Here is a 72,089-nt window from a genome sequence, read left to right on the forward strand (position 1 = left end):
GTCAGGGCTAAAGAAAAGTCTTCTTCATCAAGCTGAATTTCTAGTGATCACAGGAATACATCCATGCAGTTTTCTTGGCAACAATGCAGCACTGCCTTCTTCTGTTTTTTTTTAACTTTTAACTGGGATTTCCTGGTGGTCCCCCATCCCCATACTAAGCAGGTCCACATCTAATTACCTTTTTCCGTTCCAGCCAAGGTCAGCTGGGTATTGCCAATGCTTATCCTTCAGTGGAATTCCCTCCTCTCTCGCAAGCCTGTAAAACTAAGACATTCTTCTCAAGGCGACTCACGGTCTCTTCCTACCCAAATATTACCCGCTCTGCCTTAGATAAAAGGAGAGGAAGAAGAACCAGCCCCATCCTTTTTTCTTGGCCGCCGCTCCTCGCGTTTCTGAGCGTCGCCTCCGCCGGGGAGGATCACGTGGTGCAGCGGCCCGGATTGGTTCGAGCTTGCCAGCCCGGCTGGAAGGTAAAGCGGCGGGCAGTTACCTAGGCAACGGAGAGAGCGCTGCAGGGCCGAGAGGGAGGCGGGGTAGGCCGGGGAGCGACTGAGCCACCGAAGCGGTGTTGCTCTGGATGGGAGCCTTGCGCGGCGACAGTGGCTGCCGCCGCCCCGCCACCACCGGGGGCGAGGGGCAGCATTTAGCACTCGCGAACTGCTCCGTGCGGCGACCGTCGCTCCGTTTCTTCCTCTTCGCCGAGGCGCTGCGGCCGCTGCACCCAGGGACGACCCTGGACGGTGAGACTGAGGGGACGGTGCCTGACGAGCGCGTGGGCTGCCGTGTGGGGCAACAGGGCGAGAAGGGAAGGCGGCAGCTCTGTGGGGAAAGTGGAGGAGCTGATCTCCAGGGGCTGAGGGGAAAAGAACGAGAGCCCAGGCGCGGCGGCGTGGGGGACTCTCTCTCTGCCGCTGAGGGAACCCCGGGGAAGGGCGGGTTGCACGAAGACCTGGCCGGCTTTCAAAGCGGGTAGAGCTATGCATGGGTTTTAGGCAACAGGATACCCGGGCTGGGAAGCTGGAGTGGGCGAGCGCTATTTCTGTTTCGCTCCGGTCCTCCTTGCCAGCAGCTTCCCAGAGGCATCTGGCCCGCTCGCTCCTGTGGGAGGCAGGATGGTCGACGAGATGGGCCTTTGATCCGATGCGGCGGGGCGCTCGCACCGGTTCAGGCGTCGGAGAAGGGCCCTTTGTGGGAGGTCCCTGGCTTCCAGCGCCTCCCTGCCAGAGGCTCAGTGGGGATTGTCATGGTTATCCCACTGTAGGTCACCAGACTGCCCTACATTGGGCAGCATCCAAGTTAATTAAAATAAATGATAATAAATAAAACATACTTCAGCTGAGTTTGGACATAAAAAGAAAGGATGACATTCCACTGCACAGAAGGGCCACTTTCATAATCATCATCTGAATCAGACTGTTCACGTAACACACTTATCCATTGTTAAACTGAGCTGTATATGATACATAACCCAAATTAATATCATGGACTGCTTTTGTGGTTCAGTGTGTCATGTGAATGTGATCTCAGCTAAAGAAAAGGCTGATAGTCTTTCACCTTCTGTAACTCATGGGAATGTACAACAAGACTGCTCAATGGTGATATTCAATCCTGAGTGCTCTTTTCTATCATTTGTCCAAACCCACCCAACTTTCAGAAGACACAAGTTGGAGCTGAAGAAAAGTCTTCATTAATGCTTGCTGCATTTAACTGTGTTTGCTGCATTTAACTCTGTTTCCCTGTTTTGATTCTTTTATCTGTTATTGTTGGGGGCACTTTTGGTTTATAAATTTTGAGTATGCTCCCCAATGGAGAGGCATTTGTACTTTCTGAGGGCATCTGTCAAATGAAAGATTGAAGTACAGTAAAAGAATAAAATGCTGTTATGCTTCCTTGGAATAATACCGCTATGCCCAGTGAGCTTTGTTGCCAAATATATCCTTGTAGGATTGCAACATAGACTTCTTAAAGAGATTGTTAATATTATTTATTCATCTGCAAACTCCGGTCTGTAGATATGTGTAAACTCAACAACTACACACATACTGAGATGTGAAGGTGGGGAGCAAGGGGTCTTGCTTCCCAGAAGCACTGGCATTCAGTTGATAAAAGAGAATTCTTTGGTTTGGTTCAATAATGCTTTTCTGTTGGTGTGGATAAACTCCTTTACTTGTATGATGAAACTGTTGGCCAACATACATTATCTTTCAGTTACCTTTTGTATCCCATATACTTAAGCCTACATTGTATAAAGATTTTCTTACCCCATTCTTTGAATGGATATTCTAATTCAAAATGTTGGTGGGGTTGGAATTCTGGTTACCTTGGAACTGTCTGCTCCAAATAGAATTTGCCCACCCTGTGAATTCAAATCAGGAAGAGTTGCTCCATGTTCCTACTCCTCAGGAAGCTATAGGGATGGAAGTGAGGAACCAGGTCTTTTGTATGGCTGCCCCTGTCTTATAGATAGCATGCCTCCTCTATCCTAACCTTTAGGAAAGCAATGAAAATCACACCTTTTCATCCCACCTTTGGGGTTTAAAAGGGAATTTGACCTAAGCCCTGTCATTCACACTATTAATTGTCCCTTCTTGTTCTTTGTGGGTGTTTTTTTGGGGTGGGGGTGGGAGAAGGGGTATTATGTTATATGCAGGATTTGGGATACAGTTTTATTCCAAGGAGAAGCCTAGTATTCCAGCCCTGGTTTACACAACAATTTATGTTAATTCATGTTATTCCTAGCCTTCCTGCTAGTATATTTAAGCACTTCCCTCAGCATTTATAGAAAAAGGCTATGCTGGTGCCAGCTAAGAGTGAGGTTGAGATTTTAATTATGTAGGAAGTTCATATCTGAAGTAGCTACATTCTAGTGAGGCAGTCAGGGTTTGTGGAATATTATTAAAGGTTGGGGTATGTGTAAAAGTGGAGAGATTGGCAGCTACAATGTCTGATGATGTTAAAGATGAGAGTGGCATATATCTGTCAGAGGCTGAAACTGTACTATTCATTAATAAATTAAGCAAACAACTGGCATTGAAAAAAAATACTGCTGATTCCCCCTCCCCAATACTTCACTCTTTATTCACATAATTAAATAATTCATTGTCAGAAACCAAAATAATAGTCCTTCCAAAAGATGGTAAACATTTCAACATTCTTCTCATACTGACAAATCTCACTGATAATAATTTTAGAATTTTACTGCAGCTCTAGTAAAGGTTCAGTATTATCAGCAATAATTGCTTTGTTTCTGAAAGCTACATTCTATTTGTTTAGAAGTCCTTTGTACACTTCAATAAAATGAGGAGATGAAGTCTTAACAGTACTTTTGTTCATAAAAAGGCCATTTAACCCCAAATCCAGCATTACTCAAACATATGGTAAATTTCATTGATATGTAAAATATTTTCTCTAAAAGTTTACCAACTTTTTATCAGTTTTCACCTGATATGCATCCACACATTTTGATAGAAGACAGAATGAAGAGGAAAGATTTAGCACTCACCAGTAAACAAACTATATATCAACATGTGTGTGATTCAATATTAGTAACAAATACTGTACCTAATACCTGTCAGCCATTTGCAAAGCATTCAGATGTTGAAAATAATGTTTTTCCATATATGGTAGGTACATTCAAAAATTTTGGAATTTGTTTATATGTGGTTGACACTAATTGAGAGAGATTAATGCTTCTACTGATCTGGTACACACTTCATTTTGATAAATGGAGAAGTTTACATACTGTATCTAACTATCACTTTTTTTTTTCTGTTGAATCTTTCCCTTACTTCCACCAAGTTATTTAATAATTAGGTGGAATAGCTGTTAATGAGGCAGTCAAGGAAGTGTAAATATGAACTGAGATGTAATAGCCGAGTGTGGAACTCCATTTTAGGCAATGAACATGAATGGAGCAAGGTATAGAATTGAGAAAGTAATTTTTAATATCATTTTATGCCATTTCTTTAGTAGGAACCAGTTATTTTAGCTATTTTTAGAAGGTTTACATATATTAATGTAAATTATAGCAAAATATATATTAATATAATTTATAGCAAAGCCTATATCCTTTCTAGTTTTTTTCTTTTCCTAAATATCAATTGAATTAGTTATTCCAAGGTTATATTTTATTTAATTTGTATAATTTACACAACAAAAATGAGAAGTAAGGAAGCCTCCCACTTCATGTAGGCTATCTAGCAAAACAGGATGTGTTAAATTATTACATATGAAAAACCACATACAATCTTACATGCTACAGCATGTTAGATGGCCTTAGGTTATAGATCATTACATTACAGTGATAATACATTTAAATTAGCATTATTTAATAAGTCTCCCCCGAGTATATATTACCTACATTAAGCTTTCATTTTCACTTATTTACTATCCCTATTTCTATTGAATGAATACACATAGACGTACTATATAGATATTCACTTTTATGTAATTAATAACCTGCAGTTTAAGTATTAGGCCTTGGAGAGAATTGGCAAGGATGCTTATTTACAATTTTTTATTTTACTAAACAATGCTTTGCAATTTAAGGTTTTGTAATTAAGTATACTCTTTTTTTTTCTTAAATACCTTGTATTATTTTAAAAGTTACAGACATGCATGCATACATACATGGAATGCAGAAATAATGTCTACAATAGTTAAGTTATGGATACATCAATTTTGGAAATACTTTTTTTTCTGTATACACAGAAAAAGGATTGAATGGCTTGGTTCCAGCTGACAATGTACATACTATAAGTACATTGCCACTTAATACCAGCAGAGAACGAATTTGCCCACTAACAGCCTATTATTAAGTGCAGTAATGTCTGTTTATAAGACAGAAATGTTTGAACTGGAGACAGAAACAGGAAGCATACAGTTGGCACAGTTTTGTTTCTTTCAAGATTTGCTTCCGGGCAAATCAGTCAGTTATTTATATGTTCCAACTCTTTAATTTTTAATCTTATTTTCTGTGTGAAAAGTATTGTGTTATTAGTGCATGATCTGATTCAGAAATCAATATCTTGGTACATCTGTTTCTACATGTATTAGCTGAGTTATCTTTGGGATATTTTTGTGAATTGGAGAATGCATATGAAATTTCTCTGATCTTTGAAAAAGTTCAACTCTATCTGCTGTAAAGTAGTGCAGAGAATTTGCAACTGTTGAAGCTCTACATATTCTTTGAAATATAATATCCAGATGTTCATAGTAGTTCCAGCAGTTGTAAACTTCTGCTCAGAGCTTTTTGATGAATTGCAATAGTCAGAAGGTTGAATAATTCTTCCTGTAAAAATGAGGGTGCTTACTTATATCATAGCAAATGAGAAGATGTATTGCACTAATACTAGAATCATCTCATGTGAAATGTTTAATGTTGAAGACTGGTGTAAGATTTAAACGTACTGAATTCCTCAAACTGGGTTTGGCAATGTAAATAAGAAAATATTGGATTTATTCTTGAATAGGAAAGTGCTTCAACACTTTCATTAGAAAAAAAAATCTTTTTGAAAAACTGACAAAAATATATGTGATTTTAGAATAGTATACTGTACATACATAACTTTTAAGACTGAATAATCTTATTTAGTATTATTATGGTTTACTTTTGTTAACTAAGGGTAATTGGATGCAGTGGTCCATTTTTATTTATCATAATTATATCTTTTTCTTAGCAATTGATTGACTGTTTTAAAACAGATAATGCAAGTTAAAATGCAAGTGAACCTATGAAGCTGAATCACACATCATGCTAAATAAAAATGTGATTGACTTGGTTTTGGCTTGGTATGTTCCAGTATGAACTGAGCTGTTATTGCTAGTAAACCATGATTTAGTGTGATGTGAACCCAGCCACTGTTGGGTTCTTCCTATTGTCTGTATTGTGATTCTCAAATTTATTTATTTTTATTTATTAAATTGATTTATATGACTGCCCATCTCATGAATGTGGCTCTGGGAAGCTAACAACATGTTAAAAGCCATTTTAAAAAATATTAACAAAGGATAAAAATCTACAGTGGTCACTGAGGGCAAACCCAGACAAAATAATTGACAGAATCCTCTCATGTGATAGAGGCTGAGAGCGGAAGTCTAAGTAGCATTTAGTTTAGATAAGTTTGTTTATTTTTCTGCCAGTTGGAAAATGTGTATTAGAATGTATACATAGTGTTACTTATTTAGTTTCCCTGTTGATTTCTTTAAAATATTATTAGTCTGTCGACCTGAACTGATCACACAGGTCAGCCTTCCCTAACAATTCAGATGGGGTGGGTTGCAATTTCCAAGAATTCTGGCTGGAAATTTTGACTACTGTAGAAGAATACTAGATTGGGGAAAACTGGGATAAATAAATAAATGTATAATTGACATATTATTTTATAACCATGGTATACTATACCCATGATAATATTTCTGGAGCATGCTTTGCTTCCTTGATGTTGACTGCTTTCCTTATTGAGATCTGTCAAAGCCCTATCTTTCTGAAAGCATTAAACAATAATAGGCAGTCCTGCACTGATATGAGAGACAAATATCTCTATATCTAAATTGATTTTTATAGTTTCTTAAATTACATTTTAGGTTTTCTTGTTGGTAGCTTTGATTTTTTCTTTAGAGTAATGAATTGCAGATATACTTTATATTATCAAATACTCACATAGTATAAAACTGACCATTGTGTTACGAGCTTTTAAAAACTGTATTAAAAATTAAAAACTGGGGGAAAGGAATACACATACAGTTGTGATACACTTTACTTTGCATTACAGTATCCTAACTGCCTCTTGATCAGTGATATTAACAATGCAATAGGGTACTTAGGATTAACATAGTCTGAAATAAATCCCATTGCCATATGTTTAATGTAGAACTAAAGTGGAAGGCTATTTAACACCCCATGCATTTTCTTCATTTATTACAAAATCATGAAGTCTTGGTCTAAGAAGGTAATACAGGTGAAACTCGAAAAATTAGAATATCGTGCAAATGTTCATTTATGTCAGTATGGCAACTCAAAAGGTGAAACCAATATATGAGATAGACGCATTACATGCAAAGCGAGATATGTCAAGCCTTACTTTGGTATAATTGTGATGATTATGGCGTACAGCTTATGAAAACCCCAAATTCACAATCTCAGAAAATTACAATAGTGTGAAAAGGTTCAATATTCTAGGCTCAAAGTGTCCCACTCTAATCAGCTAATGAATCCATAACACCTGCAAAGGGTTCCTGAGCCTTTAAATGGTCTCTCAGGCTGGTTCAGTAGGAATCACAAGCATGGGAAAGACTGCTGACCTGACAGTTGTGCAGAAAACCATCATTGACACCCTCCATAAGGAGGGAAAGCCCCAAAAGGTAATTGCAAAAGAAGTTGGATGTTCCCAAAGTGCTGTATCAAAGCACATCAATAGAGGGTTATGTGGAAGGGAAAAGTGTGGTAGAAAAAGGTGCACAAGCAGCAGGGATGACCGCAGCCTGGAGAGGATTGTCAGGAAAAGGCCGTTCAAAAGTATTGGGGACTTTCACAAGGAGTGGACTGAGGCTGGAGTTAGTGCATCAAGAGCTACCACACACAGACGGATCCTGGACATGGGCTTCAAATGTCGTATTCCTCTTGTCAAGCCGCTCCTGAACAACAAACAACGTCAGTAGCGTCTTACCTGGGCTACAGAAAAAAATAACTGGTCTGTTGCCCAGTGGTCCAAAGTCCTCTTTTCTGATGAGAGCAGCTTTTGCATCTCATTTGGGAACCAAGGACCCAGAGTCTGGAGGAAGAATGGAAAGGCACACAATGCACGATGCTTGAAGTCCAGTGTGAAGTTTCCATAGTCTGTGTTGATTTGGGGAGCCATGTCATCTGCTGGTGTTGGTCCACTGTGCTTCATTAAGTCCAGGGTCAACACAGCCATCTACCAGGAGATTTTGGAGCACTTCATGCTTCCTTCCGCAGACAAGCTTTATGGGGATGCTGACTTCATTTTCCAGCAGGACTTGGCACCTGCCCACACTGCCAAAAGTACCAAAACCTGGTTCAATGACCATGGGATTACTGTGCTTGATTGGCCAGCAAACTCGCCTGACCTGAACCACATAGAGAATCTATGGGGCATTGCCAAGAGAAAGATGAGGGACATGAGACCGAACAATGCAGCGGAGCTGAAGGCCGCTATTGAAGCATCCTGGTCTTCCATAACACCTCAGCAGTGCCACAGGCTGATAGCATCCATGCCACGCTGCATTGCGGCAGTCATTGCTGCAAAAGGGGCCCAAACCAAGTACTGAGTACATATGCATGCTTATACTTTGCAGAGATCCGATATTGTTCTATTTCCAATCCTTGTGTTATTGATGTCATGTAATATTCTAATTTTCTGAGATTGTGAATTTGGGGTTTTCATAAGCTGTACGCCATAATCATCACAATTATACCAAAGTAAGGCTTGACTTATCTCGCTTTGCATGTAATGCGTCTATCTCATATATTTGTTTCACCTTTTGAGTTGCCTTACTGACATAAATGAATATTTGCACGATATTCTAATTTTTCGAGTTTCACCTGTAAGTGAATGGCTAATTATCAAGAAAGCAGAATTAGCAGAAGAAGGAAGGAAGGGGTGAAAATCTAGATTTTGCAAATTTGAGCCTTGATTTAGCCATTACATATATAATTGTTGTTGTTTTTTAAAAAAAATAATTTCCCCAAATTGTAAAAGCATAATTTGAAATTAAAGATACCTTTGGGTGGAATTGAGTGACTGAATCCATGTAGTTTTATTGGCAACATTATAGAAGTGGTTTACCATTGTCATCTTCTGAGATTTTTTTGACTTTTCAGATTATCCCCAAATCCTTTCATTTAACTAACCTAACACCTGACACTAAGTAGGCTTCTTACTACTTATAGTAAGATAAGATAATATAGTTATATACTACCTATGGGAGATGTCCAGAAAAGTCTTTTTGCACAGAAAAGGCTGGAATAACTAGGATTAATATCACAGTGACCTCAGATTATAACAGAGAGTCCAAAACTGATTCTTTAGGGAGAATGAAGTAGAATATTGGAGGTCAAGCAAAAACCCCTAGCCTAAATAAATCTTCCAGGGAAACAAGTGCTAGGCTCAGATATATTCAGTTAGGTTCTAGGAACACTCAGATGCAAAGAATGTTGCATGCGGTAACAAGATAATGAAAGTGTTAACCACAAGAATGCTAACTAGGGCAGCTAGGAAATAACAAATATTGCTGGGGACTAATAGCTGGCTTCAGATAGTGGCTAGAAGAATGTAATGGCTTCAGATATAGTGTCTATAGCTCTTTGTTTCAGTTCAAAGATGTCATTGTATTTGGACTCATTACCTCATATATCTAACCTTATTACCACATATAAATGCCGTAACCCAGTAAAATAATTAAAAGCACATTAAGTAAATACAGTATTGCAATCTGCATACATCTATAAAAAAGGACTTTAACCCCTCCCTCTTTAAACTTTTCTTTGCCTCTGGTACCGATTAGTAGCTTCAATGAAGGTGTGCTGGTCTCTAGTTTAAACAAACTCAAAAATTCTCCTACAGGAGCTTTCCCAGAAAGAGGATTTCTCAGTAAGTTTATTTGAAATGCCCTTAATGAAACCTAATGTTTAATAACACTTTAAAGTTCTTTGAATTAGGAAGTCAAAAGATTGAATGTCTTTGTTTATACCTTCATAAATGTAATCATTCTTCCTCTGGTGGAAGTTATTCTGGGCCATTTGTAGTTGAAGCCAAATTAGGAAAATGCAATATGATGCTGGTTTGCAACGTAGACAAGTTATTTTGTAAATGTTGTTGTAATTAATAGCTTTTAAACAACCACGCTGACATTTTGGTCAATGATTAAAAAACTATGGTTCTGTCCTCTTCATTCTTCTACTATTAAATGCTTAGCATTCCAACAGTGGTCATGAGAAGTTTCTCACTGAAATTTCAACTCAGATTCTTACTTCATATTACAGATACAATTCCCAACAGGGCTGTGCAGATTCTTAAAAAAAGGTGCTTCAGAACATGTGGGAGCACACACTAAGCACTTTTTTTGAATTGTTAAAGCAGCTTTATGTCTTGTTCACTAGTTGTGCCCTTTCCTCATTCAGAAGGCCCTTCAGACAGTCACTCGTGCCCTGGTCATTGGATTATTGCAATGCGATCTACATGGGGCTGCCCTTGAAAACCAGCCAGAAGCTACAGCTGGTTCAAAATGCAGTGGCACAAGCAGTGATGGGTGTCTCTTGGTGTACCGATGTGTCACCACTGTTAACATGAGCTGGATTGGTTGCCAGTTGACTTCTGAGTGCAATTCAGGGTGCTGGTTATTACATATAAAGCCCTGTATGGCATAGGACCTGGATATTTGAGAGACTGCTTGTCTCCAACTGTTTCTGAGTGCCCAGCAGAGTGAGTGCACTCCAGATCTTCTCCATTAAACATTGCCATCTTGTGGGACCTAGGAAGCATGCCTTCTCTGTTGAGGCCCCCACCTTGTGGAATAGCATCCCCCCAGAGATAAGGATCGCACCCTCTCTCCTAGGGTTCTGGAAAGCTTTGAAAACCTGGCTTTGGTCCCAGGCCTGGAGTTAATGTTTATTATTTGTTCAATGGCCCCTGTTTTGTTTTGTTGATTTTGCTGTTTATTAGATTATTTTAGTCTGTGCTCTTGGTTTGATTTAATGTTTTTAGCTGTTTTTATTTTTTCTCTAGTTTTGTATGCTGCCCAGAATCCACTGGAGTTGGATGACCAATACATTTAAATAAATAAATAATAATAACAACAGCAACAATAAAACAGACAAATTAATAGAAAATGAAAAAGTGAAAGTGCTCTTGGACTTTAGAATTCAAACATATAAGCACCTGCCCAGACTTAACAATTGTTGATAAGAAAGACAAAAATGTCTGGATAGTGGACATTGCAATACCTGGAGACAGCAGAACAGAAGAGAAAGAACTGGAGAAAATCACAAGATACAAAGACCTGCAAATAGAAATAGAACAACTATGGCAAAAGAAAGCAAAGATAGTACCTATATTAATAGGCACCTTGGGTGTAATCCCAAAACATCTGAAGTACCACTTGACAACCATTGGCATTGACAAAATCACCATCAGTCAATTGCAAAAGGCAGCTTTACTTAGAACAGATTACATCCTGTGATGATACCTTTAACTCCATCAGACAACAACATTTGCCTATCCCAGGTCCTTGGGAAGGACTCGATAGGTGGATAAAAATGCCAAATCCAGTCTAAACAACTGGCTGTGTGACTACCACCACCACCACCACCACCAATAATAATAATACATGAATATACATGTGGACACTGCTAGGAGTAACTTCTGAAACTGCTGTGTGTGAGCCTGCTTTGACAGTTCAAAAAGATGGGCTTTTGATATGCTCTGTGTTTTGAAGCATGTATTTTGAAGGATTTGCATAATGATTTTAAAATAACTACAGGTAGTCCTCGACTTATGACCATTCATTTAGTTACAGCAGCACTGAAAAGAGTGAGTTACGACAAGTCCTCGCACTTACAACTGTTGCAGCATCCCTGCAGTCATGTGATCAAAATTTGGGTGCTTAGCAACTAGCATGTATTTATGAATGAGTCCTACCTTCCAATAACTAATCCAATGCAAGTTATTTTTTTCAATAGGATATCAACTCTCATGTTGCTTCTGATTCAGGTAGATTGTCCATCTGTTTGTCATGGTTTATGTTCAATAAAGAATTTCATATTACAATTTGGTTCCTTTCCACTTTGGGAAAAAAAATCAAGATTGTGTAAGGTTTTCTGTTTAGATTTAGCTATGATTTGATCCTTGTCAAAAACAAATTGTTATACTTCTTGGCTAACAGTAAATATAGATTGAACCCCTTTTGTTACAGTTAGGACTCAGTTTCAGTGGATTATAGCATTCTTTCCTATAGTTCAATGATGTACCAGTTCTTGAATACTTTTTGACATCTAGAAGAAAATGGTAACCCTGTGTCTGGATTATAAATGAAGTGTCACAGTTTTGTACTTTTTCCTATAATCATTGTACAGACCTAGACTGAGAAAGGGCATGGCGTAAAATCCAGGTATATTATTATTACTGCCTATTATCTTTTTATGTAGCATAAGCATAATGTGCATCTTACATCCTCATGATTTAATTTTTTTTTCTTGTTTACAGATCTGTTTCTTTCTTAAAGGAAAAAATGCATACACAAAAGTTTGAGTGGCAGTATTTCATTCTCAGATTGCTGATACTTTTGATTTATGTTGTAAGTAGATAAATGTTTTTCTTATTGTGCATTGTATGTTGTACTAGTAAAAGTTCTTGCATTCAGAATAACTAAATGACTGGATAGTTGTTTTGTGACTCAAAGCAAGTATGTCAAACACCATGAAGTTTGTATCATTAGGTCACACTGCAGCAAGAGAATTACTCCTTTATAAATGTTGAGTTACTGACCAGATGTCGTTAGATACTACATCAAATTGATATGATCAACATCAAATTAGTTGATTAAAACAAGATGACATTAACCTAGAGATAGCTAGGTTAGCATTCACCTAGAGATAGCTAAGCTAATATATCCTTATGTTACAATAATAATAATAACAACAACAACAACAACAATAAATCAAACAACAACATCTGCTTATCCCAGGTCCTTAGGAAGGATTTGATAAGTGGATAAAAATGCCAAATCCAGTCTAAACATCTGGCTGACTATGTGACCAACCATAATAATAAATATACATGCTGGTGATTTCAATGTTGCCTAGAAATTGCAGATACAAAGCAATTGGTACAAATCGTTTGGAGGGTTGCTACACAAGTGAACCTGCTGTTGCATCTTTTGAAGCCTCAGTGTTGCTGCTTCAAGGCCTTTTCCAATCCTTTCCTTCATGTGTATACATGCCAGTGAAAATATCTTCTGTGCATTCCCACATATCTTCAAAAAAAACCTGGAAAAGGCCTTGAAATGGCTGTGGTGAACCTTTGGAAATTGTGACTGCCTTGATATATTGAGTAGTAGATTCAGATGGGTGTTTTACAAAGCACCCCACAAATGGCTTACAGAGCTCTTATTAATAATCCACTGCTTTCATCTACATAAATATGCCTTGAATACTATGTAAGCTTCCCAAAATTAATCACCTTTTACATCAGCATTATTATTCAAGAACGTTAAGACTATGTTTACCTATCTCATTAACGTGAAGAAAACATACACACATAGTTAAGAGGTTAGGGAGCACTGATTTTAAGTAGAAGCTAATTTAGCTAAAATTTAGATCTTCTAAATAATCTTCTAAATGGGCTATTTACCTGTCTGACTCTACTGAATAAATCCAATACAGGACTTATTCCCATAGTTTATATATTTGTTTTCCTATCCATTTCACTATAAAGAGGGGAGGTTTTCTCAAGTGCCAATAGGATATATTTTATTTTATAGAAGCCCAAAATGTTTTGGAAAAGTTTTTTTTCAAGTACATCATTGAAACATTTTTATTATAAGTCACTGGAGTGTAGAAATATAGTGTGTGTGTGTGTGTGCGCGCGCACATGCACCTTCAAGTCATTTTTGACTCCTGGCGACTGTCTGGCAAGTCCCTGCAATTTTCTTGACAAGATTTCAGAAGTGGTTTGCTATTGCCTTCTTCCAAGGGCTGAGAGTGAGTGACTGGCCAAAGGTCACCCAGCTGGATTCGTGCCTAATGTGGGACTAGAACTCACAGTCTTCCAGTTTCTAGCCTGATGCCTTAACCACTACACCAAACTGGCTCTCTTAGAAGTATATTTTACATGTTTTCAAATACCAGGATATAATATTTGTTAGTGTTTTTTAAAATGTTTTTCACATTTGTCTATATAGCTGTTATTAGTAAAGTTGCTTTTATTAGTAAATTTTAGTATTTATTTTAGCCTGATTCCTAACTGCCTGGTAGACTTTAGGAGAGAAAATGCCCATTCTCTGTAGTTAAAATGGCATAATTTCATCTCCGTAATACCCCTGTGAGATAGGTTGCATGGAGATTAATTAACCCACATATAGCAAGTCATCCCTGTGGTTGAGTGAGGACTTTAATCTGGGTCTCTCCAAATCTTAAAACTATTAAACATTAACCATTATACTACACTTGTTCTGCTTATTTTTATGATTTTTTTTTTAAACCCTATTTCAGTTGTACATATTCCTAAATTTTGATGTAGGAATTCCAAGTACGTTTATGTTGCCAGGTATTTTCTTAGGAGCAAATTCTGAGTATTTATAGGCTGTATTGTTAAAAGATTCATTTCTTAAAAAGCATAATCTTAACTACTTCACTCTTGTTTGTAGTTAAATGCTATAATTTGTGAAACTGGAGACTGTAGAGAGCAGGAGTTCAGAGATCATGATGGAAACTGTGTATTATGTGAACAGTGTGGCCCTGGAATGGAATTATCTAAGGTATGTTCATATAAAATTCTGAAAATTATTTTCTTGATTTTTCAAGTATGACATATAGTAAATGTGCTTCCCCACTACAGATAGTGCTAAAAGAGCACATGTAAGTTAACTGTTTTGGAAGTTGCAGTGTTATTTACTAGAGAAGTCTTTTCATAGTTTAAGGGTTAAACATGTATTTATTCATTCAGTTATTCATTCATTCATTTGATTTGATTTGTATGGCCCCCATCTCACCTAAATGACTCTGGGTGATTCACAACAGTTAAAACAACAATTCAATAAAAAACAAGTTAAAAATCAGTATACAAACATATATAAAACATGGATAACCAATTTAAAACAAAAATAACCATGGTCAGTGGCCAAAGTCCATCCTTGCATCAAGCTCAACAAAGCCATTGTAAAACCTCCCCACTACTGCTGGAGCCCCAAGCATGGTGGCAGAGCCACGTCTTCAGGACTTTCCTAAAGGCCAGCAGGTTCAGGGCCAATCTGTGTTCTGGGTGGGCACTATAGCAGAAAAGGCTCTCTTCCTGGGTGCTGTCAGATGACACTCCTTATTAGGCAAGTCCCAAAGCATGCATCTACTGCCGATCCTGATGGGATGCATGGATGTAAATTATGAACAGTTTGATATTTGGAAGAAACATCTTTTTAAAAATGTGGCTTTATTTTTTTTTACTAGATTCTGGTTGACAGAAAAAAACAAAATGGAATAGATTTACTTTTAAAAAATCAGTAAAAATTCTTTTTGTTAAGAAAATTCTTTTTTAGCATTAATAAGTGTCATATCTACATTTGAATGCCACTGAACGCTTTTTTTTCAGAAACATGTTTTCAGTAATAGTCAACATATAAGGAGAGTTCTTGTTAGAAATGATTGATTTATCTAACTTTGTGGATTGTGGAAAAAGTAGCAGACAGTAATACAGAATTACACATTCTCAAAAGGTAACAGTCAGAACTAGTAAATTTCAGAGCAGTAAAAAAGAGGAGAAATTGCCTTCTCTCCAAATTCTTTAGGTTTCAGCTGGTTTAATTTGTGGATGACTCAGGAATTAATGGCGCTTAAGAAATTCTTTCCTGCTACTGGGCAAATCCTGTTTTATTTTTTTCAAGGGGGAATGTAATTTGAAAGTTATTTCTAGTTCCAACTTGTTTATTTATTAATTACAATGTATATCTTACTGTTCAGGACATAAACCTCAAATATTGGCCATATCAGTTTCTGAAAAATCTCTCTTTGATAATTTCTGATGAAGTCTTTCTATTTTGTTCAGTTTTCTGTGCTCTAAACACCTGGTAGATCAATCTCTTTGCTTTTTGCATAGTAATGCCTAAAGAATAGATCAGGAAATTGGTTTATTATATATGCTACTTAAGAAGTATCTTCTATATCTTTGGGAAATTTTTCGAAGAGAAGACTATGTCTAGGTACAGTATGTAGATTTCTGAGTAGTATTTTTAAGAATAGTCTTACCTTTAGTTTAGCTGGTATTTTACAGAAGGATGTGCGAGCTGTTGCTATCATTACAATTGTTCATGATAGGCTCTCTATCACAAACAATTATAATAGTTTGGTTTATACACAGCAATTTATATATACATCTAATATATGAAACATTGAAAATAATTTATTTTAAAATAGGTCATAAATGACTTTGCAAAATGGCCACCAACTATGGCTAATTAGATGTGTAAATGTGAGGGAACAACACTGCACTCATTTTTTAAAACAACAAATAAATAGTACCTTCTGTAACATCTTGTATATATTGAACAAAAAGAATTAAAACAAATTGTAAAACAAATTGTAAAACAAGTTGATTCATACTCAAGGTAGTTCTTGATCAGGTTAGAAGAGAATCTATTTTCTTACAAATCTTTCTTGTGATTCTAAATAAGAAGCAAAACTAAGCAATCATATTTCATTTATCAACAGGCATAGCCCTAATCCAGATCCTGTCCAAAAGCAAAGTAAATAATTGTATCTAATAAGTCTGGTATAAAGTAAAGTAAAGTGAAATATTACTTATTTCACGCGAAGCACTGGGCAGGACTAGTCTGGCATCAGAAATTTACAGGGAGAAACAAAAAAGGTTTTCCAAGAAAATAAAAAATGGGATAAAAAAAATTCTTTTTTGATGTTCATAGCCTAGCTTTTCCTTCTGTTTGGGTTTCTGGCCAACTTTCTTGTCTATGAATTTCATTGGTTTGTAATCAGAAAAATAGTTTCTGGAGAAGGAGAAATCTGTAGATTCAAAAGGGTTTATTTGTATTTTGGAATTCAAACAAGCTAAAAGGCCATGCTGATAGAGAATTCTAGGGATTGAAGTTCACATTTCTGGCGGTATTAGAATTATTTATTGATATGATTTTTATTTAACACCGAACAAACAACTCTCAGTGGTATTCACATTAAAAAGTCATTATATATATATATAATGTTAAAAAACAATTCAACAAATGATCATTTAAAACAGCAATATGATATTATACAAAATATTAATGGTGTTATTCAGCTACTTTAAAGCTGTTCAGAAACTATGTTTTAACCTGCTCCTGGAACGCTAACAGAGTCAGGAAAAATCTAATTTCCTTGGGGATTCCATTCTATTATTTTGGGGCTGTCACAGAGAAGCACTTCTTCCTTGTTCCTCCCTCCCTCAATGTCTGGGCAGTGGGGGGTTACAAGCAATTTCTCCTGAGATATTCTTGTCAAACAAGTTGATCCTAACTGAAGAAGGAGATACTATGGCACCAAACTATATAGGAACTTATAGGTCAAGAACAGCACTTCAAAATGTACACAGAAACGAATAAGCAGCCAGAGCAGGGCCACAGTGCAGGTTTATTGTGCTCATAATGTCCCATAGAAATTAATGCACAGGCTGCTGCATTTTCCACCAATTGCAGTTTCCAGTCTGTAAGGGCAGCCACATTTAGTGTGTATTGCAGTAGTCCAGACATGTAGCAATGACAGCATGAATCACCATCATAAGATGCTCCTGCTCCATTTAAGGCTGCAGCTGGACCAGCTGGCCATGGCTCTTATTTGCCCATTGAGTAGTAGCCAGCAATCCAGGAGGATCCCCGAGTCATGGGCATTCTCTCTTAGGATCACTGCCACCTGCTGGAAAGAGAACATGGGATCAGACAGAGAATCTCAGTGGATATACAGCAACTCTATCTTGCTTGGGTTTAGTTTCTCCTGTTTCATCCAATCCAGATTCTAATTGCCTCCAGATATTGAGACAAAATATTGATCACATTGCCAGACTGGTGCTGTATCTTTGAGTTTCATCAGCAATTTGCTGATACTGCACCCCAAACTGATAGATGCTTCTCCCAGTGGTTCCATATAGATGTTAAAAAGAACTGAGCCCTGTAGCACTTCACAAGTAACAGGTCACCAAGCCGATCTTTCTTTCTCTATGATCAACTGGGCCTGCCTGCTTAGAAAGGAATTGGAGCCCCTGAAACCTTCTGTCACCAACCACTGCAAGCAGTCCAGAAGAATATCATAGTTAATGGTATCAAAGGCACTGTTCGCCTTCCATCTAAGCCCTGACAAAAGTCATTACCAAGGTGACCAGTGCAGTTTGTTTCCCATGCCCAGGCTTGAACGCTGAGTGAAAAGCATTCCAATTATCCATTTCCCCTAGGGTGCTCAGTGGTTGCCTTCCTATCTAGAAAGGAAAGATGGATATGAGATTATAATGGTCCAATACAGCTGGATCCATGGAGGGTTTCTTGAAGAAGGAGAACTTCAGTCTCCTTCAAAGATACAAGAAAAAACCTTTCTGAAGTGAGGCATTAATCACTCCTCAGATCCAGCTGACTCCTCCCCACCCTTAAGGAACTAGAAAGTGTCAGGGAACATACTAGCAGTCACTGTGTCTGTTTCCTCAGAATCCACAGGCCAAGAAGAATCCAAGTTAACATGGCCAGACAATGCCCCGTCATTATTAAACACTCTGCCTATGAAGAGTCAAGACTTTTAAATATCTGAGTGACTTTAATGACAAAGTACTGTGCAAAAATGTGATAACTACCTAGCGGTAGATCCTATTTATTTTTATTTATTTATTGTGCAAATTTATATTCCCTTCTTGCAAACAATTCCCATTAGGGAGCAGTTTTTAGAGAAACTGCAGGGCTATCTTAATAACTTTTTAAAAGTTTGCCCACACTTTTTTATTTGATAGAATTTTATGCTGCTTTTTATATTCTGATACTTTATTTAAGTTGTTTGGTTATGTACAGTTTCATATATTTTATGTGAACCTCTATAGAAGTATGTGTTCCAGAATGTTATACATGTTTTTTAAATTAGGTATTTTGCACTATATTTTTAACATTTTATTTAGTTCTATAGTTTTTCCTATTAATTATATAAATTCTAAAATAAATCTAAGCATTTTTGTTGGTCATATATACTTTCAGCTTACCTAAGCAAGTTTATATTAAATTTATTTTTCTGGTTTTTATATAATTGCTTGAAAAATTTCACATGCTGGCTTCAAAATTTTGACATTGTTGGCATAGTTTAAAAATGGACATGTCAGTAATTTCCATTAAGTTTATAAGAATGTAGCAGTGGGAATCCACTGAGTCCTTTTTCATTAAAATACTAGAAGTTTCTCAGATAAAGTGGATAAATAAGTATTGCTGCTAAAAGTAAAGTGTTGTCCATTGCCAAACCCATTGGCAATGGACAACACATTAGGACCTGCTGAAAAGATTACTTTTATCTCTAGAAAGTTTTTATTTTCAGAAATAATTACACTGAGGCCTCGTTCATCTTTGTTGCTTCCCATTATTCATGTCTCTAAGTGTCTCAGTAGTGCTTGTTAATCCCTACAGGAATGCGGTTTTGGATATGGGGAGGATGCCCAGTGCATGACATGCAGGCCAAACAGGTTCAAAGAGGACTGGGGCTTTCAAAAATGCAAACAATGTTTGGACTGTGCTTTAGTCAATCGATTTCAGAAAAGCAATTGTTCTGCTATTAGCAATGCTGTTTGTGGAGACTGCTTACCTGGGTAAGTTACAGAAGGAATTATGAAGAACTGTAAATAAGTTATATTCTTAGTTTTTACTGGCTCTGCCACTTTAAGTTGTTAAGTTGTCTTTGTACATTGCAGTGAAAACTTGTTTTAATCGTCTAATTGAGAGGAGGAAATGTCTGTTCTTCCCAAATGTCTGTTAAATATAATAAATATTTATAATAATAGTAAATACATTTATTTTCATTGTAGAAATTATGCAAATTATATCATTATGCAATTTTCATTACACGACTGATGCTAATTGACATGTAAAATTGGCCCACTGGATATTAAGTCCATTGCATCGAGGTCTGTAAAATTGAGATTTTCCTCCTACAACCTCCTCCAAATGTGATAGTTGGTTACATTCTGTAGCATTGCTCTTAGGGTGTTCTGGTGAAAAGTCATCTCACGCAAAACTTTCTTTTCTTCAGAATTCCAGCAGTGCATGTTGTTCAGATATGTATGAAGGAAAGATAGGAATTTGGCTGATACGATAAGCTCTGTTTAGGTGGACAAGTGGAGGTCTTCAAAGTGGTCAGAGAAGAGTTGCTCACACAGCCCTCCCCCCTCCCTGACCTCCCAGTAATCAGTTGGAGATCTGAAGAAAAGGTTAATTTATGTTGGTTTCAGTGTGATTATACCTCTCAACATAATCTGAGAGTCTAATAAATTAGCTTTGCAGATCACATGGAGAATTATACTAACATTCAAGCAAATGCAAGTGCAGTTCCCCTTCAGATCTCCACCTGACACATGGAGATAAGGGACAGAAAGTGGCAGTGATTAACACCAAGCTGTAGTAAAACAACTGATGACAAAACAAAAGTTTTACCAAATCCACCTCCAGATTTCAGGCCAAAGCCTTGAACTTGTAGGACTTGGGGGCAGCTAGCCCAGAAACCCCTTTTTTGTTTTCCCCAGAATACACTGGGTTGCACTACTGAATTTGCCAAAATTGACACACTTGTTTCCCACCATTTTTAGTTAGTTCTGTACAGTACTGCTCAGTGCTGTTCACCATTTTTTAAAAACAATCTCCTTAAAACTTCAGAAAAAAAGGAAAATCCTGCCCACACTTATGTATTTGATATAACCCTGCTCATTTTTCATCATTGCTCTGCTCACCGTTGCTGTCATTTTTCTGTCCAATAAAGTCCTAAAATGGTATCCCAGCCTACCAGAAGATTGTCATTATCTGAACTTGCTTAATCTCACCTTATTTGACCCCCTATTATTTCAAGGTCATTTTATTGCTCTTTATTAGCATATTCCAGTATTATGCTGCATTTTTCATATATGAGAAATGTGATCTTTTTCTTCTATCTTCCAGATTTTATAGAAAGACAAAGCTTGGGGGCTTTCAGGATATGGAATGTGTTCCTTGTGGCGACCCACCTCCTCCTTATGAACCACACTGTAAGTGCTTCTGATTATATTTAGGTTCTAATATTTTAAAGAGTGTTGTAGTTTTGTTAAGAAATAGCTAAACATATTTTGATACGCAAGGACCTTCTGCCAAAAAACATCCCTGAAGTAAACTACAGTATAAGAAAAAGAATGTCTGGTTATATTGTATGCTATAACCCTTTCATTTATTTATAGTTGATAGGTGTGTGGGAAACCTACTATTCTAAAAACATTTTTCCTCCAGACTGTACCTTTCAGAGTTCTCCAGAACTTTTAATTCCTGGAATGGTAAATATGCCCATACCTAACAGAAGATGAAAGTAACAGGGAAATGAGGGGAAGTAAAACATATGGTTGTGTGATGGACTGGAATGGTGGGAGGGGAGTAAAGAATGTGCTCTCATCTCCAGAGGAGCGAGGAAGAGATAAGCGGAGGAAACTGGCACCTCCCTAAGAAATTCCATCGGTGTGAACTGACTGAGCCTGGGAACTGGTTTTCATTCTGGGAAGATTCTTGTAAATGGGTTGTAGCTAATAAACCTTGCTGGATTGATTCTGTATGGTCTCCTGGAGTTCCTTGGGCTAGGCCTGACAGCTTGCATCTCTTCCACTACAATAAATGGGATTTAAAATGCTTACATTTGAGAGAAATACAGGTAGTCCTCAAGTTATGACCATTCGTTCAGTGTGAAGGAAGGGACTTACAGACAGTCCTTGAAGTTCCGGCTGTTGCAGCACCCCTGCAGTCATGTGAACAAAATTCAGGCACTTGGCAACCAGCTCGCGCCAGTTGCAGAATCCTGCGGTCATGTGATCATCATTTGCAACCTTCCCTGCTGGTTTCCCACAAGCAAAGTCAATGAGGAGCCAGCACGGAAGGTTGCAAGCTGCATGGGTAAATCTCCCCCGCCTTTCTTCATTCACACATATCATGCCCTCCTTCCCCTCTTCGCTCACACGCACCACGCCCTCCTTCCCCCCTTCACTTGCATGCACGCACTACCATCCACCTAACATAACAGCTGACAGGCATGGTGGGTTACATAGTACAGCAGGAGCTGTCTTTGTCTGTGCACCTTTACAGGTAATAGGTACAAGGGTTATGTAGTGCAGTGGGAAAGTTCCCTCCTACAGCTCCACATAACCCCCTCATGAACTGTTCAGCTGTTGCAATCAACTGAGAGCATTGCTGATGCGTTGTGCAACCTCCCATGCATGTGTTATTTGGAGCAGCTGACATGTACATTGAGGATTCTCCAGTGTGATGAGGAGCTCTCTTCTGCACCATGCATCTTCCCCTGTGACCTGTCTCCTGTAATAGTTGAGGTGTTTGCAAGGTATGGCAGGAGTCTTCCTCTCATCAGCTGTTAAGTCATACCATTTTTAAAGGTAGGTGTAGTACTATTTCAAAGTAGCCTGACTAATAGATGATAGATACAGGAAGTGCATGCAAGGGCTGATATTTATGGAAAATGAAGGAAGCAAAACTGGTGGAATCTCTTTACTTAAAGCGCCCTGCACATAGTAAATAAGACCAATACCAGATGACAGCATTGTGCTGTGATAGGATAGGTATCGGCAATCAGGGTAGTACATTTTATGCCAGTATAATTTTTTGCTCAACAAAATATGAGAGCATTTTAAATGAACTGTGAGGAAGAGTTTTAAGGTATATTTATATGCTTACAAAAACTCAAACAAATTTTTGCAGAAATACAGAATATTTAATTTAAAAAAATGGAAAGGAACACTTCAACAACTCACTATAGAATGGAGTATTGTGGAGAATAACATACCTAATTGGAAGAGTAAAACAGGAGCTCTCCAAGCTGCAGCATTTAGTTAAAGGTTCTACATGGATAATAACAATCAGGACTCAGTAATGTGAAATCTATTGCTATTCTCATCAAGTAGAAATACGTTATTTGAAGATTTCCCGACATCTGTAGGTAATTATGTGTATTGCTGAATTCTGATATCAAGCTGTTTTTATAATACTTTAATACTAAGAGATAAAGAGAATTGCCTCACAAATTAACTAATTTATTACAGTTTTTTGAATCTTTAGTATCTTGTAAGTAAAATTAGCATAGTAATTATATGGACAAAATTCTAAATTTTTAGTAAGAAAGTCCAATTTCTTCAAATTTCTACAAATAAAATATGTACACTGTTACACTACATTACAGTTTGTTTTGGCAAATTAGTGTTTGCTCTTGAATACTAAGCTGGGTCCACAGACTTCCTGGGCTAAGATCCCATGATCATATAATATGATTGGAACATTAATGAGGATCACAGAATGTTGATAAGCAGTTGATTATTACCCAGCTAGCTATAAATTTCAGGGCTAGCTTTCATCTAATCTCCATCTGTATTCCTTTTAAAACAGAGTTATAGTTTAAATATTTACTCATGAAAAAGCTGGTTGTGGATTGTAAAAAGGCCATCAGAAAGTTGAAAGGATTTTTTAAAAGGAGAGTAAAAGGCAGAAGAAGAGAAATCACTCTTGAGGAAACTTTCTATGACAAACACTGAATTCTGTATCATTTAATAATAGCAAATAATTCTGACGCATCTGTTAAAATGGAATCAAGAACAAATCTGCACTTTATTGTGAATATTTTTTATTTTATAATAGCAATACAAATCCAATTTTTAAGCACGAATTAAATAAAGCACTTCTGAATAATGTATATTATATTCTACTGTTTTCTTGGAAACAGGAATTTGAAGGTCTGGGGGGAAAAAAGCATATAAATCTAAGAACGTTTCCGCCAAGGCTTTGTTTTCTTTAAAAAGTGTGTGTGTGTGGGGGGGGGGGGGGAATCCTAAGGTTTATGAAATATTTCCTAATGTTTTATTTTAAATGAGTTGTAAAATACATGATATAAAAGAAACTGATTTATATCTGGAATTAAATATGGGAAAAGTTAAAGAAGCTCAAAAAAGGCAAGTTAAGAAGTGCACAAACAAGAAAATATAGATGAAGTAAAATGCATGTAGCCTTCTCTCAGACGGATCTTACATTTAAAAAAGTAATTAAGCCAACTGGATGACCTTGGGCCAGTCACACTTTCTAAGACCTAGAAAGGACACAATGGCAAACTATTTCCGAAAAACCTTGCCAAGAAAACTGAAGAGGCTTGTTCAGGGGGTCACCAGGAGTCAAGACTGACTCAAAGGCACCAAATAAAATTAATTAATTAATTAAAATAAACAATTGAAAAATCCTGTATGTAATCATCTAATTCAAGAAGTTATATATATATTATTGAATGACTGAAAAATTCTGCATTGATAGAGCCAGAGCTTTGGTTTTATAGACTGTTTTTAACAAGATAACAGAATCTTAGGTGAAGTCTCAGGATTTCTTTTTTAAGAATTACATTTCTAGGGTATTTCTACATTTATAAAGATTTCTAAGGATTACAGCTCTAAATATAACATTTATATCAAATATCTCTTGATATGTTCTTGTTGAGTTTTCTTTTAACAAAGAAATGAAATCAGATGAGGTGAGGTGAGGTGAGGTGAGGTGAGGTGAGGTGAGGTGAGGTGAGGTGAGGTGAGGTGAGGTGAGGTAAAATAAGACCTGAACTGGATTGGAATATAAATCTAGGATGAGGAGAGTTTTCTTGTCAATGGCAAGAAAGTTTCAATTGGCAATTGAATATCTAATTCCTAGAAGCCTATTAGAGGAATTCCCAGTTAATGAATGCTATGAATGCCCTCACTGCAGAAAGGACTATTAATTATAACAAAAAATTGTTGAATTCATAAACTCCTTTCAGTATTAATGATATTAGACATAGTAATTTTGGAATGCCTTTAATGTTCATTGTTATACATGGTGGGGCCTTATTGTTTATTTTTGGGGAAATAAGAATTAAAACCATTGATATATTGTGTGGGATTCTTCCTATGGCCATTTTAGAAAAAGATACTGATAAAATATAAATGTAGATATAGATTTAGAATAGAAAAGTAAAAATATACGAATCAGCATAAAGTTTATTTACAGTTTCAAGAGAATAGGTTCTTAGCATGCTCTTAAAAAAACGTACACAATGATCATTGTTAGGACATTTTATTTTTATTTTTTAGTTTATTTGCCTTAAGTTTTACAGAAAACTACAAAAAAAGAAAATAAATACAAAACCAACAACCAACTTAAAGAAAACACCAAAATAATAACAAAAGGGAAACAAATTATATTTATATATCACATATTCATTAAATGTCAAACCAGTTTCTAATTTACATTTTTTAAAAAGATGGTTCTCTAACATTAGAAAATATCATAAAATTTATGCCAAAGAAGAACACATTGTGTCATTTTTTCATTATTAGACAAAAATAATTGTTAGCAATATCCCAGGCCTGATATAACCATAACTCCTCAAAAATGGCCAGATTCCAAAGTCTTGGAACATAATTTAACATAACATTAACAACTTCAACATTACAAAACTTCCCCATAAATCTACTTAAGTACATTAAAATGTTACATAAGATGTCAATAATTCACAAGCTCAAATCATATCAGTCAATAAGTCCTCAAATTTTTTACATCGCCAAAAAAATCTGATGTCCATACTTTCAAATTCATTATTTGGGGTATCCAGTAGATTTGAAATAAATCTTTTAATGCATCAGTTTTAATCTAGAATGCACTGAAGCAAGTTTAATATTTTTTAAGTCCTACATCTATTGATTTTCTATTATTGGATGTTCCAGTTCCTTTATTCATGAGCCATAAATATCCTCTGGACCGGTTCTTTTGTCTGTTTTATGAGATTTCCTTCCCAAGTCTTTCGCCACATGCATACCAATTCTGAGTGTGAAAATACCAATTTCTCCCACCTACCATCATGTTGTAACTTCTAGCTACTTTATTGCCTTGCCTTCTCAAAACTCCCAGCTCATTTTCTCCATTTATGTAATTACTATCACACAACCTTATCACTTATAAGAGTATTCATAAGCGCAATCAAATTGAATATTTTTTTACTGTATTTAGCTAATTTTATTATATTATTGTAAATTGCTTCATTCATGGGAAACAACATAGAAATATACTAAACAAATGAGGAGAAATTATGTTTTTGAAAACCAACTTGACAGAATAATTTGTAACTTAACATTTTCCATAAAGTACATTCCCTACTTATTTTTTCCCAATGATCACCAATTACAAGTTCCTCTATGTACAACAAACCCTCGATTTGATGGATTTCAGACACAATGAACGAAATCCATTTGCCATTTTATATATGTGTAATGACATTTTATATACATGTAAAATTCCATTTACAACTAACAGTCATTCTGATCTGATTGATGCCCCTTCCTATAAATCAAGGGTTTACTGTAGTTTCAGAGAAATAAGGCAGAATCCTTATATTGGTTGTTTTTTCACTGGACAAACCATTTTCAGGCTGGTGTCTTTTACCATGGCCTAAAAGCCAAGGGTGCTTTGATTACTAGAGCTTTTGTGGGTCACAATATAACCATATTACTAGTGGCCTCTGTATTAGAGCCCCACACTTCCTCCACTTTATATCAAAGGAATAAGGACAGAATGTAAAACCTGTTATTTCCTACAACAGCTAGGTTTACAAGTAGTCCTCCATATAACACAGTAGAGAAACTAAATGTGAAATTAAACTGGTAACTAGATAAAATATGGGCATATATTTCTACATTTGGAAGGTGCACACACTTAAAAACAGCCTTTCAAGAATGGAGCAGTTGTTTTACATCAGGATTTAAAGTAATTTTCCAGTTACATTTCATTTCAAGAGTCATTTGTCATCTTTGTAGCAGTCCAGACACACTTGAGAAACTGGTAATGCCTAGATCATAGCTAATGCATCTGCCTGGTCCCTCAGAGCTAGTAGGCAGAAAGAGGTGTTAAGGAAAATTAGAGATGAAATATTTGCATTTGTATAGTAAATCGGTTAAAAACACAACTACTAGTTCTTCTGCTCTTTATAACCGAGAATCTAAAACCATAATACTGGAAGTGTCCTCATATTACTTTTAACTTAGCATATGGCTATTGAGACACATGCCAACTCAGTGTATACTAAGATAATGATTAAAGGAATTGAGCTGCTTCCTTGCTGACCATAATTTGGCCCTTAAACATTTGTTTAGTAAATTCTGTTCCAAGATCTTCTTATGTTCCCTCTATTTCTGGTTTTATTTTTCAAGGAAATTTGGGATGGGAATCGTTACTTCATTTTTACCACAAGTACTGATTACAGTGTATTTATATGTAACAAAACAAGTTTCTAGACTTACTTAATGAACTGTGTCTCAGTATTAATTATACCAGCATTTCTTCTATGAAGTTCCAGTTTACCCATGGTCAGGTTTTAGCTTATTCTCCACACAAAGGTTGTTTATTCTCTGCAGAAAGAATTTGATGTTTTGGCACATTCGACAAGGCGAACTTTTTAAAAGCTGCATTTTTTTAATCTGTTGAGCATAGAAGTACCTTTTACTAACCTTATTGTTAACAGTAGATCCAGGCTCATAAATTGGAGATACCCTCCTATAGTTGATCTTGTTAGCTATCATCATCTTTTTTTTTAATCAATGTCCAATTATAATTTATTTTAATTGCCTTTTTAAAGTACTTCTCAGTGGGGGGGGGTTTTCTCTGACTGGCCTCACCATTCTGAACAGACACCTAATGAGTGCAACTCAGGGTTCATTATATTCATTACTCCATTATATAATCAAATACTTTGCATTTTCAGCATTTGTATATCAACTATAGAAAAGTTGACATAGAGGAAAAATAACGCTCCTTTTAAACAAAAGTTCTAGAGACTAGATAATTATTATTGCTCTTTCTGATTTGAGTTTGCATTTGGTTTTTGCAATGTTCAAAATTTTTGTAAAATTTCTTGGAAAGTAGAAGCTTTCCAAATCCTCTGGCTATATTTGAAAGCTACAGTTCTTTTCTAAGACATAAAAGCTTCAATTCCATTTTCGGACAAGATACTGATAGGAGGTAACCTTGGTTCATGGTATCCTCCTAGGTCATCTAACTGTTGTAGGTCTAGGAGTTTCTTTGATACAGTGACTTTGTTTCTTTCTGGGACAGTCAGAAGTGCAACAGAACTTTTTTGGCCCCTATAGGATATTTTAGCAATTGTGGTCTTTCCTGTCATATTATTTGACGTCTACAGTACATAAAACTATGGAAAGAAGTCAACTGGAGGGTTAGGATAAGGTCCCACTGGTATGGGAGTGTCATGCAGTTCTACTTCTTGCTATCTATTTATGAAATTCTTGACGGAACAGATGCTTCAGGACAGTTTTGGGATGCACAGGGTCAAGCAATCTAAAAATAACAGTACTGTGGTCAGGGGAGTCAGGCAACTGGGAAGAGTTCAACAGAACTGAATGGGTTTGCACTTCATCTGAAAGACCAGGTTTGCTATTTGGAATCTTTATGAACCTGCCACTACCTAACAACCTCTGGTGGAAAAGATAACTTAGACTTTCGTCTATTGTTTGAACTGCTATATGTGTTGTGACTGTATCTAGAAACAGAATACCTTGCCTGGTGTGGCCTGGAAAGTTCAACAAGTGTAAAATGCAGCTGAACGTGTGAACGTAGCATCTACCTGTTCAAATTATATTTTTATATAGTAATTTTATTAAACATTACATTTAGAAAGATAAAAACTAATACAAACTAAGAAAAATAAAAGAAAAAATAGAAAGTGCAGAAAAAAATAGAAAAATAGAAAAGAAAGAAAAAATAAGAATATAGTAAAGAAAAAAATCTATAAAGAAATGACTTCCCCCTTTATCACAAGTATAAACAATTTTAGTAACTTACCACCTTCTCTTAAAATACAGTAAATGATCTTTTCTTTCCATATCTCATCTTTTATCTATAAATAAATCCTTAAAACCTTGTCGTTCAGGCCTGGCCAGCAAAAGTCCATTAAGGGTTACCAGAGATAACAACATATCTGTTTTAACCTTGATCAGATACACCAACTTTATATTCCTTCCTTTTACTTTTAACAATCTTGATCTTTAATTCCTTCATATAATGTCCTAGAACTTGATTTCTTTTCATTTTTTTCTTTGTCCCTTCTCACAAAATTCTTCAAAACTTTAACAAGTCTCTTTTGTAAATACAATATAGGAAAGTTATCCAGGTCACTCTTTTGGTTTGTTATTTGTATATCTCTTTTAATTATTAAGACATCAGCCAGTTTCATTTCTATGTCCAGTGTAGCATCTTTTTCCATATCATTCTTGTAGGCTGTTTAAATCCACTTTCAGATCAGTCTCAATCTTGTCTGGTAAAACTTGTTCCTCTTCCATAATATATTTTAAACACAGTGTATTAATAATGGCAGACACTCTTAAAATTAACTTCTGGGTCCATTGTTCATTCAATATGTCCAGTGTTAAAGTATTCTGCTCCATTCTGTATTAGTAAGTAAGATTTAATTGTACCTAAAAGCCATGGTGTTCAGCTCTTCCTATCTTAGTGCAGAGATACCAGTGTGTTCATAGTAGATAACTGTAAGGAATCAGAAATCTCAAAGTATCTCACACCCCCATTCAACCTGCCCTTTCTCTTTAACAAGGAAGTGCAGCTCCATGATCTTTTGAGAAAGTTAAGCTTTATTCTCTGGAAAGAGGAAAGAAAGTGTTAATTTCAGCCATGAGATTTGAGAATGTCAGTATTTCTCTTAACCAACTTTCTACACAAGTTAATACTAGAACCAGCCTTTCATCTTTTGAGTCAATCCTATAATTAGAATCCTTCTTTGCCAGGGGCTGAATGAATGTTTATTTTACATATAGGATGTCTGCAAGATACTTAACTTAATCATTACTTTTTATTAACAAAGAAGTAGCTGCTTAGTTATCAGATTTAAGTGAACTTGAAATTCCTGAGAGGGAATGGTGTATGGGTAATGATTAACCTATACTGAATGGGTTCTCTTATGTATTTACTAATACAGCTACAGTGGGGCAAAAAAGTATTTAGTCAGCCACCAATTGTGCAAGTTCTCCCACTTAAAAAGATGAGAGAGGCCTGTAATTTTCATCATAGGTATACCTCAACTATGAGAGACAAAATGAGAAAAAAAATCCAGAAAATCACATTGTCTGATTTTTAAAGAATTTATTTTCAAATCATGGTGGAAAATAAGTATTTGGTCACCTACAAACAAGCAAGATGTCTGGCTCTCACAGACCTGTAACTACTTCTTTAAGAGGCTCCTCTGTCCTCCACTTGTTACCTGTAGTAATGGCACCTGTTTGACCTTGTTATCAGTATAAAAGACACCTGTCCACAACCTCAAACAGTCACACTCCAAACTCCACTATGGCCAAGACCAAAGAGCTGTTGAAGGACACCAGAAACAAAATTGTAGACCTGCACCAGGCTGGGAAGACTGAATCTGCAATAGGCAAGCAGCTTGGTGTGAAGAAATCAACTGTGGGAGTAATAATTAGAAAATGGAAGACATACAAGACCACTGATAATCTCCCTCGATCTGGGGCTCCGCGCAAGATCTCACCCTGTGGGGTCAAAATGATCACAAGAATGGTGAGCAAAAATCCCAGAACCACATGGGGGGACCTAGTGAATGACCTGCAGAGAGCTGGGACCAAAGTAACAAAGGCTACCATCAGTAACACACTACGCTGCCAGGGACTCAAATCCTGCAGTGCCAGACATGTCCCCCTGCTTAAGCCAGTACATGTCCGGGCCCGTCTGAAGTTTGCTAGAGAGCATTTGGATGATCCAGAAGAGGATTGGGAGAATGTCATATGGTCAGATGAAACCAAAGTAGAATGTTTTGGTCTAAACTCAACTCGTCGTGTTTGGAGGAGAGAGAATGCTGAGTTGCATCCAAAGAACACCATACCTACTGTGAAGCATGGGGGTGGAAACATCATGTTTTGGGGCTGTTTTTCTGCAAAGGGACCAGGACAACTGATCCGTGTAAAGGAAAGAATGAATGGGGCCATGTATGGTGAGATTTTGAGTGAACACCTCCTTCCATCAGCAAGGGCATTGAAGATGAAATGTGGCTGGGTCTTTCAGCATGACAGTGATCCCAAACACACCGCCCAGGCAACGAAGGAGTGGCTTTGTAAGAAGCATTTCAAGGTCCTGGAGTGGCCTAGCCAGTCTCCAGATCTCAACCCCATGGAAAACCTTTGGAGGGAGTTGAAAGTCCGTGTTGCCCAGCGACAGCCCCAAAACATCACTGCTCTAGAGGAGATCTGCATGGAGGAATGGGCCAAAATACCAGCAACAGTGTGTGAAAACCTTGTGAAGACTTACAGAAAACGTTTGACCTCTGTCATTGCCAACAAAGGATATATAACAAAGTATTGAGATGAACTTTTGATATTGACCAAATACTTATTTTCCACCATGATTTGCAAATAAATTCTTTAAAAATCAGACAATGTGATTTTCTGGATTTTTTCCCCCATTTAGCCTCTCATAGTTGAGGTATACCTATGATGAAAATTACAGGCCTCTCTCATCTTTTTAAGTGGGAGAACTTGCACAATTGGTGGCTGACTAAATACTTTTTTGCCCCACTGTAGCTCTTAAGGACAGTGAAGGCATTTAAAAAACTACACCTGATATTAATTACTAACTAAACTTTTGGCTACAGTGCATTAAACTACTAGATTACAGGAATGTTGTATGTATGTTATAGTGGCCTTATTAGTTTTACTCAAAATTTATTGACAATGAAAATATATTTCAGTATTTCATTTTTGTTTCATTTGAGAAAATTACATGCTTTAAAAAAAAAAAACACTCTGCTCAAGATGCATACAATCTAGTGATTTAGATTGTAGCCAGAAGATTAATTTGTAACTAATAACAAGCATTGCTTATATTCCTTATGTCCTTACCTCAGAAAATTAGATAAAAGATGAAATACTGTTTATCACATTTGCATATAAGTGTACTCTACCTTGATAGGATGGCTGCTGTGTTGGGCATTGATCTGCTGTTCAGTATTCTGCTGTGTTGCCTGTTCACGCAGTTCAAGGTGAAACTTCCAACCCACTTGTTGGAACATAGAGCATCATGTTCTTTCCCCATACATTGATGTACTAGCTCTCTTAGAACAAGCTGGGCAGCATGCAGGGTTCTGGAGATGAACAAACTCCTAGCTATTCAGGGAGAGGAATAGACTAGACTAGAAGGTGTTAGAATATACGAATGTACCATAGTGGGGTAAATTGCCTTTTCGGAAGTAATAAGGAGGCAAGTAAGGAAAAGACTGTGCTGCTGTCTACAGGACAACTCAGAAGGGTTGCCCAAGAATATTTTGCATTTAGCATTTGACGTTTACTGAATGACATGAAACGTCAATTCAAACCTATCTGGTAATCAAAATTTCCATTGTGGGATTACCATACTTGATACCAATGCAAAGTGACCAAAGAACAGGTAAAGTGCCTGCACTACGGTAGCCCCTGCCCTCTGGAACATTTTCCCTTCAGAAATTAGGATGACCTCGACCCTGTCGGCCTTTCGTAAGGCCCTGAAGACCTGGTTATGTGCCTAGGCCTGGGGCCCAAATGTCTTAAGGGCTCTGTTTCCTGGCTATACTGATAATTATGGGATAATTTTTCTCAGCTGCCATATATATTTATTTTGTACTGTATTGTAATTGTTTCAATTGTTTTTATGATTGTTCGCCGCCTAGAGTCACTTGGTTGACAGGGCGGCTATAGAAATTAAAATAAATAAATAAAGGGTATTTATAAGGGTATGGAAATTTATAAGGGAAATTAAAATAAATAAAGGGTATAAATAAATATAAGGGTATGTATTTTCTGCTTGTGATGTTATTATTAAAATATTGTAAGCACACTGATGTACATAAAATATAAATAGGTAAATCTCGAAACATGTAACTGTTCACATTTTCCATGGTACAGTAGTTTACAGTCTTTAAAGATAAGGAAGGAATTATTTCTTTGATGTCAACAATTTTGTAAAGTCCTGCAAAACAGAAAATGCAGAAACGTTTGTTTTTAATACTTTCTTATTACTGTTGTTACCACAGAAAAAAGGCATCCCCTTGTTGATAAATTCCATATGCACACAATCAAGTGGAGACTCATATATAGGAAGGTTTGCAATTAAAACCTATCTGGTAATCAAAATTTCCATTGTGGGATTACCATACTTGATACCAATGCAAAGTGACCAAAGAACAGGTAAAGTGCCTGCACTACGGTAGCCCCTGCCCTCTGGAACATTTTCCCTTCAGAAATTAGGATGACCTCGACCCTGTCGGCCTTTCGTAAGGCCCTGAAGACCTGGTTATGTGCCTAGGCCTGGGGCCCAAATGTCTTAAGGGCTCTGTTTCCTGGCTATACTGATAATTATGGGATAATTTTTCTCAGCTGCCATATATATTTATTTTGTACTGTATTGTAATTGTTTCAATTGTTTTTATGATTGTTCGCCGCCTAGAGTCACTTGGTTGACAGGGCGGCTATAGAAATTAAAATAAATAAATAAAGGGTATTTATAAGGGTATGGAAATTTATAAGGGAAATTAAAATAAATAAAGGGTATAAATAAATATAAGGGTATGTATTTTCTGCTTGTGATGTTATTATTAAAATATTGTAAGCACACTGATGTACATAAAATATAAATAGGTAAATCTCGAAACATGTAACTGTTCACATTTTCCATGGTACAGTAGTTTACAGTCTTTAAAGATAAGGAAGGAATTATTTCTTTGATGTCAACAATTTTGTAAAGTCCTGCAAAACAGAAAATGCAGAAACGTTTGTTTTTAATACTTTCTTATTACTGTTGTTACCACAGAAAAAAGGCATCCCCTTGTTGATAAATTCCATATGCACACAATCAAGTGGAGACTCATATATAGGAAGGTTTGCAATTAAAACCAGTAGATAGTTCAAATATGCTTGAAGCCAATAGCATAATGGCACACGGATTTTTTTAAAGAATTAATGCTGCATGAGTTATCAAGTTGTTTATATTTTTAAGGATTCAGAAACAAACAATAAATTTTGTTTTTTAATTAAAATTATATAGCGCATAATCAACCCTTTTCTCATTAAAAACTTTTACATGTACTTTATAAATAAAGGTGTTTTAAGTGAATAATCATTCATGTTGAAAATGTGATTTGATATACTTTATGACTGGATCTGTTCCATAAATATTTTTATATGAAGTTAGTATCTATAATAGAAAGTTTATAGTTACATATGAATGCACGAGTGGATGCATGAATGAGAAAAAAAGGTTGTTGCTTCTTTCTTCTAAACCAGTTTCTGAATATTTAGTATAAATTTGCAGAGTATTAACATAATAATTGCTCAGATTTTTTAAACTAAAGAATATGCATATTTGTCTTCATCATATTTCAGAAAAGTTACTGGTTTACAAATGAAAGAATTTTTCTTGTAGGTAATCTAGGAAACAGTTATCTACTCTGGCAAATCTTTGTTAAACAAAGACAAGTATGTATACAAATGAAAACTCTAGTATTGTAAATAAAATTGTTTCATCAATAATACGTTTATCTTACTAGAGCTACAACCAACCTATTTTTTTTCCTTTTGAAATACTGCTGTGACTTTTTAGAAATAGTTTTATTTCTCCATTATTTTTAGTATGTAACACTATTTCCAGTATTTTTTAATATTATATATAATTCACTTACTTATCTATATAAGGAAATGGTTCAAAAACTGCAGTTTTCCTAATTTATCTAAATACTATAGTTTCATATTGCTGAACCTACCACTTTTTTTCATGATCCAGTTTTAATGGCAGAATCTTTAACTTCAGTCAGTACTAGCTTTAGTAAACACTGTGGTCATTCCCTGACATAACAGCTCATAGGAATATATTCTAGATTCTTTCTAACTAAACAAGTCTGATACACAGGATTAGTCCGTCTGTAGATGGCAATAACTTTGTGTTTGTATCTAGAAAATCTTGATGGAAATATAAATATGAACTTTCTTTTCAACTGAAATATACATAGGGCAACATGAATTCCATGCTAAGAGCTCAGCATAATCTAATAATATGTGTAATTTATTTTTGAAAACATGAATGATGCTCTTGATGGAACAATATGTAGTATTATTAATCTGAGCCAAGTCTACAATTGCCTGATTTGCTTTTCCTTCTTGTCCCCTAGATGTAGCTTAGTCATCCCTCTCCTGTTTTCCTGAAAGATAAATCTTTGTTCTCCTCCATGTAAAGTGATAGTAAGTGAATAGAGGAACCCATAATGAAAACCATTTGATGCTCTTTTCTACTAAATATATTTTGGAAACTTAGAGTAACATGTTTTACATGTTAGAGCAGCCTTTGCCAATCTGGCACCCTCCAGATGTATTGGACTTCAGCTGCTATAATGCAATTGGAGTCCAACATATCTAGGTCCCAGTATTGTTTAAGTGTGTGGAGATATTTTGTCAGTGTTTGGTCTTTTAACTTGCCGTTATGTCTTTACATATAATTTTTCAGGAAATTATAGGCTTTTAGTTTTGTCTAGACCAGCTTGTGGTAATAGGTTTAACATGTCTTCAGAAGCTAGTAAGTTGGAACAGTTTCTTTTAATCTTTTATTGTATTAAATTTTTGTGGATTGCCTGCGAAACCAGTGATTTTCATAGAATTCAGTAAATATGGCAATTCATAGTTATTGAATTGACAGTTGTAGGATTATAAGCATTAAATATCTTATGTCATTTGCTGCATTGGATGTATAAGTAGGCGTCGCCTAATGACAACAATAGGGACTGGAAAATTGGTTGTTAAGCAGGGTGGTTGTTAAGCGAATTGGACCTGATTTTACGACCTTTTTTGCAGCAGTTGTTACAATCACCATGGTCATTAAGAGAATCACATGGTTATTAAGCTAATCCAGCTTCCCCCATTGACTTTGCTTGTTGGAAGCCCCCTGGGAAGGTCGCAAAAGGCAATCATGTGACCCTGGGACCCTGCAACCATCATAAGTGTGCACTGGTTGCCAAGTGCCAGAATTTTGATCATGTGACCACAGGGACACTGCAATGGTCATAAGTGCGAGGACCGGTTGTAAGTAACTTTAGCACTGTTGTAACTTTAAGCAGTCACTAAATGAATGGTTGTTAAGCAAGGACTACCTGTACCTATTTGCCCTCTTGGATTAGAGACAGATCGATATTCATATTGTTCACATTCATTCTAGTTTTTTTCTCTGATAAACAGGTTTTGTAGATTTTTGTAATTTAAAAAACATTTGAGTATGGCTAATGATAGCCTTCTGCAGATGTTTATAATTCATCAGGAATGCATATAGTGATAGTGGCAGGCTCTGCTTTGAGTTTTGTTTATTATAATGTATAGAGAGCCACTGTATGCATGTAATACATAAAAAAAAATCATGCATTTAGTGCATAGACCCACTTTGAGGTAGCTGCAATGTTGTGCCCATATAAACATTTAACATAACCTCGTTAATGACTGAACAAGGCTAGTCAGACAAAAGAAATATAGTTCCCAAAATATTTTTAAAAGTCTTAAAATTATTATTACACATTCCTAACTATTTTGTATTTGATATACTGAAAATAGTACCTTCTTTATTTTTAACATCAATGACCTCGTTCTTCAGCATTCAGAATAGACAAAAGATACATAGATACATTTCTTCTTAACCTCTGATTGGGAGTCTATCAGTATTTTCATCATAGAAATTAGGATAGTGCTGTGTTCTAATTTGATTTGATCTGATTTGAAAGAGGTACCTTGGAACATGCAGGACTGCAAATACTGTGACTTCTTAAAAAACTATTAGGGAGTGAAGTTGGGAAAAATAGCAGCCAGGCAGAAATGCTTCTCACCCCATTTCCCTCATACATTCATTCATTAACTCACAACTTTACTCACAAGCATCCAAGCCGGCAACATCCAGAGGCAGCCTCACCCCACCCAGGCTCTTAGCTTACAAAAGCAAATGCTAAGACAGAGTGGGCAGGTGTGTAGGAGGAAAAATGATAAGCAAATGGCATACAGACAGGGAAATGGAGGTGATGTCTGGAGATTGGCAGCTATTACAAGCAGGCAAGAGGACTAATATTCAACTGCCAGGATCACAAGTTATGTTGAGCAGCATATCCTGGTGGGCGTCCTGCCTGGAGCTTGGAACTTTGCCAGGAGCTCAGTAGCAACTAGAAGAACAGCAACACACTGAAGCAGCACCTCATCCTAACTAGAGTAAGAACATTTGGAAGGAGGTGAAGGTTGTATGCCACTTTACAGACTTGGGGACTTTTGCTTGAACCAAGTATTAAAGGACTGGGTATTAAAGACTCAGTTTAAAAACCGATTTCATGGCAACATCACCTTGCAAGTCCTAGAAGGGTGGAGAGCAATAGTCTGTTGTTGGGGAAGGTGTGTGCAATAATAAAGCATTTTGTACAGATTGGCTACTCTGTGGTATGTCCAGTCCTTGGAAAGTAAAGAGCCCTCACAAAGACCCTCACATTTCTCAGTTTCCAGGATCACATAGTTGCAGCAGAAGCTTCCCAGCAGCAGCCATAGGATCTCCCCAAAAGATGCAGCTGCTTTAATGAGTCATAGACAAATGGTGTATTCATACTCCTATATTATCTGGAGCAGTCCTGCAAACCACATCTGAAACCTTACAAATCTCTAGTAGAAATGGAACATAGCTATTAAACTGATTCATCCTGTGATCTGTAACTCCCCTACGTCACTGTAGGAGATTGATAATAAATAGATGAAGGGGGGGGGGAATACTTTTTTTCTGAAAAGAGTCTTTATATCTGTGTTTCAAGGCTTTCTTCCTTGTTAATGTATGGCACAATTATCTGAATTAGTAAAAAAAAATAAACATAAAAACATAAATGCTAAGTTTAAAAACTGATTTCTGGAAAATTGACTTTGGCAGCAAACTCTCTGCTTAGCTCTGCTGAATAGTTGTACAAGACCTTAAAATAGCTGAAATACTTTGTCCCCCATTTTAAACTGGATTAAATTAATCCAAATAGGAATAGGATCCACAATTTAATTGTGGAGAATAAATCAGATAAGTCATCATTTACTGGCTTGAATATTACGGCTATCTGTGTTTTAATCAAGCTACAGTTGTTTTTCTTGGAATGCTATTTCCCAGGCAGACAAGCATAAAACTGATTTCATCCTTAGATGAAAACTCTTTGGGTACCTCACAGTTCTATAACTGTATTGAACAAAGCTGCCTGGCAATTCATCTTATTACAGAGTTGTATAGAAAGTACTGTTAGCATATTTTACAGCATAAATGTGGAATGGAAAACAAATATTTTCATACAGATATGGCCATTTCATAGAATTCCTGCTGAGAAATTTGTTTGTTTTAAGGTGTATTTAAAAAACAAATGTGCTACTTTCTTTATTCCATTTTTAGAAAGCACTCTGCTGACTCAGAGATCCAGCCTCAGAAGATTTTTACCAATTTCCCCTTTCCTCTCATTGTTTCTGATGGTCTCCTAATTTTTTGTTTCGGATATGAGGGAGGTATATTTGGGGAAAATTGTCTCTCTTCTCCCAATAAGAGTAGCTAATTACTGTAGTACCACTCTTTGGAAGTCTGGATTTTATCCATTGTATTTAATATACTTTCAGTTGATGTTTGTTGACTCTGTTTTTTAATAAATTTTCAACTTGGACAGATTGACCAGTGGATAGATTCTGTGACTAGCACCTTCATTTAAATGGTTCCATAGCATAGCATAACATTTATGGAGGAGCTTATTGGTGGCCCTTTGCTGATACTAATATGGATTGCTTTTCTTTGTCCACTTATGAAACAATAATACAAAGCATCTTCATCTGACACTCCATGTAAGAATTAGTTGTAATGAAGATACATTATATAGCTTGCTGGAGAAGTTACAACTTCACTATATCCTGCATTAATCAGGCCCCACCTCAAGTAGAGTATCCAGTTCTGTGCACCACACTTATGAAAGATTAAAAAAAAAAAACAGGAGCAAACAATAACAATGATGATAATCAGAAGACTGGAAACTAACCCATATGAGAAGAGACTGAACAAACTGGGTAAGCTTGCCCTTGAGAAAAGACAACTGAGGGATTGATGACATTCATCAAATATCTGAATAGATGTCACATAGAAGAAGTCCAAGAGCTGTTCTCTGTCATCTTAGAATGTGTGATACGTAATAACAGTCTTAAGTTACAAGACAACAAACTTCATTTGAATGTTAGGGAAAAGTATTTTGCTGTGAGAGCAGTTTGACCATGGAATGTATTACTGAGGAAGGTAAGCTCCCTTTGCTAGATACATTCAAATTGAGATTGAATAACTACAGTTTCCACTAAGAATATTTGTATTTGGTTTCATGCACTTAGTGGGATTTGACTTGATTGGCCATTTCCAATTCTTTGGTTCTGTTTATGCTGTGCAGTGTAGATCCTTAAGGAATTTATCACATGTGCCTAAAGAGCTTTGTGTGATGATAATTTTTGTTCTTCTCTGCATGTAATTTCATATCAATAAAAGGAATGCTTTTATCTATATATAGGCACTACAAAAGTGAATTTGGTGAAAATCCCATCAACTGTTTCCAGTCCACGAGACACTGCTCTCGCTGCTGTGATATGCAGCGCACTGGCAACTGTACTTTCAGCTCTTTTCATCCTATGTGTTATCTATTGCAAAAGACAGTTCATGGAAAAGAAGCCAAACTGTAAGTTTCTCTCCCTGCCCGCCCCCACCCCCGCCCCCACATTATATTTGTTACTAATATTCTTACCCATGTTTTTATGTTGAGTTTTATCACCTAGTAAACTTCTGTGCAAAGAAAAAGAATTATTTGAATTTAACTAACTGTAACTTAACTGTAACCTGGAGTTGATTCACTGTTTTCCAATGTAATTTTCACCAATTACATCAAAGAAGAGAAATATGTTTATGTAAATAAGTTGAATATATATATACCTGCATGTGTCTTGGTTTTACCTGACATATGGTGAACCATTTAGAAGATCATACAAAAATGCAACAAAAAATTAATATCCAAAATTCATGTTATGGTGTGAAAACTGTAAGAGTCAGAGTAAAAGTAGCAGTTAGCCAAAGCTACTTTTCAAGCACAATTACTCAGTTATGCTTAAATTTTTTAATTAGGAAATCATGGAAAAAGAAAACGTATGTTATTCAAAGTTACAGATTACTCTAAACTTTTAACAACAATTCAGGATCTTGTTGGAACATCAGATTTCTTCTGCCAAATATTCTAATTATTTTTCTTAATAATTAGGGTCAAGGATCTAGATCAAACTGAAATAGGCATAAAGCAAGAAGATCTAAAGGAAACAATTTAATTCATATTATGCCAAAACCTTTATAACAGGTGCTCTAAGTTAAATAAAAGTCAAATGTTATCAGATATGATTAGAGGATAATTTAAACATAAATAAGGTGGGTTAACAACATCCAGTGTCAATATCTTCTCTGTTCTGAAGGGTCTGTACAATCACAGGATATTCACTATGATGGATCAGAACTTGCATGTTTTGACAGATCACAACTTAATATGTATGAACATAGAACATGCTGCCAGGGCCAGCGGGACTCATTACAGATGCGTGGTAAGTATGGCCTCCAGGTACTTGCTGGGAGCTGGGTTAGTCTAAGTAGGAGGAACACAGTGAAGCTGAAATTTGAATTAGGCATACAAAAGTAACTATGGATAAATTGCTGTTTAGTATACAAGATGTTAGACTAGCATAAATCCCATTAAACAGTAGGGCTAAAGTAATAGAACTACTAGCATTTAATGACATAAAGCAAATCAAAATTAGAAATATAAATATACTAAATTCATGTATGACTAAAACTTCATGTAAAGGACAGATGTCGTATGAAGAATTTATACTTTGTACAAGAGCAGATATCAGCCCTATGATGTGACATTCTCACACATATGATTGGTTGTGTGGAACACATTCCCATATGATCATCCCTCACCCGCCAAAGTGGATGGATAATGGTTTGTATGACTAGGCATTACGTTCTGCTGGGGCCTAAACAACCCCTTTTGTTTTTCATAGTTTCTTGCATAACTAACAGGCAAGAGCCAGAGGCCAACAGCTGTTCTTCACTATGTGTCAACTGTATACCCTGGGACTTGTGTGAACGAGCTCATGGCTAGTCTCAACAAGTATAAATTATTTGCAGTTCTAGAAAACAATATGCACTTTGTTTCTTATTTAAGGATTTCTTTTTTCAAGGTCCAGTGCATTTGATTCCATCATTGTGCTGTGACGAGACCTGTAGCTTTGAACATAGCTGTCATAGCTGTCCTTTTCACTCTCAGACTACACTTCATGAAAGGTACTTCAGATTTTTAACTTCTGTCTTTTGCCAACTTTTCTACTGAATATTAATGTTAGTGCTTATTACAGGATACACTGGAGTGTATTCTACAGAGTTTTTCAGTCAGGGGAACAGACATCTCTGACAAATTGAATCCCTAATTTGGAAGCGAAAAGGAAATGTGCAAGATGCAAGCAAAAGCCAATTCAAGTAAATTATTCCAGCAGAATAATTGATGACTTTGAGCTGTTGGACAGATGTTTTCTGCCAGTCTCTAAAAAGTTAATTTTTATGACCAAATCATATAACTTTTTCATTCACAAGATAATCTGAATGATTTTGACCAGTTTTCATTGACAGAATTATAACAATGTAGGATAAAGAATTATACATACACCTACCTCAACACATACAAAATCTATTCATTTTCCATTTTGAAAAGCTTGAGGGGATTCCTTGATGCTGTATGCATGCAGGACTAGATGTACTGTTTTTAAAAGGCAACCTTATTGATAATTGAGTTTATATGGATATTTCCAGATTTTGCATGCTCAAAAATATGAGTAGTTTATTCATAGGAATGATGCAGATACATTATCTTAAGGTAGGATTTATCTTGCATCTTTGTATTCTGTTAAAAGATACAAAGGTATAATATGCCTGCTCTTTGTGTCTTTTCTCTCACTATATTCTACTCTGTTTTAGGGTAAGAAACTGTTATTTTTAAAATGTGCATTTCTGTTGTGCTTTTGTTAATACTGAAAAGCATAATTTTGTTGTATTTCCTGCATTTTGATCTTCTTCCCCTTCCCCCACCACCTGCAATAATTATAATGAGAGTGTGATGTAAAATGATATTTTTAAATTATTTATTATATTTTTATACCATCTTTATGCCCCCAAAGGCAGAAATATGACACAAATCATACTTTGCATTTACTGATATGCAATCAGGGCATTAGGATCACAAGTTCTTTATATATTTAATGAATCTTTGTTAAATAACTCTTATTTCTCAACTTTTTACAGGAATTCAAATTCTGTTGGAGAAATGATTCCAGCATTTCTTGGTTCTCTTTCACATTCTACTTGTGGAGATCTTTCAGATGCTTGGCCTCTCATCCAAAAACCAGGATGTTGTGATAGTATTTCTTTCTGTGAATCATATCCTGAACTAGCGGGAGAAGATGAAAAACTTTTCACCCTACAGATTGAAAAAAGCACTGTGGATTCAGATAACAAACAGGATTTAAATGTAGTCACATCTACAAAGTCTCATTCTGGTAGCTTGACAGAATCACCTGAACTTTCCAGTAACGCATATTGTATCACTGCTCCCTTAAATCAGGTTTTGGCTGCTGAACCACTCTCAGCAACAGAGTATGACGGAACAAACTGATAAACAGGCAAGCACAGTTATGTAGTAGATAGTTTAAATGAAACAGTTAAACAATATTGTCTGGAATAATTATTTTCTTGTTCAATTAAATGAACTTCGCAAAGATCCTCTCCTTAATCAATTATAAAGGGAAAAAACCAGAAAAAGTGTGATTTTTAAAACTATTTTTTCTTGGTTTGTATTTTGTATTATTTATTTATTGCATTTATATCTTACCACAAATGACTCTCAGCAATTAACATGATATAGAAAAAGCAGTTTAAAGCATCCATGGTAGAATAAAATCAAAGCAATATAACAATACAATATCAAGTCAAGAATAAAGCAACTCAAAAAATACAACAGAGATGGCCTGAACTAATTGAAATGCTCTCTGGAACAGTTCTATTTTCAGAATCTTTCTGAATGCAGTCAGGGAAAAGGCCAGGCTGATTTTCATGGGGATGGAGCTCCTCCTGGTCCGAGTTCCTCTACTGCCCAAAAGTGGGCCACTAAGAACTGCATCTTATTCCTCCAAAAAATGTGGAGTGGAGCATGCAGGAATGAGTTAGGAATAGGAGGACAAACAGAGAAGAAAAAGAAGGAGAAGAAGACTAAATGACAGTTGTTCATAGTGTTTCTATTGGCTGCAGAAATGTTTGCCTTTCTCTGTGTTTAGAGCTGTTCCAAATTTGTCATTGGGTTTTGGATGAGTCAAATGGGGTTTAGGATTCTTCAGTACCTGAGCCTCTCCTGTTGTAGTTTCCACTTTGGGGGTTTTCTGAGATGGATATTTACCAACTTTGGAGGCTAGCAGGGAGGTGAGAAAAAAGGATCCTATATTTGATTCCTTCCTCCAAGATTCGAGATGGGAACTCAGGAGTTCTTGTCATCTTTCAGTAACTAGTGGGATCAACTGAAAATGGAACTGTAACAGTATAAATGTACAACACCAGTTGTAGATGTACTACATGCTTTCTCAGAGGAGGAGAGATTGAAAAGCCCTTGATTTGAAATATCAAGAAAAGAAAAGAAAATATCAAGAAAAAAAGAAAAGCTTGTTTTTCCTGTCACAATAAAAAGATAAATGGCATACAAAAGCCTTTATGTTATAACCAATAAAATGGATGGCAAAAGTAAGAGAAATATAGGCTCATGAGTTTGGTGCATTCTGTGTAACACCTACTTCCTTATTTTTCTTTAGGAATCTGCATGACATTTCCTGGCAGCCCTTAAATTGAGTGCCTCTTCTCTAATGTTTGTGAATGGAATGCTGCCCGGATCTCAGTGGTACTGTTTCAGAAACAGCTGAAATAAATTGGAAGCATTTGAAAGCTCTCTGGTAGTTGGATTTGCAACAAAGCAGCTGTATGAGAAGATTTCAAGGAGCAGCGTGGTCAAAGACCAGGGGCAGCTAGCTGCATGCAGTCCCTCTCATTTTGGGGCAGCAAGCCTCTGTATCTCATTCATACACAGTTTGATGGACTGATCTCACAGCTAAGGAGATTATGTAACGATAACAAGCAGTAGAATAGTCTTTTGAGTATGTGTACTAACAACAGCAGGTGTGTAACACGAATTTGTGCTTTATTATATTGGCAAAAGGAAGCATTTAATCCGATTTGCAACAAGCTGTGTTGAGTCCCTGTGAATGTGCCAAAAATCCTAACACTGCAGAGAATCCTTTTTTAAGAAAAATGAAAATTTCTGACTTTTCCTATAGTTATTTATTGTGAACTTGGAAACAACAACATCTGCCTGTCACAGTTCAGTATTGCATAAATGTTTATGTGGAAAAAAAACACTGTAGAAATTGGAAAATGGTGTTCAGGGGCTTTTTGCACTGCTATTTATAGGGCAGCTCTCTGAGGTTTATCTTGAACTAAGTTTTGGTGTGTTCAATGCCGCCTACTCTCGAGGTAAAATAACTCAAATTTTCAATGAAATATTTCTCCTATAAATATTTGCAGTTATATGCTGATGTTTGGCAGAATTTCAAAATTCAGAAAAACACATTAAGTGTCATTTATTTCAGTGGGAATGTTTGTTTAGTTATACTGGACATTCGCTATCTCAGTGAAATTTAAAGCGCTAACTCTTTTATACTTTTTTTTAAAAAGAATTTTGAAATAAAACATGAGATTATAAAAGCCTGTGGCCCCTTGGACAGCATCTCAGAACCCTAGGATTCCTTAACCTTCTTTCTTTGAAGAAAGAAGCAGAGGAGAGCCACAGCAGAAGGCATTCAGAATCTGAAACCCAACTCTATCCTCCCCAAGCCTTTTCCGTGTCCCCAAACTGGAAGGAAATATAGATCACCAATGGGGCTGTCCGAAAAATTCCCATTGCTTGCAGAAATAGGTAAATATGTAAATATCAGTAATTGTTTCTGCGCTTTAAAATTGTAGCCAACAGAGCATTAGAATAGTTCTGCCTCTCTGCAATCCTATTCCCTCTTGTGGATAAAAATTGAATCCAGTGGGACTTTTTTCTCAGTAGATATGTATAAGATTGCATTCTTAAAAGCTACAATTTTAAACCTACAAATATGTAATTGAGAGATGCAATCTTATACATATTTATTTGAAAGGTAAGGCCCACTGAAAAGTAGGATGCAAAGTCAGGCATGCAAGGCAGATAGGTATGCAAAGTTCAGGCTACTATGTTAAAATTATTATTGCAAAATTCATGTTTATATAATTTTTGCATGAGGAATCATATGTTTATGTAAACTTTGTAAATAAATAATCCGACATGCATTTCAGTATTCTGTAAAACTTTTGATAAAATACGTGTAGAGAGTTCACCTATGAAAGCTTTTTCATAAATTACTTTTGTCACCTTTGTCCATTAAACAGTACATTTTATGTAGTAATTTACACTTTATATAATTAGATTACCACCAGCCCATATGTTAAAAATGAAGCAAGAACTGGAAAATGTAAATTATGTGTAATATACTGTTTACAAAATGTTTGATTCAACTAAATTGGTCTTGATTATGTTGTCTATGGCAAATAGTGATATATACAGAAAGATTGATTGATTGATTGATTGATTGATTGATTGATTGATTATGAATCGTCAAGTCAGTTTCGAGTCTTGATGGTCACATAATAGCCTTTCCAGGATGATCTGTCCCTAATTTGTCCCTTTAAAACTTTCAATGGTGCAGCCATTGCTGCTGTAATCAAATCCATCCACCTTGCTGATCACCCTTTTCTTCTCTTTCCTTCAATCTTTCCCAACTTTATGGACTTATCAAGGGAGCTAGGTCTTTGCATAATGTTTCCAAAAGATGATAATTTGAGCCTGGTCATTTGTGCTTCAAATGGGAATTCTGGTTGACTTGTTCTGTGATCAGTTTGTTTTCTTGGCTATTGATGTTTTCTCATGAGGCTTCTCTAAAGGCAACATTCAAAAACATCAGTACTCTTTCCATCTTGCTTATTCAAAGTCCAACTTTTGCCTGCATGATTCTGATCTTTGTAGGTCACAGCATCTGTATATTTTTTCTAAGGCCTTCATTGCCGCCCTACCAAGTGCTAGTCCACAGCATATTTCTTTATTGCTTTACAGGTGATAGGTGATCCCATACTGCAGAAGCTATTCTCCATTCCAATATCTTCATTGTCAATTCTAAGGCTGGTTGCTGTACCATTTATTAGTTTGGTCTTATTTATATTTATAATTAATCTTTGTCTCATTTTTTCACTGTGCTCCTTGACTTTCATTATGAAAGCTGGCAGATTGTTTGCATTTTCAGCTATCTGAGTAGTGTAATCATAGAAGAAGTTATTGATGTTTCTTCCTCCAAATTTTAAAACCATGATCATCTTCTTCCAATCCAGCCTCCTTCTTTATATAAGTTGAATAAATAAGGAGAAAATATACACATGGAGCCAACCTGGAGCCAGTCTATTTTGCCATGTGCCTTCCAGACTGTGCCTTCCTGTCCTAGGTATAGATTTCACATGAGGGCAATGAGATGTTCTTGAATTCCTATTTTCCTAAGGACTTTCCACAGCATGACATGGTCAATGCAATTGAAGGCATTGGTATAATTAGTGACGTACTTGCTAATTTCTTTCTGGTATTCTTTGGCTTTATCAGTTATCAATCATAATGTCTCTTCCTTTTCAGCCTTTTCTAAAACCAGCTTGAGCATCTGGCCTTTCCCTTTCCATTTAGGACTCTAATTTGTGTTGGATGATTCTAACCATTATTTAGTACTGTCTTTGCTATATTCTTCCTGACTATGAAAGCAACATTGTTCCTTCTTTGTTTCTCATTTCCTGAGTAGTAAACAGGATAATCTTTTGACTGAAAGTGTCCAATTCCAGTCCATTTCAATTCACCGATCCCTAAGATGTCAATGTGTAGTCGATTAATTTCATCTTTCACTGCACTGAGCTTTCCCATGTTTGTGCTGCTTACATTCCACATGCCCACAGCAATTCTGTCTTTGTGGCTTGGATTTTCTTTTCCTACATGGCAACTAGACATCCTGCAGGTTTTAATCTAGCCACATCATAAACAGCATTAGTACTTCAAAAAAATCCCCAGGTTTTCCTCAGTAGCTTATTCAGTGTATCTGACCTGAGAAGCCCATCATGCGGCACTATATTGCCAATCGCTTTATCTGGTCTATCCGTGTGATTTTCTTAGTAAAATACAAGAATACAGCTTACCATTGCTTTTTCCCACACGCTATGAAATGATATCTTTTCCATTATCATTAAAGTGATCGTTCACCATCACTATATCCTTGCTACCCAATATAGATGCCTACTTACTTTAGCTGGGCAACTGGGATTATCTTCATGCCTTGGGTGGCTCAGCTGGGATCCAGTATATACTTCTGGCACACACTCTCAGTGTTCTTTGCTCATCCCTCTCAGGAATGCCCTCCACAATAAGGAAGCAGAGCAGGATTGAGAAGCAGAGGGCGGGGGGGGGGGGGATCAAAGACATATACTGAAATTATAGACTAAGTTCCTTCAAACAGAATAGTTTTTTTTAATATTGTATATGTAGAAATGCAAAAGACAGTGCAAGTTGCAGCCTTGTGTATACATTTATATATTTTTCTATTTGTTAATAAATAGTCATTCAAATATGTGTGTCTCAGAACATCGTTTTTACATGAATATGGGATGCCTCAGGCTATTATTTTAAATTAGTATATTCTTTTTAGAAGATCCACATATCAGATGCTGTTACTTTCTGCTGCTGCTTAAATTAATATACCTATGATTATAAATGAAACATGGATGAATATTCACTTTGGATGAATATCTGAGCAACTCCTGTTTCTATGAGCCTTAGAGCACTTCTAATCAAGGCATAAAATTGCAATCATGAACAGTAGCATAATTTTTAGACTAGCTTAGAAGCTGCTTGTGAAGATAACGTGAGAAGTAATTGTGCCTCCAGTGGTTTGGCAATTAGGTTGAACAAGACAAAAAGAGAGATGGGAATAAGCAGAGAACCATGTGTGCTCAGCCATATGGGTCAAAAAGGACATCCCCTAAATAGTTGCTGAGTGCTAGAGGAATTCTGCAAGGGAGGTAAAAGGGAGTCCCAAACATTTTACCATCTTACTGGAGAGTTGGTACTCAGCTAACATGGGAAACTGAGAAAGGAACAAGAACAAATAAAAGCCTTTATACTGGTAGTACTTTAAGAAACAAGTGAAAATAGAAGTCTGCAGTTGTGATATTGCCCAAAAACTATAGAGCACATGTGTGCAGCAAGTGCAAGTTCTAGTAGTACTGTGAAAACAAATATAAGAACAATGAGAAGCCAGAAAGGGTGAAGCTTTATTAAGCCAAACAAAAGTGCTACAACAGGTTCTGACAGAATTAACAACTCTCGGTACGAAAGGACCACGAGAAAAAAGAAACATTATTTCTTAGAATGATATTCTGTACCAATGAAACACAGAAACAGGTTTAAAGTCTCCACAGAACAAATGAGCTCTGGTCCTTTTGAGAAAAGGGGGTGAGAAAATGAATGCTGAACAATACAGCAGATACTTGAAGAGGAAAGGAAAGTAGCAAGAAGATAGAATAGTAATAGTACTTGGTGACTCAATATTACAAGGAATTGAAACAAGACGGTGCCAACTGGATCCATGCCTCAAGAATATGGATATCAAATCTACTGACAGTCATCTCTTTTTGCTAATCCATGGAGACAAACGATACTTCCAAGAACAGTTACAACCATACCTTCATAGACTTATACAGAAAGGTAGCTTGAAACCTAGAGAGTTCTGTGGTATTCTCATCTATACTTATAATTTATTGAAAGGGACAAGGAAAAAAAGACCAGTACATCTGAACAAACAGCTCCAGAAATAGGTGGATGGGAAATACTTGGTTTTAGGACCATGGCCTCAGTTATATAGATTTGAATTACCAGTACCAAGATGGTTTATATCTCACAAGGATGGGGGTGGGGGGAGTATTAGTAATTCCTGGAGTTCCTCTCAACAGCTTTAATACAATGAACCATGGTTTTCTTTTGTACCATCTGGCAGAATTGAGCCTTGAGGACACTGTTTGCACTGGATCTGGTCTTGCTCTCTCCAACAGTTGGTGCTGCAGGGTTACTACTGATACTTAAGGTATTGACTTATGGTGGCCCACATTTTTTTTCTATGTTGTCCCTCATGTTGTTCAATTTCTATGTAAACTTAGGGAATGTCATTCAGAGCTCTGGAGTAGGATGCCATCAGACTACTCATGAGCACGAGAACCATATAATACCTGCTCTGATGGCCAGTTGTTTTCTGAGTACAGTGTAAGGTTCTGGCACTTACTAGGGATGAGTTGTGCTTTGGATTCAAACCTGAAAACGTCAACCACCTCCTTAACTCAAACACGTTTTTCTGAAATTGTGTGACTACTGTGCAAGCCCAGAAATGGCGGAACTGCTTTAAGGAGGACCAACGTGTGTGTGTACCCTTTCCTGCACAAAAACACCTTTTCAGCTTTAAGATCTAAGGCGCTGCTCATCCCTAAGTCTAATCTTTACAGAGTTTCCATGGCTTTGCGCCTGATTTTTCAAGGACAACCTCTCCTGCTTACTCATTAAGATCTGTAGAAGACATCCTTTGGAAGATGCCTGTCTGTTCATTAGACATGGGGAGATGGCTTTCCCTTGCACTGCTCATAGTATTGTTGGAAGAAAAAGTTATCTTACCAAGTCCGTTTCTGAGCCGGGAGTAAAGACACTGACGAATTGCATGAAGTTAGGAGATTTATTCTTCACCCAAGTGCAGAAGCAATGACAGCAAGCAGTTAGGTGGGCGGCCGCACTGGGCCCCCTCCCCACAGTACATTATATACCTTCCGTTACAGTCAGACCTACATTAGGATGTCATGACCCTCTGATCCAATCAAAGCCAGTTACCTCGATCCATACTCCTCCCTTTACCCAGGACCCCTTTCTCTGGTCCTGATTAAGATTCTCCCTTCTTGTATGTAAACTAATTTCTATCACCTTGATTGTTTACAGGCATATGTAAAGTATCCTTTATCACTCTGCTTGTTCACTGAGTGCTGTCCTGATCTACATCCCTAAGAAACAAGGTCAGGACCGCTTATCTCTCTTTGTGAAGGGTCATCTGAACAGGAAAGAACTATCAAGTCAAGATAGTTTATCTGCTCACATGAAGTGTCTTCTTTCCAGTCAGGAAGAAACAAACCATGAGAGCAATTATCATATCCTTGAGATATTGAGAAGTGTTGAAGGTTACACCCTTAAGAATGCAACCTATTGATAATTTTAATAAGGTCAGTTACTATGAGGTCAACCATACATACAGGAAAGGGAATATTGGCATATTGCTGGGCCTGCTTTTACTTCATGTTACACAAGCAGGTAAAGGCAAGTGTTTAAAACATATATAAAATGCCTATATGTCCCAACCTTCTAACAGTATGGAATGTGCTTGCTTAAGAGTCGTGTTTGGCTCCCATTTCCTCTGCCTTTAGAAGAGCAACCAAAACATGTCTCTTTCAGGGGCCCTCAAAAGGCAATGCTTTTCTTTCTTTTAATTTGCCAGTTTTTATCTTCTCTTTGTACTTCTTTTTACATTTATTTTGTTTCCATGTTTATGTTTTGTAAGTGCTTCTTCCAAACACAGAAGTATCATACACGTCTCCTAAACATACTATTGCTTAATGAATTGGTTTAGAACCTAACATCTGATGCAGCGTCTTTCCTGACATGCTTTAAGATCACCGAGAGTGGCAATTCTCCATGTATATCTGGGATGGTTTATGTCAAAGAAATAGACTGCTCAGTTATGGCATCCTACCTAATGAGATGCTGACATAATATTCTTTTGAGACCCATGTCAGCCCAGGGTGAAAAGAATATTGTATGGTGTATTATTTTCCTGTAACAGAATGTACATGAAGAAATGTTTGTAAGAAAATCAGGTATTATGATGAGCTTTCCCTGAAGGAGTGTTATTTATTGTAAGGAAAGCTTATTTACTAAAGAATTGTGAATGGGCCATTCAAGAAAATAACTGTTGTTCGAAAAATCTCTCTTTGGCATGTAGACCCTTGATGATCTGCATTTTGATTATCCTCTCCAAAAGCTGCTTGAGTGCAAGTGGGAGTTCATGCTTGAAGCATGTGAGAGCAAGAATGGAACATTTGCTGGCAACTCCTTAAAGCAGCTGGGATCATGCAGCAACAGCAGAGGGCAGTCCTGGGATCCCAGGAGCAGATGCAGCTGCTTTAAAGGGCTGCCAGCAAATGTTCCATTTTTGCTCTCACGTGCTTCGAGCATCATTTGAAGATCGAATCCAAAGTATAGCACAGTCCTATAGATTATGATTTTATAGTATAATATATAGAAAATACATTTTAACTTTTAGAAAAATCAGATTATATTCATGGACTTGAATATGAAAGCTATCAGAGATGCTGAAGTTTTCTATTAAGTTTGTATCACTTCAGGATATTTTTTTATCCTGAAAATGTGAAGTTGCCACATTACTCATTATTTACTTGTTTATGAATGTGGCATAATTACAATTTTTCCTTTGTTGGAGGCATTTTATGGCAAGGTTAAAGCCCTTAATTTCCCTTTACACAGTCACTCCAGTAGATTAAATTACTCCTCTCTTCCTCCTTTTCTGAGCTGCACTGTGGGGTGAGGATTATATTACAACCTGAAGCACATTCCAATTCATTAAAAAAAAAAAAGACAAAAACAAAACCCTTATTGGCTCTGATGTGTGCTGTTGTCAAAAGAATGGGACTGGTATAGTTGCATAACAAAGGAGCACAATGCAGGTCTGTTTTAATAGGGTTCAAGTTAATCTTTTCTTGGTTTTAGCAGCACAAAGGAGTGCTTTTGATTATGTCTCGCAATGCCTGCTACCAGTGAAATGCTTGCAAAAGGATTGCCAGAGGTCCTACTGCTTTTCACAGCAGTAATAGGGGATGAGATTAGGGCATATGTTCTGCAACAGCCTGGGTAAGAGGTGAGGAGGCAATTGACAAGATAAATGATAAAGAATTCCCTCCAGTTTTATTCTGACAATTCTGTCCTGTCATAGGATTTGAAGTAAATTTGAAACTGTTACACAGGCTAGAAATTATGGCTCTGCAATATTTTTAATGGGTCAGTTACTTTAAATACTCTAACTCAGTGTTTCTCAACCTCAGCGACTTTAAGGTGTGTCGACTTCAACTCCCAGAATTCCTCAGCCAGCATGGGAATTCTGGGAGCTGAAGTCCACACATCTTAAAGTCATTGAGGTTGAGAAACACCGTTCTAACTGAAGCCAGGAGATAAAGACCAGGTATGCCATCTTGAGCTCTTTGGTGGAAATGATGGGCATGCTGTACATGTTAGAGGTAGAAAGAGAAAAGTAGACATTGTCTTCCACCCTCACCTTGTTTTTTTCTGAAGGGGTAATAAAGGGTGACTTATTTATGCAGAGACTTGAGATACATAGAAGCAATGAAGGTTTACAACTTTTATTGTTCATTTTCTAAACACCGATCCCCAGTTTCCCAGCTCCAAGTCTAGCTGACCACACTAGATTTGAATTCCAGAAGTATCGACATGAGACGTCTATTGTATACAGCATCTCATTCTGTGTGATGGCTCCAGTCCATCAAAGCTTGATTAGTCATCCCACTTTAACATTTTTTTTATTTTCCTCCTGGCACTTTTTCCACCAGAAAGCTTTATTTCTTTATTAATTTTGTATACCATTCCAGGATCTCCCAGCAGTTAGTCAAAGAGTACTGTATGAGAACTATTCAAGCTTTCTTTATCCATTTGATGGCTGTGTTATCTCATGCAGGAGAATGTTTTGTAGCTAACATAACCATCAACTGTGTAGAGAAGGTTTGATACAATAATCTGCCTATTGTTTGACTTACGTCTTTGACAGCTTTTAAAGGACCCTTGTCTGGACATAAATATGCACTGCCCAAGCACAAAAATAAATAATGAATAAGTAACAAGTAGAAAAGAATCCACTGTAGCCCCACAATTATTCCTTTAACATAAAACAATGTTCCCTTGCCCTCTTTTGTTTCATCACAAAATAAATTTGTCAGTATAGATCCATATAAAATAACATGGCATTCATACACTTTCAAAAACAGAATCCCTCCAACACAAATTAGACTGTTCTCTATTGTTAGCAGTAAGATATATGGCAATGTTAATACAACTTTCAGTTAATTAAAGCATCGGAACAAAGACTCGTATCATTTTCAGATTTAAACCTTGGCATTCAAATTATATTGTATGTGAGAAAACATTCTTTTAGACTCAGAATTATCAGTCTTGTCTGATAATTGCCACAGTTTTTCCTGACTAACCTCTTGATCAGTATACCAAACACCTTTCCATGCACTATTATCATATAATTTATTGGTATAGTTTACATTGGCCCATCACCTTTTTCTGGATTAGGTATCTCAAAGGCCTATAAATTTTGTCAAAGATTTTTTCAACCTCCAGAGATATAACCATGGGTTGGTCCTCTCAATATTCAAATCAATCAAGTCTACTGCAAGTCAAATATTATCTGATTCCGTGTCTGTTTTTAACAAAACTAAACTGATTATTCCTAACCAATGAAAATACCACCTTTTGCAATCCACTTGCTAAAAGAGCTATTAAAATTTTCATATGTACATTAATCAAACAGGGCAATAATTAAAACATACGAGTATGATCTTTACCTGGTTTTGGCATAATAACTGTATTACTATATAATCATAATATAACCTTCATTAAATAATCGCAATAAAATACCATCTTCCCAAATGTTATTAGATAAGTCATAAAGTTTTAGGCCACATCCGGGGATCTAGTTATTACTTAAATACCTCCAAAATAACCTCTGCTGAATCAATGAAACATTATTAACCAACACAATTCATAGGATGAGTACTATAAAGAGCTGTTTATCCTAGCTTTTAAAAAAAAAAGATTTTAAAAATTAGTTGATTAAACTTAGAGGCCACCCAACTCCAAATACTGGGCAGTTTACACTTTTGTAAGTAAAGAACAATAAGATAAAAAGAAAAGGATCATGCTTGTCTGGAAGAAACAAACACAACCGATCAAAGAAACAACTACCTATGTCCAATTCTGAGAAAACATCCAGATTTTCAAAGTCTTTCAGAAGTCCTATCAGGGTGGCATCCCACCCCCATCAGCAGGCACCGTGACAGAGAAGGTGCCCTACCAGGGTCCCACTAGGTGACGTTGCTTAGTTGAAGGGACCTGGAGCATCCATTCTGCTTGATCTCACTATGACATTGTAATAGATCTATATGTCTTCCCCCACCTGGTTCTTTCCAGATATATGTAATATGTAGCAGACGATTGGCAAGGAGAAACTGAGTGGTGGTATGTACCCTTTTTCCTTAGGTGCTGTTTCACGTTATGTGATTACAGTATGTGTTATTTTCTTATCCTGCCTTGGAATCAAGCCTTAAGTATTCAGACTGATGAGATCATTGCTTCTGAATCCAAAAGAACCTGTGACCCAATCCTACTGGGCTGGGGGCAGAGCAGTAAAATTTATTAAGATTGTAATCAATTCTACAGCCAGTGGGACCTTAACCATGCCAGCTGGAAATTATGAGAATTGTAATACTAACATGACAGCCAGGCACCAGGCTAGAAACCAGGAGGCTGTGAATTCTAGTCCCACCTTTGCATGAAGACATCTGGGTGACCTTGGGCCAGACACTCTTGTGCTCAACCATAGGAAGAAGGCAATGGCAAACCACTTCCTCAAAATTATTCCAAGAACACTACAGGGGCTTTTCCAGGAGACCGACTCAAAGGCCCATATGTACATACACAAAACTAACTAATTTGAGTCAGACTTTTCCAGTACCCCCTCCTGGGCAGAAAACTTTCCTGATTTTTTTCCTCAAGGAGCTCTGTCCAGATAGACACCGTTTGAGACGTTTTCACAATCCTTTTCCAACACATGAGCCTGCAGGCTCAACTTGTCCTCAGGCCTTTCAGGTAAGGTGGTGCAAGCTGATCATTGCTCAAGAGGATGCTGAGGCTGGGTTCAGGCATCACGCTTAGCTCTTAATGAATAAGAGGCATTTGAGGCATTTTTAACAAAAAATTACAGTTGCCTGGGCTTGCAAACATACTACCCAATGAACTATGGCTGATTAAGGATTCCTAGATTAGAGGGGCGGAAATATATATGTAATATGGATATTTGCCTCAGTTTGAGAGGAGATATCATTTGCATTCCTAATATTTAGAAGCCACCTAAAGGTGACCATTGCATCCATATCCAAAAGTAGGCCGGGATGTTCTTCTCTTACTCTCCATCATCCAGCCATCTAGGCAGTTTTAGATCATTTATTCATAGTATTAAGATTCTATTTTAATTGTACCTTTTGACTGTGAAGACTTCCAGGACAGTTCAATTGGTTGGCTTCATTACAGCCTACCTTTGTTACTTTTACTGAAAATCAGGCTAAAAACTGCTATGCGTAAAGCAATTCTGCCACACGTGGAAAGTTTGGGGGAGTCAGTGATGAGTATAAACCAAGAAAATGAGTTTGAAGTCTATTTTCCATTCATCTTTTCACAACCTTTCAAACTATGTTGCTTTCTGTTCTTTTTGTTGGCGCTAAGAGCTCTAAATGGCTGCTGATTTGGCTCTTCTTCGAAGTTAATACCATGACAGGAATGTCTTCAAGGTATGGTCAAAAAAGTCAAGAGGGTGGCCATGACGGTGTGATTGATGCTCTCCCCTTTGTTTATGTGTGATGCATTTACTGTAATTTAATGGCATTGGGAGAGGCTACTTACCAGTCAAAACAGCTGGATATTTTTAATAAGAAAGCCGTATTACTAACATCAGCTGCTTCTTCCCAACACTGGGACCCTTGGTAGTTGACTGTCAAGGCTGCTTCATGCTGCAAGAAAGAGCAAAACATCAGGATGGATCAGCAGTATACTATATTCAGAACCATCCTGACTTCCGGCTTGCAGAAAAAAACTCAAAATGCCTGCCTACAGCTGCCTTGCTTGCTTCTTCCTTCCTTTAAATGTGTTGTCAAACCTACTTTTGTGCTTTGAAGGCCTGGCTATCAATCAATCTCTCTCTCTCTCTCTCTCCTCCAATACTGAAGTCCAAGGAAGTCCAAACATTTGTGATGCAGCTGTTACAAAAGGGATTGTCCTTTTCATTGTGCTTTCCTGCTTATGGCATAAAGTACTAGTTACATTGCATAAATATCAAGCATATAATTTCTTCCTGAATATGTTCCACATGCTTCTAGAGTCATGTATTTCTCCATAGGCAGCCTTTCGCACATGAATTGCAAGGACACTTGAGATACATTCTTGCTTTTGTACAACAAATAGTATATCCTCTATCCTGTTCCACAATTTATTGTATACATACATGGGGCAACCAAAGCTGGAATCCAAAGATCTGCTTTGCACATACTCAAAAGGGGGTCTATTGGGATTTTTACACTAGCTTGTTTAAATAACAGATTCCTTATGCTGTATCATACGCTGTTTGAAATTCTTCTAAATTTTAAATTTGTTTCGCTGTCTGAGGTGATACTCTGATGTCCTGGAGGGGGATAAATGAAATCCACAGTATCTTTAGATGTGTTTGAATCCCATCCATTAGTAATGCTGTTTTTGACTGCATCCAAACAATAGTTGTACAGTTGCATTTCATTGTAGTACTGCCTGTATCACTGTATCATCATCTGGAGACAGTTCTGAGACATTCCTTGAACACGGCAGTTCCTGTTTTCTGGAATAGCAAGCTTAGTTTTTGTGTTGCTTCATTCAACATTTTACAAGTATTTAAGTGACACAATCAAGAACAAACAAAGTACACATCCCAATAAATCTTTGTAATGAGGCTTAATACCAGGATAATACCTTTTCAACAAGCCTCAGGATGTGGAACTCAGGTGAGTAGATCAACATTTGGGTGTCATATCAAAATTAAGCACTCCAGATAACTCAAGAGGAAAGAGGGAATTAGGATCTTAGATTCATTGCAGTTGCAACCTGTTATTCTTGTTAGAGCAGCCTTCAACCATCAATCAGCAGGTGAGAGAGGAAGCCGTTACTTCAAAAGACCAGTTTATCAACAGCTCTTCTATTTCCCAAAAGAATCTCGGGCAAAGTGTTTTAGTGCTCCCTTTATTTAATCAATAGAGCTGGGTTGGCAATAATGGTACACTCAGCAGTCATAGGCTTGTGAGGCTTACAGTGCTGCCTCTCACCTAGAATCTGCTTCTCAAGCTGTTGCCGGTATTATTTCTGTATCATATTTGATATCCAGTGCCTTTGGTACTGGCAAAAAATCATTGCAGATGAAGGAACCACATGGAACAATGCACAAGAATTACAGTTACAGAATACAACTATAACAGTACAATGAAAAAGATCTAGCAGCAATCCACTTAATTAGGTTTTTCTCACACAATGTACAGTGATAGAAACAGTAGGAGTGATGTGATCTAGGGTGCTATGAAGGAGAATGTTATGCTAATTTAGCTCACGGTTAAATGTGATGGTTAAAGGTGGGTAAATACAGGAAAGGTATTTGGTGGAGAGCTAACATGCAAGTCCATGTGGAATGAAGTAGGTTTTTTAAAATACATATTACACTAGTAATAGTAGGGTATATAGGTTAAATGGTCTGTGTGTGTGTGTGTGTGTGTGTATGGCTGGCTGGCTGGCTGGCTGGCTGGCTGGCTGGGGAATTCTGGGAGTTGAAGTCCACACATCTTAAAGTTCCCAAGTTTGAAAAACACTGGTATATACAGTATAATCTTTACTTTAACATATTTACTTCATCTGAATTTATTTACCTGGCTTTTAGGCCACCATTCTGTTCAAAAACTTAAAGTGGCTTACAGTTTAAAATGACAAAACAAAACAGCACAAAAACAGATACATTAAGACACAATGGATTTTTAAAGACTCCTTATACAGATTTCTGAAAGCCAGGCAAACACAACTCCCAAGGAATTCCCCAACAATACCATATTATTAGTAGTATAATTCTTATTTCTAATGTGCCCAATGACAAATTAGAAGGTGGGCTTGGAAGTTCTCCCAGCAGTTCAAAATTGTTCCTGTCAATGTATCAAACATCTGTTGAAAATACATACTACCTTCCTTTCCTCTTATCTACCCAAATGTAGCAGGCCTTCCTGAGATAGCACAAAAGGCCTGGAATAGCCATGAGGACTAAGTCCTGGCAAATCCAAGTTTGTTGTGCGTTGAAATTCAGCCTGATATTTGGATCTCCTCCTAATACCAGGCAACAACCACCAACAGTCTGACAGAAGCAGGTGAGATTTTAGATTTTCCACAATGCGCTAATCCCAGTTATTAATTTTCAGCACAGTGTACCTCAATTAAGGGCTGGTGTAACAATACAAGTGTTGAGAGGACCATGTGTGCTGTTTGAACTCCTTTGATACATACCTGGATATGTTATTCACATGTTGCATGCTTATATATATCGTATGTGAGAGATAAAATGAGAGAGAGTGTGTGTTTTTAAAATCCTTCAGAAAGCCCAAAGTGGGGTTGTGATCTTCTAGATGTTGCTGAATGACAACTTTCACCAGCATCTGCTGGTGAGAGTGGTGGGAACTGTTGTTCGGGAACACCTTCACAAAGTCTCTTTTTCTTCCTTCCTGCCTACTTCAAAACTTAATAGATTTGAAGAAAAATATGTTCAAACAACTCACCTGAAATATTATTGTATGTGTCAAATCTTAAATCCTTGGTCTTTGACATATGTTGATCTCTTTTTGATTCACAGGTAATAATCAAATGGAGTTTGTAGAACATGTTCCTTTTCATTTAAGTTCAGCTTATAAACTCTAGTGAAGTATTGCTAGACTTGTGAGAAACATAGTTAATTCACTGACAAGGTCAAAGAAAATGACAGCATCTTGAGACATGTGATGGGAATGGGATTTTGAACAGTCGAAGGTTAATTTGGAGCAAGACAGGAGGAGACCTTTGGCCATTCATATTATATCTCCTAGAGCTCCGTAGGATCCTGGGGTCTTGGCTGGAGGCATCACTTTGAATGAAGATACTGCTTCAGATTAAATGTTCCTCATTAATCAGGACTGGACATGCCCCTCCAGGGTGATAGCCCCCCTTCGCACTGGAAGTATGTACTAGCGAAAATTATAGTATTTTACAGTACAATAAATGTTACTCACTCATTGTGGGAAGCCTGGGATTCTTCATCTTAATTTAGAGGATATGAATAGCAGCTTAACCAATAGTCAGTAGCTGCCCCTGGAAAATGTAGTTCCTTTTCTCTGACAATTACAATTTTTCCCAAGTATTGGTATTTAGAGTCTATCTTCTGGATGCCTATGATTTCTTTTTAAAATTGCTGGTTGTTAGCCCTACATGGCATTGGGCCTGGTTACTCGAGGGACTGCCTGTCTCCCATAGCATCTGCCCAGATGATTTGATCCTGCAGGGTTGGTGTACTCTGGGTTCCTTTGATTAAACAAGGTCATCTATTGGGACCCCAGAAGTGCACCTTCTCTGTCACAGCACGTGCCCTCTGGAAAAAGATTCCCACAGAGATCCAGATGCCCCCCCCCCCACTGTTGTTTAGAAGAGCCGTGAAGACCTGGTTCTTCACCCAGATCTTTGGTGAGGGACAGTGAGGCTCTTGGCTTCATTGCACTTGCAATCTTTTATCTTTATTTTTTAAGTTTTATTTGTTGTATTGTAATTCCTTTGCTTGATTGTTGTGAGCTGCCCAGAGTTGTTGAGAGTTGGGCAGCATACAAGTTTAATAAATTGTTGTTGTAGTTGTTAGCTACCCAGAGTCTGGCAGCCTCCAGACTGACTGATTGATTGACTGACTGAATTTTAATATAAGTACTGTATTGTGAAGGTTATTTGGAACAGTGTTTCTCAATGTTGGGAACTTTAAGATGTGTGGACTTCAACTCCCAGAATTCCCTATGCTGGCTGGGGAATTCTGGGAGTTGAAGTCCACACATCTTAAAGTTCCCAAGGTTGAGAAGCACTGATTTGGAATATCACTGGTTGCCAAGTCTTTAACAATAGAAAGATAGAATGTAAACTGTGCAGTTCAGGTATGAAGAATGGTCATATGTTCAGCTACTCTGTATCTACAAACTATACATCAAATGCTCTGCTTTGACTGCAGAATTAGCCCTGCCTCTCCCCCATGAATTCATCCCCCATGATTTCCAATGGGAAAAAAAATTCCAATTCAGCGACACCAATTGGAATATAGGCATTTATAAAAAATAGCTTACAGACCCAACAGCATGCATGTGTTGAGAGAGGAGAGATCCTAAAACCAGAGATCAAAAATAGCTGATTCCAGCTTGGGGGGCAACTCATTCATCTCAGCCACAGAGTGAACCATATCATAAGACAAACTATAAAACATTAACTGTGCTTCAAGAGGATGAAAGGGTGTGTCTGCAAAACACAGCTGTGTTTTATTTACCTAGTTCGGTGGACCCCATTCCTCTTCATTTACATTCAGTTTATTCAAAAGGATCCCGAAGGCAGCCAGGCTAAAGGGGCAGAAGGCAAATGTATTCACAAATACCTTTGAAGCTTTCAGCTCTGCTTCCCACCCCACCCCTCTGGATTTATCAGTAAGCGATAGTCATGTGCAGTTAAAAGAAGAAAGGTATAATTAGTGTTCTGTCTCTATAATCCCTGTCTCAAGGTGCAATTGGTTTCTCCTGTGGCATGTAAATTACTAGTTGCAGAGGTTAAAAAACTGGTCGCATCAAAGATTTCACCTAAAAGAGGCTCCTCCAAAATTAGCACTAGAATGAAATTATTCTGATTTATTTATTTAATGGCAGAATCAGGTGTGATGAGCTGTTGTTCTAGCAAAAAAGAGTGCAGGGATGGGCAATCTTCTTGCACCCAAACTAGGAGAGGGTGGTTTCTTTTTCTTTTAAAGAAAAAAACCAGTCTGGTTAGATGCTGTCATGACATCCCCAAAATCAGAGAGGCCAATTCTTCACATAGGGATAAGGGTCAGAGGATTTAAGGAGCAAAATGTGTGCCTCAAGAGGCTTAGATGTCTTGACCATTATCAAATGGTCCCTCTCTTTGGCCCAATCTGCTAGGGATCAGAGATTTTTTTAAGGGGTAAAATAGGGATTCGAAGCTTCTGTATGGCTACAGAATTCCCTCTTCTCTCTCCCCCCCCACAGAAGACCAACATCAGGCCAAATATTTGACTCTGCCTACTTGGGGCGTGTTGCAAAACATGAAGGTTTTAGTTACTGTTTATGTACAGCTTATGAATTTGAAACAAGAAAATACTGAAAGTAGCAAGTGCAGACATTTGGATACCCTTCCAGTAGATTCACTGCTATCTTGGTTAGTTTGTTCCAGACAACTGATATAATTTATAATTATAATTGATGTCAATTTAGATCATTTGTGTGACGAAGCAAACGATGCAACTTAATAGAATACTACATTTGGATTGAACAGACATTCTGATTCAAACAATACTGCTTGTGCTCAAGTGATCCATAAAACTGAGCTAATTATAATCACTCTTAGATAGTTACCCTTCAAAAAACTGATTAGATATCATTACCATTCCAGATAATGTTGGACTAGCATCATCCTTGATTCCTGGCCATAGATTAGTGGGATTTTAAATCCAAGGACATTCAGAAAGGTTCAAGTTCTCAACTCCTGTTTTAAGATCCTAACATTTCTTGTTGGAAATATTTATTTTTATTTATTTTTCAAATTTATATATGCTGCCCATCCACTATACAAGTGACTATAGGCAGCATATACATATCTATTTAGAGTTAATGCATAAATTATTTAAAAGGCAGAGGGTAAGCAGCTAACATCTTTGCTGATGGACAGCCCCCCCGTATTTTAAAACTTCTAAATAAAGTTATTTAATTTTAATTGTATACAAGGATTGTCCATTAAGAGGAACATCTTACAAATTACATGAAGTTTCCCTCCAGCAGATTTGAAAGTAAATATGCGTTTTCTTTCAGAAAGTAGTCTTTTGAACTAGGATTTATATTTTAGTATTTTAGCTCTGGGAAGGGTTTAACTCCTCTCACAGTCAAGCCAGAGCAGGGAATAAAAAGTATAAATAATAGCAGAAATATTGCAAATACCAACTGAAAATAGGCAGAAAAAAAGAGACTAATGAAAATGGAGGAGGTAATCTGACAACTGGAGATTTTGTCAGATATTCCCTTATCCTTTCAAACATCTCTGTAAAAATGAGGGCTAGGATCTTGCAGAGTCATAAAAGGATGATTTCTGTTCCCAGGGAGTTCAAAGATCATGCTAAAAACAGTGTCTAAAACCTCATGTATTCATCAAATTTCATGATATTTCAGTAATCTAGTTCTTGACCCTCACAGAATCTCACATAAGAATATCAACATCTCATATGAAAATAGTAAAATCTGATAAGTTTGTGATATTTCAGCTTTTTTTTTATGTTTAAAAAATTGGCTTCATTGTTGTCATCCAGGGGCATCATAAACATTTTGGCAATCTATGAGTGCAGAGTTCATGCCATAAACTGTGGTTTGTAATTGACAGTGGCTGAGTTCACACAACACACTAAGCCTAAGCCAAATACACTTTTTTCTTTTTTTAGCAAAAGAGGCTGTTGCTTGGTTCTTCCACGTTTCCAGAAATCAAAGCACACACATAACTTTATTTCAGAGTTCCAGCTGAATAGAGAGCAAGGCAAAAAGAAAAAAGAAAGGGAAACGGACAGTGAATCCTTTATTTTTTCTTTATTTCAAATTATATGGCCATCATCTTAACATGATGACTCTGGGTGGCTGACAGTTAAAATTTATGACAGTTAAAATTTCAGCCTCTATTCCATTAAACTATTTTCTCTCCCCAAGGAGATCCGTTATATTAATGTTGTAAAATATGGTGCTTGCCTCACGATTCAGTGCCACTCAGAATGGTGTGCTTGTTTTTCACATGGGGCTGTGTCTGTTCCAAAATTATTTTTAAACTAAAGATTCAGCTAAATGGAGGGGTTAAATGTAGCAGACTTTTAATGCAAGTATCAAAGCCTAGCTCGCTGTCCTGTTGCTCCTAATTCAGCGAACACACAAACACATGCTTGATTTATGCTCTTTCTTACAGACTGTTCACAAGGACATAAAGCTAAGCAGCTGTTTAAATTTTTGTAAGATCTTTGCCTTTGTTCCAGTGTTTAAAAATAACCACCACCACCACCAGTTGGGCAGCTTCAAAGCTCTAAGCAAGAAAGAGGGGGGAAAAGAAAAAGAAAAAAAAATCAAAGCTTTTCTAAAACTAAAAGAGCTGCAACTGTTTTGAATGGTTGCATGAATCATAATAGCCATCCACACATTTTTTACTTTTAGTATAAAGTAAAAGTATCAGGTCTGCAAGAATCTGGATGAACACCAGGTGGCAGCAAAGAAGTAACTCTTCACAGCCCAGATCTGGTTGACCTATTTATTTATTACTAAAATGCCCTGAACTGTCTGTCACTATGTGTCACACTTCTATAGAAAATTCCATATTATGAAATCCTGTCACCAGTATGGAGGGCTTTGTTCATAAAATCAACAAAATAAGCAACAAACCTTGATGTTATTTCTTCAGTCAGATTCTCTTTCTGTATCAGTGTTACCCACAAGAAGCTCTGAGAACATTCAGGGCCCAAATTAAGCACATGTTCAAAGAGGGCAAGATGGAATAGATTGTACACTGTTTTCAGATTCTAGTCAGAATGAAGGCCAGTATAAAAACATGTTAAATGCATAAATACAGAAATAGAAAAGATAATCAAATCAATAATTCTGCCTAGTTCTGATCTTTTCCAGGATCCAATTAGCATTTTATAATTGGCTCTGTTTACATGCTGAAATTAATAAAGGAGAAGACTGCTTTCAGTTCTTGAAAAGATCTTGGGAACTGGCAAACCTATTGTACCTTTCAGACTATGCCCATTAGTAGCCTGGCTAAACCATCATGTCGTTTATTTTTTGTTTAGCATAATGAGTAAACCAGGTCACTATGTCTCCTTCAGCAAGGCAGGCTTAATCAAATCTTGGATTAGCATGTTATATAAACTTAACCAAAATAATGCTCAGTACAAAGCCTGGATAGTAGCTGGGTGACCCCCATAACCATCAGTTATAATTGTTCTTATATACCTGGACTCTAGACAAGAAGCAAGTGGCACCATTTATAGGGACCTAAGTAATTATGCCCCCCAAGTACTGTCGTGATGCTTCATTGTGGCAGGCGTGTGGGTGTATTCCTGGGAGGGATGAGTGAAGAATGTCAGGAGTATAGGCCAAGAGTATATATTCCCAGTAGGGTCACCCAAGGCCATCCCGATATTGGGGAGCAGTGATACAGGAAAATGCTGGAGGCAGATGATCACTTTAGTGATAATGGCAAAGGCATCAATGAATACTGTTTGGGAGAAGGCAATGGTAAACCACTCCTGTATTTTTACAAGAAAACACACAGATTCACGATATAGTGCCAGATGATGGGCCCTTCAGGTCAGATGGGACTCAACATGCTATTGAGGAAGAGCTGAGGATCTTTCAGAGTCCCAGTGGTATTTATAATGTGGCTAGATTAAAGCCTTTGTTGTCGATGTTGCCATGTGGGAAAAGATAATCCAAAGCTGCAAAGATAGAATTACAGTAGGTACATGGAACATAAGAAGCATGAACATGGGACAGCTCAACACAGTGAAAGCTGAAATGAAACAACTACAAACTGATGTCTCAGGCATCAGGGAATTGAGATGGACAGGGATCAGGCACTTTTAATCAGAAGATCATACGGTTTATTACTCAGAACACGAAAAATGAAGAAACGGCGTTTGTTTTATAATTAGGAAGGGTTTTCCAATGCTGGGAAGGTGGAAGGAAAGAGAAGCAGAGAACCAGCAGCAAGCTGGGTGGATTCAGAGTGGCGACAAGTGCACCATTAGAAGGCCTGAAAGGCCAGGTTAGCGACAGATCATCATGGAGAAAATCTATCTATTGGTTGCTAGGGTGGAAAACGACTTGATGGCACATAATCAATCAATCAATCAATCAATCAATCAATCAATCAATCAATCAAAGTAATTATGAAAATTGACACATCCAGTTCTGTCTTATGTGGGCCATGACTATTTCCCCAACCTTTAAAAACAATGCTGGGAAGCACTGCATAAATAGAATTTATATTTATGGAACAAGTGAGTATGTTTTTCTTTTTAAGAACAAGGACTGCAATGGGAATGTGTAGTATACATCCAGTAAAGATGTGTGTGTGTGAATATATGTGTTTGTGTATATGTACATGTATACACACGCACACACACAGATTAGCAGATATAAAGAAAGCACTATCCTTTGTTAAGGCAAGCACAAACAAATTGAGGGAATATTTAATTTAACCAATCAATCTGAACATTGACTGGAAACCAGCTTTCCATAGGAGGAATGATAAAATCCAGGCGCTGTCAACTTAGATTAGGATGAAAAGCCTATTCTCCTAACTCCTGCCCTTAACTTTGTGTGAAGACTTATTCCAGTAGTTGTAAATTATAAATATATGTATAAATCTCAGCACATACAAAACCTACTTTCTAGGCTGATTCTCCCCCTGCCCCTCTTCCGACAGAGAATAGAAAATAAGTATTTTTGCTTTTATCACTCATCTTTTCCAAGTGCAGGAAACAAAGGCCGGTATTGCTTTTGTCATTACTGTGGCACTTCTTATTGCATCTTAAATCTACAGTGATTCATTTAAAATGAATTTTACTCTTCATAAAAACCTTCCATTTAGAGAAAGATAAAATCTGATCAGTTTTCCAGTTATAGTTAGAGCCAAATTGAGTGCAAAACATTAATGTGATAGATTAATTGATGACTTCCTGGCACTGTGATGGAAGCATCTCAAGCATGTATGGAAACTTCCACCTTACAGAAAGAAACAACAGAACCAGGATGGCCAAGAATTACATCGATGCATTTGAAAAAGGAGTGCCCTGCATACATTGTTGGAAATGGGAAGGAGCCCCTGAGTGACAAGCTGTGAAAACATATTTGTAAAGCTTAGAAAAGGCTTTAAGGAAGAAAGTTATGTGCCTCAGGCACTCACAAGAGCTTGCAAGTGGAAAGCTCCAGAGAAAAAATACACCTACTTCTTGTGCATTTCCCCCCTCAGTGTTAATTTCCTCTTTGCTTTTCTCATTTTCAACCCCATTCACCTGATCTAAATACTGTGGAGAAGTGAAGAGGAATCAAATGCAGGGGGTAAAGAGGAGAACTCCAAATACACAGAAATGTTTTCTGAGCCCAGAAACCTGACTATGTTCTTTAGAGATAATCAGTTTGAATCTTGGGCAACTAACTCGGTTGCAAAGAAAAATGATATAAACATATTTAGATGCATATGCAATTCCTCTTTTTATTTTTTCTGCATTCTGCAGCAAGGAAGACAATATCTATACTAATTCCCTTGCATTCCTTGTATCAAATATATTCTTCTTTTCCCTTATTTTATCATTAGTAGTCATTCCATATTTCATCTTCTTCATGAAACTGTCAGATGAGATTCTGTATTTTCACCTTACTGCATCTCATTCTTGTTCAAGACACTGACCTCCTGTGACCTGGGAATTATGAATGCTTTCATATTAGTGATTCAGCCTTCTGCTAAATGGCAAAATGGATGGGGAAATGTTAAGACATGCAAAGGTTGAGAGGAGTCAAGTGTTTGTCAAAAGCTGCATAAGAGAAATCAGCCACCCCCTTTGTTACATGGTAGTGAGAGCTGAGAAACATAACAGGAAGTTGTAGTTGGAATAGGATACTTAAGAAAGAAATGTATGTGGTAAGACAAGAATGAATGTGGATTGAACACAAAAGTGGGTGACCAGTATGAAAGAAGCGTGTTTAGGTGATTTAGTCAATACAGAGAGACCAAACAAGGATTGGGCCATTAAACAAACATATGAAGGAAGAGTGAATGGACTGAGAGGAAGTGGAAAACCAGGAAAGTCATGGTTGGATGGAGTTGATGAGATTCTTTCAAAGAAAGAGGCGAGAAGTGTAAAGAACAAAAGGCAAATACAAAGTGTTATATGGGCACGGTAGAATCAAGGATGGAAAGCTATGATGAGGTATCTTAAATAGTATTTGTATAAACTGGATTAAGGTAGATTTCATTCTCTTGCCTTTAATTTCTTTTGCTTACTACCACTTACCCTTTGCGCATGGCATGTTAGATGATGGGCATGAATATATGTATGAATGTAACCTGCTTGTCTGTACTGAGGACAGATAACATGTCTCCTTTCTCTTAACATATGTGAGGGAAGCAATTATTTTAGTGTTTGTGTGTATTCCAGAAAAATAATTTCAAATATGTGAATGTTGCGCACAGCATGCTTAAGTTCTTATCGTTCTATAATGAAAAAAAAAACCACTTTACTTTCCAGGTAAACCATTTATTTTATACAATCATTTTTCACGAATGCCAATCAGAGAGAACTTCTATGTACACTGTTAATACATGGTTTTTTAAAAAAAATCTTCCGAGTATTCTTCTCTGTTATTCAGAATCCATAAAGAATGTTACAAAGTCTTGATCTAAGTCTGAGACAAGGGCATCCACAAAATCTTCCATTGATGGTTGCTTCTGCAACATACCTAAGAAATATTAGAGGGAGATGCTCAGAACAAAATAAATGTTGCTTCTCAACAGCTGATAAAAAGTAGCCATAACTGAAAGTAAGCTCTACCATAGTGAATTGCTCTAAGAAAGCTGCCAAGAACATCTGCCTTGAAACATGGAATCAGATAATTTATTTGGAAATGCCAAATGATCAACAGCCAGCACTTTATTCCCCAAGCAGCAATAAAGAATAAAATTTACTATTTTCAAAAGAAAGGTTACAAAATTTAAGTATTTCCTTCCTCTTGAACTATTCACTCTTCCTCCATACATCTGTCTTGCAATTCAATTTTCTAGAGGCATGTAATATTCAGATCCAAAACTGGAAAGAGTGCTTTGAATTTGGTGTCATCCATCCATCCATCCATCCATCCATCCATCCATCCATCCATCCATCCATCCATCCATCCACCCACCCACCCACCCACCCACCCATCCAATTTGTATGGCTGCCCATCTTGTGACAGTAATTCTGGGCAGCGTACAAAGTTTAAAACAACAATTTAAACAATCCAAAGCATAAATGACTGAAGTCACAAACAGCAACTCCAATTTATAATAAAACAACATTAACCAGCAGAGCTCGCTTAACTGCCTGGCCCAAACGTCTAGAGAAACAGCCAGGTCTCTAATACCTTGTGAAAGGCTAACAAGGTTGGGGCCATCCATATTTTCAGAGGGATGTTCTTCCACAGGGCAAGAACTACCACACAGAAGGCATGATTCCTGGGTCCAACGAGATGACATTGTTTCATGGAAGGGACCTGGAGCAGGCCTTTTCTGCTAAATCTGGTGGGCAAGTGGAGACCTGCTGGTAGCTCTTTAAAGGAGCTATGCCTTTTTCTGGGCTTAAAAAAATATACATTTGACTTAAGGAGACAATAAGGAGCATTTTTGCATGCTTCAAGCAGGAATACTGCACAACTCTACAATTCTCATTCATATTCACTAACAAACCTCCTCAATAGACTTCTTTTGTGCTTATCACTCACTTTTGTATTCAACCCACATTCCTTCAGCACCCATTCATTCTTATCCTATCCATTCTTGTTTTACCACACACACCCCATCCCACTGCATTCAACATTTACATTTCTCTTGACATATTCCACTCTTCTATATAACTAGGTGGGTAGAAACACATTCTTATACACAGCCATTTTCACTTCTTCCGGCAAACATTCATTCTTTGCAACAGACCACACACCACCCACCTCCTTGCTACCAACATCTGCACATCACATAATTTTTTCATCTGTTTTCTCATCTTTAGTAAACACTAGACAACGCGACCAGTTGGGTCATTGTTTCAGAGATATTTCCTTACCTAAACAGAGAAACATAATGACCAAGGGCAAAAAAGCAGTGGGACTGTGAGCAACTTACAACTTGCTGCTGGCTTCCCCACTGACTCTGTGGGAAGCTGGCAGGGAGTGTCATAAACGAACCAACCTCCCTCCCTCCCTCCCTCCCTCCCTCCCTCCCTCCCTTTAATATAGGCTTGCACCATTTGCCCTCTCCTACCTCAGGAAAGCCCCAGTGAAGCCTCCTTGGCTAACCCACAGAACTGCCTGCCACTTTGCTGGGGGGAGGTGGAACAAGGGGAGCCATGGACAGTGAGGAAAACTGCACTCACATTCCCCATTCCGGCGTGCCCCCAAAGGCCCCCTCCCTTGAGAGAAGAGGGCTCACCGGTCAACCACTGGCACCCTGGCAGCCAGCCCTACTTTGCCAGCAGGCATCCAGGTCACTCCCTCCTCTTTTCCTCAACACCAACCACCATTAAGAGATTTCAAATTTCTGCCTTGTTTTCAAAGCAGCCAATTGCTGCTCGCCTGTTGGGCCCTGCTGCCAGCCAGTTGGGCCCAGGGGACAGAGGGAAGCAGGAAAGAGTTTGGGGATGCACCCATGATGATCACATGACCTGGGCTGACTGCAGCAGCGCAGCAGCACAGCAGTGCTAAAGCGGCCACAAATTTCCCAAATTTCAATCCAAGGGGAGTCATGGGTCCTGGGTTTTGAGCGCATTTGAGGAACCTTGGTTCAAAAACTGTTGTCCTATGATGCACCGTTTCACCCAGTTGAAGGTTACAGATATGACAGTTTTAGTAGTATATACTGTAGATTCCATCAAAGTACACAGGTTCATCTATTTGCTCTAGTTTTTTTGCCATTTCTATATAACTTGCAGTACTTTACCCCATTTCCCACCTCAAACAAAACTACTTTGGTCCTTGATACATCAATTATCAGATATACATTCCTCATTGTGTCATACCCTAACTAGGAGGTATATTGCAGGTTATGTACCCAGGATACAAACTAGAAGTACTTCCCAGAAATATCTCATTGTATATTAACATAATTAAGATTATATAGATATAAAACAAATAATTTCATCTTTAATATTACAATCACTATATAATTAATAGTCATAGGGGTATTATTGAATAATTGGAGGGTATAATTTCTATTACTTCTCTTTCAATTCTCATTTTCAAGCCCCATTCAAACACTTACGTCCTAATAAGATGGAAGAGAGCCAGTTTGGTGTAATGGTTAAAAACCCTGGGCTAGAAAATGGGAGGCCACAAGTTCTAGTCCCACCATAGGCACAAAGCCAACTGGGTGACCTTGGGCCAGTCATTCTCTATCAGCCCTAGCAAGGTGGCAATGGCAAACCACTTCTGAAATCCTGCCAAGAAAACTGCAAGGACTAGTCCAGGTGGTTGCCAAGAGTCAAGACTGGTATGAAGACATGCCTGTCCCTGCACCACCCCCCCCAAAAAGGTAAAACAGAAAATGGCCCTGTCACTCAAAGACACTTCTCTTCACTGCTTCCACACTCTTCATACGTTGGGAGGGCAAAGGTCTACATCAAGGAAATTGTTCCATATGCAGACGCTCCTGGCATGAGGTTTTGATACAGAAAACAACTGGGAAAGAACATTTCCAGGGCTGCCCCATATGGAGAAAAGAGGACTTTTCCTTAAACAAAACAGGCTAGCAGGATCAGCAAAGGCACCTTCAAAACAAAAGTGTCAGCCTGAATGCTCTAGCATCTCTAGCATTTTGGATATCTTCTACTTAGCTTGGAAGCATTCTTATCCAAATGTGGGCAGAGTTTATTCAAGACATTCACACTAATGCTGTTGGTGTCTGTCCTAATCACAGTGATGCCAAAATGATGAATTGTGTGTTATGACATCATGATACAATCTTCATTCTTTTATAGTTGTGTTGTAACATTTTATATAAGGGGCATAATCTGCACTGAGCCACGCATTTTGTCTCTTGCCCCTGCACACACCATAACTAATGCATAAAACACAACACTAAGAAAAGTTTGAACACCCTACATAGATAGTCTGTAGAATGCATTTTTCTTAAAATCTGCTGTGTCCAGAGATAATATTTTCCAACTGTAATTTAAAGTGCCAATTGCTTTTCCCTCTTATATTAAAGTGGAGAGTATGTCTTTTTCAATCAGAGAGCACTGGATAAAGATGCACTGGTCTTTGTAGTTTAAACAGTCAGAGATGATTCAGAACATCTGCTCTTTTATATATAAGGAAAAGAGACAGTCTAACACACACGAGTGTGCCTTTCTTGTGTCATTAACAGTTTAAAAGTTACATTAGGAAAATTCCGATATTGTTTAACATTAGAGAAACTTTATGAAAACACTGCTCCTCTCTGAAATGAATCATTCCTTTAGAACTGCCAATATAAATATAACTTTAGTACACAATTTATAGTAGCAATACCTAGTAAATCGCTCAGTATACCTCAGATATTTGGTTTGCAGGAAAAATAATACAACTTCTTCCTCCTCTTCTTCTAGTAATAATACTACAGAATGCTTTTAGCCAAACTGAAATCTTCCACTGAGGCCTTTAATATGTTCCTACAAGAGTCAACTTGCTTGAATATGCATTTTTTGCATGTACAATAGGAATAAGGAACATTGAGTGTAGATCTGTAATAGAGAAGTTCTTGCTAGAGTTTTGATAAGGCATAATTTTAATTAAGT

At 37.1% G+C, this 72,089-nt stretch overlaps 2 protein-coding genes across 2 annotated transcripts in view; one reads left to right on the forward strand and one right to left on the reverse strand.

The window, feature by feature from the left end:
* The first annotated feature begins 537 nt into the window (after positions 1-537).
* Positions 538-47,739, forward strand: TNFRSF19 (TNF receptor superfamily member 19). Its single transcript, XM_025177740.2, has 10 exons — positions 538-740; positions 12,222-12,312; positions 14,383-14,493; positions 19,360-19,538; positions 20,878-20,963; positions 39,590-39,754; positions 40,533-40,658; positions 41,301-41,403; positions 42,415-42,791; positions 43,968-47,739. The coding sequence occupies exons 2-9, from the start codon at positions 12,247-12,249 to the stop codon at positions 42,782-42,784; spliced, it is 1,206 nt and encodes a 401-aa protein (XP_025033508.1). The 5' UTR covers positions 538-740; positions 12,222-12,246; the 3' UTR covers positions 42,785-42,791; positions 43,968-47,739.
* A 20,075-nt stretch (positions 47,740-67,814) lies between these two features.
* The window catches only part of MIPEP (mitochondrial intermediate peptidase), a 60,730-nt gene continuing 56,455 nt past the window's right edge, over positions 67,815-72,089 (reverse strand). Inside the window, exon 19 of the mRNA XM_025177737.2 lies at positions 67,815-68,031. Within this exon, the coding sequence (XP_025033505.2) occupies positions 67,934-68,031 (98 nt within the window). The 3' untranslated portion in view covers positions 67,815-67,933. The remainder of the gene's footprint in view (positions 68,032-72,089) is intronic.

The sequence above is a fragment of the Python bivittatus genome, unplaced genomic scaffold, assembly GCF_059951505.1.
Source record: "Python bivittatus isolate LINGU-HERP-01145 unplaced genomic scaffold, Pbiv_v1 ctg000340_np1212, whole genome shotgun sequence".
Taxonomy (NCBI): domain Eukaryota; kingdom Metazoa; phylum Chordata; class Lepidosauria; order Squamata; family Pythonidae; genus Python; species Python bivittatus.

What these genes read in the sequence shown, in the direction of transcription:
- TNFRSF19 (XM_025177740.2), top strand. Translation starts at nt 12,247, where the DNA reads ATGCATACACAAAAGTTTGAGTGGCAGTATTTCATTCTCAGATTGCTG. An exon ending in CATGGAAAAGAAGCCAAACT is followed by an intron (nt 39,755 to 40,532) that starts GTAAGTTTCTCT and finishes TCTGTTCTGAAG; the next exon opens with GGTCTGTACAATCACAGGAT. An exon ending in GGACTCATTACAGATGCGTG is followed by an intron (nt 40,659 to 41,300) that starts GTAAGTATGGCC and finishes TCTTTTTTCAAG; the next exon opens with GTCCAGTGCATTTGATTCCA.